The following is a 72,089-nucleotide window of genomic DNA, read 5'->3' on the forward strand; positions in this document are numbered from 1 at the left end:
ATGATGCCATCTATTTTGTGAAGTGCACCAGTCTCTCCTGCAGCAAAGCACCCCCACAACATGATGCTGCCACCCCCGTGCTTCACGGTTGGGATGGTGTTCTTCGGCTTGCAAGCCTCCCCCTTTTCCCTTCAAACATAACGATGGTCATTATGGCCAAACAGTTCTATTTTTGTTTCATCAGACCAGAGGACATTTCTCCAAAAAGTACGATATTTGTCCCCATGTGCAGCTGTAAACCGTAGTCTGGCTTTTTTATGGCGGTTTTGGAGCAGTGGCTTCTTCCTTGCTGAGCGGCCTTTCAGGTTATGTCGATAAAGGACTCGTTTTACTGTGGATATAGATACTTTTGTACCTGTTTCCTCCAGAATCTTCACAAGGTCCTTTGCTGTTGCTCTGGGATTGATTTGCACCTTTCGCTCCAAAGTACGTTAATCTCCAGGAGACAGAACGAGTCTCCTTCCTAAGCGGTATGACGGCTGTGTGGTCCCATGGTGTTTATACTTGCGTACTATTGTTTGTACAGATGAACGTGGTACCTTCAGGTGTTTGAGAATTGCTCCCAAGGATGAACCAGACTTGTGGAGGTCTACCATTTTTGACTGATTTCTTTTGATTTTCCCATGATGTCATGGGAAAGAGGCACTGAGTTTGAAGATAGGCCTTGAAATACATCCACAGGTACACCTCCAATTGACTCAAATTATGTCAATTAGCCTATCAGAAGCTTCTAAAGCAATGACATAATTTTCTGGAATTTTCTAAGCTGTTTAAAGGCACAGTCAACTTAGTGTATGTGAACTTCTGACCCACTGGAATTGTAATACAGTGAAATAATCTATAAACAATTGTTGGAATAATGACTTGTGTCATGCACAAAGTAGATGTTGTAACCGACTTGCCAAAACTATAGTTTAACAAGAAATGTGTGGATTGGTTGAAAAACAAGTTTTAATGACTCCAACCTAAGTGTATGTAAACTTCCGACTTCAACTGTATACAAAGCTCAGTATTTCTTGCTCTTGAGAGTACAGGTGTGATGAGGTAAATACATCCGTCTATGGAAAAATGCCTAAATAAAGAGGTCAATTTCTGCCTGAATTAATGCTGTCATTCATGATCCCTCTAGTGCAGGGACATTTGATGAGGGCCATAAAAAATCTGAACACAACATGAGGGCCCGCAGTGGCTCATAGGTCTGTGTACCCACGTCCATGCTACCCTCCAAGCAGCAGGCTAGTTCCATAATTCTACCCTCCAAGCAGCAGGCCAGTGCCATAATGCTACCCTCCAAGCAGCAGGCCAGTGCCATAATGCTACCCTCCAAGCAGCAGGCCAGTACCATAATGCTACCCTCCACGCAGCAGGCCAGTTCCATAATGCTACCCTCCAAGCAGCAGGCCAGTTCCATAATGCTACCCTCCAAGCAGCAGGCCAGTACCATAATGCTACCCTCCAAGCAGCAGGCCAGTACCATAATGCTACCCTCCAAGCAGCAGGCCAGTTCCATAATGCTACCCTCCAAGCAGCAGGCCAGTACCATAATGCTACCCTCCAAGCAGCAGGCCAGTACCATAATGCTACCCTCCAAGCAGCAGGCCAGTTCCATAATGCTACCCTCCAAGCAGCAGGCCAGTACCATAATGCTACCCTCCAAGCAGCAGGCCAGTACCATAATGCTACCCTCCAAGCAGCAGGCCAGTACCATAATGCTACCCTCCAAGCAGCAGGCCAGTTCCATAATGCTACCCTCCAAGCAGCAGGCCAGTACCATAATGCTACCCTCCAAGCAGCAGGCCAGTACCATAATGCTACCCTCCAAGCAGCAGGCCAGTTCCATAATGCTACCCTCCAAGCAGCAGGCCAGTACCATAATGCTACCCTCCAAGCAGCAGGCCAGTTCCATAATGCTACCCTCCAAGCAGCAGGCCAGTACCATAATGCTACCCTCCAAGCAGCAGACCAGTTCCATAATGCTACCCTCCAAGCAACATGCCACTTCAGAATCAGAAATGTAACTTTTGTAAAGTTCCTCAATGTATGTCTCACTTGTCCCCAATTTGTTGCTGATCAAATGAAAAGGGGGGGGAATCTAATGTTCCACGCGAGCAAGTAAGCTAATTAATTAATTAACGTGGAGGGCCAATCAGAGGGCTGCTAATAAGCTTTGGAAGGTTTGAAGGATCATTTAATTAGCTCATTAAGGAGGAGAAGTGGAGTGGACATCTTTACCTTAGGTTGTGTCCCCATTCTCCACCCTTCCCCTGAAGTATGCATGTTTATACTGGTGTGTACACACTTCCAGGGGAAGGAAGGTCAATTGGGATGCTGCCTTTGACTCCGTTGAGGTCCTTGGACTGACTTCACTCTGCCATTGACCAGTAGGGAGCAGTGGTCACCAGTAAATATTATAGATTAAAGCTAAACAATATTTCTGAACTGGTTTTATTTAACCACTAGGCTACTTGGGGCGGCAGGTGGTTAGAGCATCAGGGCCAGTAACTGGAAGGGAACTGGTTTTATTTAACCACTAGGCTACGTGGGGCGGCAGGTGGTTAGAGCATCGGGGCCAGTAACTGGAAGGGAACTGGTTTTATTTAACCACTAGGCTACGTGGGGCGGCAGGTAGTCTAGTGGTTAGAGCATCGGGCCCAGTAACTGGAAGGTTGCTGGATCAAATAGAATCTGTCGTTCCGCCCCTGAACATGGCAGTTAACCCACTGTTCCCCTGAACAGGCAGTTAACCCACTGTTCCCCTGAACAAGGCAGTTAACCCACTGTTCCCCTGAACAGGCAGTCAACCCACTGTTCCCCTGAACAGGCAGTCAACCCACTGTTCCCCTGAACAGGCAGTCAACCCACTGTTCCCCTGAACAGGCAGTCAACCCACTGTTCCCCTGAACAAGGCAGTCAACCCACTGTTCCCCTGAACAAGGCAGTTAACCCACTGTTCCCCTGAACAAGGCAGTTAACCCACTGTTCCCCTGAACAAGGCAGTTAACCCACTGTTCCCCTGAACAAGGCAGTTAACCCACTGTTCCCCTGAACAAGGCAGTTAACCCACTGTTCCCCTGAACAAGGCAGTTAACCCACTGTTCCCCTGAACAAGGCAGTTAACCCACTGTTCCCCTGAACAAGGCAGTTAACCCACTGTTCCCATGAACAAGGCAGTTAACCCACTGTTCCCATGAACAAGGCAGTTAACCCACTGTTCCCCTGAACAAGGCAGTTAACCCACTGTTCCCCTGAACAAGGCAGTTAACCCACTGTTCCCCTCAGTTAACCCACTGTTCCCCTGAACAAGGCAGTTAACCCACTGTTCCCCTCAGTTAACCCACTGTTCCCCTGAACAAGGCAGTTAACCCACTGTTCCCCTCAGTTAACCCACTGTTCCCCTGAACAAGGCAGTTAACCCACTGTTCCTCGGCCGTCAATGTAAATAAGAATTTGTTCTTAACTGACTTGCCTAGTTAAATAAAGGTAAAAATGACTTCTCTCCAAACAACATGAACTGAACTGGTATTATATCTCTCCAAACAACATGAACTGAACTGGTATTATATCTCTCCAAACAACATCAACTGAACTGGTATTCTCTCTCTCCAAACAACATGAACTGAACTGGTATTCTGTCTCTCCAAACAACATGAACTGAACTGGTATTCTGTCTCTCCAAACAACATCAACTGAACTGGTATTCTATCTCTCCAAACAACATGAACTGAACTGGTATTCTCTCTCCAAACAACATGAACTGAACTGGTATTCTCTCTCCAAACAACATGAACTGAACTGGTATTCTCTCTCCAAACAACATGAACTGAACTGGTATTCTCTCTCCAAACAACATGAACTGAACTGGTATTCTGTCTCTCCAAACAACATCAACTGAACTGGTATTATATCTCTCCAAACAACATGAACTGAACTGGTATTATATCTCTCCAAACAACATGAACTGAACTGGTATTCTGTCTCTCCAAACAACATGAACTGAACTGGTATTCTGTCTCTCCAAACAACATGAACTGAACTGGTATTCTGTCTCTCCAAACAACATGAACTGAACTGGTATTCTGTCTCTCCAAACAACATGAACTGAACTGGTATTCTGTCTCTCCAAACAACATGAACTGAACTGGTGTTCTCTCTCTCCAAACAACATGAACTGAACTGGTATTCTGTCTCTCCAAACAACATCAACTGAACTGGTATTCTATCTCTCCAAACAACATGAACTGAACTGGTATTCTCTCTCCAAACAACATGAACTGAACTGGTATTCTCTCTCCAAACAACATGAACTGAACTGGTATTCTGTCTCTCCAAACAACATGAACTGAACTGGTATTCTGTCTCTCCAAACAACATGAACTGAACTGGTATTCTGTCTCTCCAAACAACATCAACTGAACTGGTATTCTGTCTCTCCAAACAACATGAACTGAACTGGTATTCTGTCTCTCCAAACAACATGAACTGAACTGGTATTCTGTCTCTCCAAACAACATCAACTGAACTGGTATTCTGTCTCTCCAAACAACATGAACTGAACTGGTATTCTGTCTCTCCAAACAACATCAACTGAACTGGTATTCTGTCTCTCCAAACAACATGAACTGAACTGGTATTCTGTCTCTCCAAACAACATGAACTGAACTGGTATTCTGTCTCTCCAAACAACATGAACTGAACTGGTATTCTGTCTCTCCAAACAACATGAACTGAACTGGTATTCTGTCTCTCCAAACAACATCAACTGAACTGGTATTCTATCTCTCCAAACATGAACTGAACTGGTATTCTATCTCTCCAAACATGAACTGAACTGGTATTCTATCTCTCCAAACATGAACTGAACTGGTATTCTATCTTTCCAACATGAACTGAACTGGTATTCTATCTTTCCAACATGAACTGAACTGGTATTCTATCTTTCCAACATGAACTGATCTCTGAAACTGCAACTAAAACCAAACAATGACAGAAAGACTATCAGGTATTTAGGTCCCACTTCATTGTATAGTCCTTGTAAATGGTCTATAAATGCTGGAACTAGCAGCAGCAGCTCTATGCTTGGTGAGTGTGTGCTCTGTGTGGATTATGTGAGGGAGCTAATGATTGTAGTGTCTGGAATGTGTGATGCTGGTGTGGCCTGATAGGAGAGCTCTACTCTGGGAGAACACTGTAGGCGGGGCTTAGTCCCTCTGATGTGGCCTGATAGGAGAGCTCTCCTCTGGGAGAACACTGTAGGCGGGGCTTAGTCCCTCTGGTGTGGCCTGATTGGAGAGCTCTCCTCTGGGAGAACACTGTAGGCGGGGCTTAGTCCCTCTGGTGTGGCCTGATTGGAGAGCTCTCTCCTCTCTGTTACCTACCAGGCCGGTCCTCTCTGTTACCTCCTTTCTAGTAGAAGAGGAAGTAACCGAGAGGACCAGCCGGGACAATGTAGAAAGTATCCAGGCTGGTCCTCTCTGTTATCTCCTCTGTGTTTTTGCTGATAGGAATGTTCACAGTCCACTGAGCCACCTCTAAAGCCGTGTTTCTCAACCCTCCCTTCGGGGTCCCCCAGACGTTTCACGTTGTTGTTGTAGCTCTCAACTAGCTCACCTGATTCACCTATTCAAGGGCTCGGTGATTAGTTGACAAGTTGAATCGGGTGGGGGTCCCCCGACGCAGCTAGAGTTTTTAATATCTAATCACAAACACAAGGGCTCAACTCACATATCTCTCAAACACAGGGCTCAACTCACATATCTCTCAAACACAGGGCTCAACTCACATATCTCTCAAACACAGGGCTCAACTTACATATCTCTCAAACACAGGGCTCAACTCACATATATCTCAAACACAGGGCTCAACTCACATATCTCTCAAACACAGGGCTCAACTCACATATCTCTCAAACACAGGGCTCAAATCACAGATCTCATCTCTAACACAGATCTCTCAAACCCAGCTCTCACAAACACAAGGCTCAACTCACAGGTCTCCTCTTAAACACAGGGCGCAACTCAAATATCTTTCAAACACAGGGCTCAGGTCACAGATCTCTCAAACAAGGCTCAACTCACAGGTCTCCTCTCAAACACAGGGCTCAACTCATAGATCTCTCAAATACATATCTCTCAAACACAGGGCTCAACTCACAGATCTCTCAAACACAGATGTCATAAACATAGTGCTCAACTCAGGTTGGCTTTGGATACCAGTCAGAGGAAACAAGTTCATAGTCTAAGGTTATGTTCTGTTCTGTTAATCAGTGATAATGGTATACCTGGAGGGAAAAAACACATACTGTAAGGCCAAAATAATTTCAAACCTCAAGGTAAAATCCTATAAATCTAGATGATGGTAGCCTAAATCTATTCTGATGCAATCAACTGTCCCTGTTCCTTCAGACTGAGTAGTCCCTGTTCCTTCAGACTGAGTAGTCCCTGTTCCTTCAGACTGAGTAGTCCCTGTTCCTTTAGACTGAGTAGTCCCTGTTCCTTTAGACTGAGAAGTCCCTGGTCCTTTAGACTGAGAAGTCCCTGGTCCTTTAGACTGAGAAGTCCCTGGTTCTTTAGACTGAGTAGTCCCTGGTCCTTTAGACTGAGTAGTCCCTGTTCCTTCAGACTGAGTAGTCCCTGTTCCTTCAGACTGACTAGTCCCTGTTCCTTCAGACTGAGTAGTCCCTGTTCCTTCAGACTGAGTAGTCCCTGTTCCTTCAGACTGAGTAGTCCCTGTTCCTTTAGACTGAGTAGTCCCTGGTCCTTCAGACTGAGTAGTCCCTGTTTTGTGTGGGGTCTTATTGAAGGAGTACGGCCAGCCCATAGCCCTGATATGGCTAGCTTATGATGTCATAGACAGCTACACTCTTAGAAAGAAAAAAACAGGTTCTAAGATGCTTATGATGTCATAGACAGCTACACTCTTAGAAAAAAAAAAAACAGGTTCTAAGAAGCTTATGATGTCATAGACAGCTACACTCTTAGAAAAAAAAAACAGGTTCTAAGAAGCTTATGATGTCATAGACAGCTACACTCTTAGAAAGAAAAAAAAACAGGTTCTAAGAAGCTTATGATGTCATAGACAGCTACACTCTTAGAAAAAAAAAAAAAACAGGTTCCAGAAGTTTTATTTGTCCGTCCCCATAGAAGAACCCATCAGCAGCAGTGGGCTGGCTTAACTGGGACTTTAGAGCTGACCTATCCCCTCCGTGTTAGTTCCCGGTGTCCCTCTGCAAGAGGTAGGAGGGGGCAGAGGCAGGCACCCAGGAGCCTCCTCAACACTCTACCTCCCACTAGCCACCCTGCTCAACGGCCGACATGACCAGCACTCCGGTACGACTCACTACTGAACTTTACACGATAACGTAACTCCGTGTCTTTTGAGGTAAGATGTACGCTATAAGCTTTATTCTGCAGAAACACTAAACACGTTTGAGTTTGATTCTTCAACTCAAGAAAGGTCTGGCGTGTGATGAAGTGATTTTGATTTTGTCCGAATACTCATCATTACCACGAGGTTGTAGGCAGCATTCCCGAGTTCATGTGAGGGTTAAGGACCACTTGAAATGACTTGAGTATTTCAGAGGTTGTGTTTTGGCAGAGAGACAGGAGTGGACCCGATAACAACCGGGTTATTTCATGGCAAATTTTAAACTTAATCAACAATTTAACCTTAAAAACACAAAGCGGGTTAATTTTAAAAGACTTCTCTTGAATCAGTTTTGTCAGATTACCATCCAAGCAATCATTAAACATGGTTTTCCTCCGCCCAGAGCTGGTATTAAAGCAGCAAAATGCTATTTATATGCAAATGTAAATAATAAATAAATAAATAGCTTTCCGCACTAATAGAATCTTACCGGTGCTGCTGGCTGAAAGACTGAATGATTACCATAACAACAGAAAGACTGAATGATTACCATAACAACAGAAAGACTCATTCTAATGAATAGGAATGTTTAGATTCATTCTCAGTTTGGAAACGTCGTTTAAAGGTTTTTAAAAGCTATTTTCTGTCTCCCGGCTCTTCTACAGTAGATATGAGGACAACAGCAGCATCCTGAGCTGACAAAGAAACACTTAATGGAAGGAACAAGAGGCTGGTGAGTGGGTTTACAATATATTGATGCAAAAAAATATATATATTGAAGTTATGAGTTTTTATGTCTCTAAAGACATTGTCCAATATCAGGATTGGATAAACGTTGTGGATAAACAACATTTCTTTATCTCTAGGGAAGTTGAACACACACTACACAATATCAGGATTGGATATTCCTTGACGCTGCAGATAGTTTCAAGTTGTTTATTGACATTGTTTATCTCTATAAAACTGGTACAACGTATAGCTTCATAGGCACCAACGATCTATATAACCCTGTTTCCTCGTCCATTCTGAGGAAACATCCATGTGTCTTGTGGACAGGCCCTCGGATCAGCAGCACTTCCTTAAGATGATGCACCTCCCCAGGATCACGAAGAGAACCCAGTCACCCCACAGAGAGACCGTTTCCCCTGTCCTCTCATACTACTCAGAGCCGGCCTACCTGCAGCACCGTAAGGTAGAGTACAGGAACAGCAGCTACTAAGTCATCTTCATACAGATACTATCCTCTCTTCTAACACTCTGGAATAGGGTTTAGGGAAAGCACAGGCTTCTTGAAATGATCAATGCACAGTGGTTGATTTGTTAGATCCCAAATTGACCCCCCCCCCCCCCCCCCCCCCCCCCCCCCCCCCCCCCCCCTGTCTTCGACCCTCTACGCCCTTCCTGTAGATCTGGAAAGATCAGATAGGGGTTTCAGACAGAGCATCATATGAACACAACCCTCCTCTGTGTTTTCATTTGGTTCAGGATGTGACTAGAGATCTGGCCCCGCTGCCTGGTGCAACGAGAAGAGGAGCCCTGGATGAGGAAGACCAGGAAGAGACGCTGAGCCTACGGAGCATGCCCAGTATGAGAAGCACCCTGAGTCACGCCTCAAAGGTGAAAAGGTCACGGGGCTTCCCGAAGAGACACACCATCCCCGAGCTCAGACTGCCCCCTGTTACTAAGATTCATCCTGACCCCAGGTACTTCCTCACTTCTTTCATTGACATGTTTCTATCAAGGCCACTCCTCGACATGCAACACTTCCTGTCCCTGAGGGAAAATGCTGTGGATGGAACTGGAGACAATATAACCCCATGTCTGTATGAGTCAATATGACCCCATGTCTATATCAGTCAATATGACCCAATGTCTATATGAGTCAATATGACCCCATGTCTATATGAGTCAATATGACCCCATGTCTATATGAGTCAATATGACCCCATGTCTGTATGAGTCAATATGACCCCATGCCTATATGAGTCAATATAACCCCATGTCTGTATGAGTCAATATAACCCCATGTCTATATGAGTCAATATGACCCCATGTCTGTATGAGTCAATACGACCCCATGTGTATACACAGAGTACACCAAACATTAGGAACCTAATATTGAGTTGCAACCCCCCCTTTCGCACTCAGAACAGCGTCAATTCGTCAGGGACTCTACAAGGTGTTGAAAGCGTTCCACAGGGATGCTGACCCATGTTGACTCCAATGCTTCCCACAGTTGGGTGGTGGACCATTCTCGATATACACAGGAAACTACCGAGAGTGAAAAACCCAGCAGCATTGCAGTTCTTGACAAAAACCAGTGCGCCTGGCACCTACTACCATACCCTGTTCAAAGGCACTTAAATATTTTATCTTGCCCATTCACCCTCTGAATGGCTCACATACACAATCCACGACTCAATTGTCTCAAGGCTTAAAACTCCTTCTTTAACCTGTTTCCTCCCCTTCATCTTTAACTTGTCTCCTCCCTTCCATCTACACTGATTGAAGTGGATTTAACAGGTGACATCAATAAGGGATCATAGCTTTCACCTGGAATCACCTGGTCAGTCTACAGTATGTAATAGAAAGAGCAGGTGTTCCTAATGTTTTATCACTCAGTACATGTGTCTTTATGTTTGTCATAGAGCCAGTCTGGAATTGAGGGGTACTGGCTACCTGAGATGTTCCAGACTTTCACCCATCATCAAATCTACCAGAACCCATGAGCCTCTGCACCAGGAAAGACCCCCAGGTCCAGCTGGGTACAGGTACCTTTCTCAATGTAGGTTCTAACTAATTACTCATGGCCCAATGTGAGGAAGAGAAGCTACTCACACAGTAAATCTACAGGGGCGTCAGGACACACCCCTGGGGGACACCGCCACAGTACTGCTAATAATGGAGTCTCACGCTTCTCCCCCCCAGGTGTAGTCTATATACAGCAATCATCCCTCCCCAGGTATAGTCTACATACAGCAATCATCCCTCCCCAGGTGTAGTCTACATACAGCAATCATCCCTCCCCAGGTGTAGTCTACATACAGCAATCATCCCTCCCCAGGTATAGTCTACATACAGCAATCATCCCTCCCCAGGTGTAGTCTACATACAGCAATCATCCCTCCCCAGGTGTAGTCTACATACAGCAATCATTTCTCCCCATGTATAGTCTACATACAGCAATCATCCCTCCCCAGGTGTAGTCTACATACAGCAATCATCCCTCCCCAGGTGTAGTCTACATACAGCAATCATCCCTCCCCAGGTGTAGTCTACATACAGCAATCATCCCTCCCCAGGTATTTTCTACAGCAATCATCCCTCCCCAGTTGTAGTCTACATACAGCAATCATCCCTCCCCAGGTATAGTCTACATACAGCAATCATCCCTCCCCAGGTATAGTCTACGTACAGTAATCCTCCCTCCCCAGGTGTAGTCTACAGCAATCATCCCTCCCCAGTTGTAGTCTACATACAGCAATCATCCCTCCCCAGGTATAGTCTACGTACAGTAATCATCCCTCCCCAGGTGTAGTCTACGTACAGTAATAATCCCTCCCCAGGTGGTCTACGTACAGTAATCATCCCTCCCCAGGTGTAGTCTACGTACAGTAATCATCCCTCCCCAGGTGTAGTCTACATACAGTAATCATCCCTCCCCAGGTATTGTCTACATACAGTAATCATCCCTCCCCAGGTGTAGTCTACATACAGCAATCATCCCTCCCCAGGTGTAGTCTACATACAGCAATCATCCCTCCCCAGGTGTAGTCTACATACAGCAATCATCCCTCCCCAGGTATTGTCTACAGCAATCATCCCTCCCCAGTTGTAGTCTACATACAGCAATCATCCCTCTCCAGGTATAGTCTACATACAGCAATCATCCCTCCCCAGGTATAGTCTACGTACAGTAATCCTCCCTCCCCAGGTGTAGTCTACAGCAATCATCCCTCCCCAGTTGTAGTCTACATACAGCAATCATCCCTCCCCAGGTATAGTCTACGTACAGTAATCATCCCTCCCCAGGTGTAGTCTACGTACAGTAATATCCCCTCCCCAGGTGTAGTCTACGTACAGTAATCATCCCTCCCCAGGTGTAGTCTACGTACAGTAATCATCCCTCCCCAGGTGTAGTCTACATACAGTAATCATCCCTCCCCAGGTGTAGTCTACGTATAGTAATCATCCCTCCCCAGGTGTAGTCTACGTACAGCAATCATCCCTCCCCAGGTGTAGTCTACGTATAGTAATCATCCCTCCCCAGGTGTAGTCTACGTACAGTAATCATCCCTCCCCAGGTGTAGTCTACGTATAGTAATCATCCCTCCCCAGGTGTAGTCTACGTACAGTAATCATCCCTCCCCAGGTGTAGTCTACGTACAGTAATCATCCCTCCCCAGGTGTAGTCTACGTATAGTAATCATCCCTCCCCAGGTGTAGTCTACATACAGCAATCATCCCTCCCCAGGTATAGTCTACATACAGCAATCATCCCTCCCCAGGTATAGTCTACGTACAGTAATCATCCCTCCCCAGGTGTAGTCTACGTACAGTAATCATCCCTCCCCAGGTGTAGTCTACGTACAGTAATCATCCCTCCCCAGGTGTAGTCTACGTATAGTAATCATCCCTCCCCAGGTGTAGTCTACATACAGTAATCATCCCTCCCCAGGTGTAGTCTACATACAGTAATCATCCCTCCCCAGGTGTAGTCTACGTACAGTAATCATCCCTCCCCAGGTGTAGTCTACGTATAGTAATCATCCCTCCCCAGGTGTAGTCTACATACAGTAATCATCCCTCCCCAGGTGTAGTCTACGTACAGTAATCATCCCTCCCCAGGTGTAGTCTACATACAGTAATCATCCCTCCCCAGGTGTAGTCTACATACAGCAATCATCCCTCCCCAGGTGTAGTCTACATACAGCAATCATCCCTCCCCAGGTGTAGTCTACATACAGTAATCATCCCTCCCCAGGTGTAGTCTACGTACAGTAATCATCCCTCCCCAGGTGTAGTCTACGTATAGTAATCATCCCTCCCCAGGTGTAGTCTACATACAGTAATCATCCCTCCCCAGGTGTAGTCTACGTACAGTAATCTGTTTTCACAGCTTTAGCTACTCTAAATATGAGTGTCTTGTTCGTTAAATTCATGGCAACAAATGAAAAGAGAGGTGAAGAGGAGAAAGAAGTGCCTCGTCAATATCTCCGGCAGCAGACACACACGGTCTCATTTTCTGCTTGTTAATGATTTAAAGGCTGGTTAGTCTGCTGCCTGAGGCAGGAGGAGAACGGGGGAAGCAGGAGGAGAACGGGGGGGAGGCAGGAGGAGAGGAACTCTGAGACATTCATTTAACTATCTGGTACGAGAAAGAGGGAGAGAGCAGTTGGAGAGAGAGGTTAAGAGCCTGAGCTGAACTGGAGAGTTGTGAGGGCCATGCAGATTACACACTCATATATACACACAAACGCCACACACCACACACCACACACACACGTACACACGTACACACACACACGTACACACGTACACACACACGTACACACACACACGTACACACACACACACGTACACACACACACGTACGCACGCACGCACGCATGTACACACACACACACACACACACCACACCCACCTCTAGCATGGAACGCAGTTGGACTAATAAAATGGGCGTAAAGTGGCTCAGTATGAAATAAAAAGGAAGAAGTGCTTCTGGAATGCAAACAGCCAATAGGAGGGCTAGCTTTCTGTCAAACAGCCAATACGGAGGGCTAGCTTTCTGTCAAACAGCCAATAGGAGGGCTAGCTTTCTGTCAAACAGCCAATAGGAGGGCTAGCTTTCTGTCAAACAGCCAATACGGAGGGCTAGCTTTCTGTCAAACAGCCAACACGGAGGGCTAGCTTTCTGTCAAACAGCCAATAGGAGGGCTAGCTTTCTGTCAAACAGCCAATACGGAGGGCTAGCTTTCTGTCAAACAGCCAATAGGAGGGCTAGCTTTCTGTCAAACAGCCAATACGGAGGGCTAGCTTTCTGTCAAACAGCCAATAGGAGGGCTAGCTTTCTGTCAAACAGCCAATAGGAGGGCTAGCTTTCTGTCAAACAGCCAATACGGAGGGCTAGCTTTCTGTCAAACAGCCAATAGGAGGGCTAGCTTTCTGTCGAACAGCCAACACGGAGGGCTAGCTTTCTGTCCAACAGCCAACACGGAGGGCTAGCTTTCTGTCAAACAGCCAATAGGAGGGCTAGCTTTCTGTCAAACAGCCAATAGGAGGGCTAGCTTTCTGTCAAACAGCCAATACGGAGGGCTAGCTTTCTGTCAAACAGCCAATAGGAGGGCTAGCTTTCTGTCAAACAGCCAATACGGAGGGCTAGCTTTCTGTCAAACAGCCAATAGGAGGGCTAGCTTTCTGTCAAACAGCCAATAGGAGGGCTAGCTTTCTGTCAAACAGCCAATACGGAGGGCTAGCTTTCTGTCAAACAGCCAATAGGAGGGCTAGCTTTCTGTCGAACAGCCAACACGGAGGGCTAGCTTTCTGTCCAACAGCCAACACGGAGGGCTAGCTTTCTGTCAAACAGCCAATAGGAGGGCTAGCTTTCTGTCAAACAGCCAATACGGAGGGCTAGCTTTCTGTCAAACAGCCAATAGGAGGGCTAGCTTTCTGTCCAACAGCCAATACGGAGGGCTAGCTTTCTGTCAAACAGCCAATAGGAGGGCTAGCTTTCTGTTAAACAGCCAATACGGAGGGCTAGCTTTCTGTCAAACAGCCAACAGGGAGGGCTAGCTTTCTCGTAAAAGCCTGAAATTAGATTCTTTATTTAATACTATCTACACCACCTCGGATTTACCAGAGTAAATTTCATTATGTCTCCATTTTTGCCCCAAATAATCCATTTACTATAAATTATATTGGAGTTTCGGTGTTCCTTTATTGGATAAAGTTAAAATGTCAAAGCATCATTAGTGGAACGAACAAACTGCTAGTGATTCAACTATTGAATTGGTGTTTTATTGAATTGAGATTATCCATCCCTGACACGATAATGACAAGATTCAGAACAAGTCCTAAAACCGAGGATGGATCTCTCCAGGGGTATAAAACACAAGCTTGTTTAGGAGAATACACCGTGCTGCTGTGTTCACTCTGCAAACTGACTCGGACAATAAATGTCAATGTACAACATATTATACTCAACATGCCAGCCATTTTTTTCACAGAGAGAAAGAGTAAACATGAAATCCCTTTTAAAACATGTTAGGAATCAGAGCACCTACATGTCCCTGTTGTCTCTGTATCTCTCTGCTTTGCATGATGGTAAGACTGAATTCTCAGTCTCTATTCACATTTTGTCTATCACCTGTTGTTGTAGGCCTGAGAAGAAGGGAGATGTTCCCTCTGGACTTCCGGAGAAGAAGACTGTTGGTCTGAAGAAGCAGGGAGATGTTCCCTCTGGACTACCAGAGAAGAAGACTGTTGGTCTGAAGAAGCAGGGAGATGTTCCCTCTGGACTACCAGAGAAGAAGACTGTTGGTCTGAAGAAGAGTTTTAATAATGAGGACCTCCTCAAAGTACCTGTTGTGACCATGTCCAAGATAATTTCTGATCCACCTCCAACTGAGACCCAACGCATCACGTTCCACAGCCCCGCGCTGCAGGCCGTGTACCCGATCACCCCTGACAACGAAACACAAACCAGGAAGCCAGAGGAAGATAGAAAACCCCTGTATCCCAGAGTCCTCTCTTCTACATCCACCTGCGCTATATCTAACACCATCGGTCCTGAGAAAGTATACAGATTCCAGCCACACCTTCTGAGAGATAACCCCCCTCCATACTCCTCTGAGTGGACCGATCCAAAGGCTTTAACCCAAGGAAGGACTGAGTGGACTGAACCAAGGGCTCCAACCCAGGGGATGGGAGAGATGCTGTTGATCAGACTGAGCATCACATGGTCCAAGGCTGAGAACAGCAGCAACCTGAGACAGTCCCAGTCTCAGCTCCAGCGTTACCCCATCTGTCCCCTGAAACCAGCCCTGAGAAGACTACCCATCTCCAACACAAGGAGGCTGAGGGACTGGGGGAGACGGGGGACGACGTTGGGGTGTCTGTGGGAGGAGGAGGAGGGGTGTGTCCCACCCCCGGTCCCAGTCCAGCCTCGGTTACTGGAACCCTTTACAGGGTTCAAAGAGCACCTCTGTCGCCAGCTTCTCCACCCCCCCACCCCCCTGGCTCAGCTCCTGGAGAAGGCCTCAGAGGGAGACCATATAGACACACAGGCAGACAGACCGACAGACAGAACAGTAGACAGACAGTATAGACAGACAGGTAGACAGACCGGTAGATAGACAGGTAGACAGACCGGTAGATAGATAGGTAGACAGACAAGGTAGACAGACAGGTAGACAGACAGGTAGACAGACCGGTAGACAGGCAGTATCGACAGACAGGTAGACAGACCGGTAGATAGACAGTATAGACAGACAGGTAGACAGACCCGCAGACAGACAGGTAATGTCCCAGGTTCCTCAGGTGCATACCCTCCAGACCCCCTGCAGTACTCTGCCAGCCCATACCGTGCAGCTGTCTGGATCTCAGGGTCCAGGAGGGGCTCTACCCAGAATCCCCATGACCAGACCAACTCCTTCCCCCAAGCTCCCCCTCCTTCACTCACACAGTAAGAACAGGCATTCAGCATAGATAGATGGTCTGTTTTACATGGAACTGTCACTCTACAGGCCTGTTCTAACTCGGAACCGTCAATCTACAGGCCTGTTCTACCACGGAACCGTCAATCTACAGGCCTGTTCTACCACGGAACCGTCAATCTACAGGCCTGTTCTACCATGGAACTGTCACTCTACAGGCCTGTTCTACCACGGAACCGTCACTCTACAGGCCTGTTCTACCACGGAACCGTCACTCTACAGGCCTGTTCTACCACGGAACCGTCACTCTACAGGCCTGTTCTACCATGAACCGTCACTCTACAGACCTGTTCTACCACGGAACCGTCACTCTACAGGCCTGTTCTACCACGGAACCGTCACTCTACAGACCTGTTCTACCACGGAACCGTCACTCTACAGGCCTGTTCTACCACGGAACCGTCACTCTACAGGCCTGTTCTACCACAGAACCGTCACTCTACAGGCCTGTTGTACCACGGAACCGTCACTCTACAGGCCTGTTCTACCACGGAACCGTCACTCTACAGGCCTGTTCTACCACGGAACCGTCACTCTACAGGCCTGTTCTACTATGGAACCGTCACTCTACAGGCCTGTTCTACCACAGAACCGTCACTCTACAGAACCGTCAATCTTTAGGGGCGCCGAGACACAGCCCTGGGGGACTCTGCCTTCAGCACTGCTAATAAGGAGGATAATTGTTTTAGCTATACAGAGGATTGCTACGGCCTGGTCTGCTGAGACGAGCACCATCCCAAAACACACAGCATGGTCAGTCCAGACACCACAGAGACGAGGCCTCCTAAATGGAACACTATCCTTATACAGGGCCCATAGGGCTCTAGTCAGAGGTAATGCAACTCTACACGAAATAGGGACTCAGCCATGGCCTGATCGATAGTCATTGATGTTGGTTGTAGTGGTGTGAGAGTTGTTTGTTAGCTGTGACAAGACTGTAAAGTCTGTAAAAATATATGTCCTGTGTAGTTAGCTGCTACATTCTGTTCTCTATGTCCTGTGTAGTTAGCTGCTACATTCTGTTCTCTCTGTCCTGTGTAGTTAGCTGCTACATTCTGTTCTCTATGTCCTGTGTAGTTAGCTGCTACATTCTGTTCTCTCTGTCCTGTGTAGTTAGCTGCTACATTCTGTTCTCTCTGTCCCGTGTAGTTAGCTGCTACATTCTGTTCTCTGTCTGTTCTCTGTCTGTTCTCTCTGTCCTGTGTAGTTAGCAGATACATTCTGTTCTCTATGTCTGTTCTCTCTGTCCTGTGTAGTTAGCTGCTACATTCTGTTCTCTCTGTCCTGTGTAGTTAGCTGCTACATTCTGTTCTCTCTGTCCCGTGTAGTTAGCTGCTACATTCTGTTCTCTGTCTGTTCTCTGTCTGTTCTCTCTGTCCTGTGTAGTTAGCTGCTACATTCTGTTCTCTCTGTCCTGTGTAGTTAGCTGCTACATTCTGTTCTCTCTGTCCTGTGTAGTTAGCTGCTACATTCTGTTCTCTATGTCCTGTGTAGTTAGCTGCTACATTCTGTTCTCTATGTCCTGTGTAGTTAGCTGCTACATTCTGTTCTCTATGTCCTGTGTAGTTAGCTGCGACATTCTGTTCTCTATGTCCTGTGTAGTTAGCTGCTACATTCTGTTCTCTCTGTCCCGTGTAGTTAGCTGCTACATTCTGTTCTCTGTCTGTTCTCTCTGTCCTGTGTAGTTAGCAGATACATTCTGTTCTCTATGTCTGTTCTCTCTGTCCTGTGTAGTTAGCTGATACATTCTGTTCTCTCTGTCTGTTCTCTCTGTCATGTGTAGTTAGCAGATACATTCTGTTCTCTCTGTCCTGTGTAGTTAGCTGATACATTCTGTTCTCTGTCTGTTCTCTCTGTCCTGTGTAGTTAGCTGCTACATTCTGTTCTCTCTGTCCTGTGTAGTTAGCTGCTACATTCTGTTCTCTATGTCCTGTGTAGTTAGCTGATACATTCTGTTCTCTCTGTCCTGTGTAGTTAGCTGCTACATTCTGTTCTCTGTCTGTTCTCTCTGTCCTGTGTAGTTAGCAGATACATTCTGTTCTCTATGTCTGTTCTCTCTGTCCTGTGTAGTTAGCTGATACATTCTGTTCTCTCTGTCCTGTGTAGTTAGCAGATACATTCTGTTCTCTCTGTCCTGTGTAGTTAGCTGATACATTCTGTTCTCTGTCTGTTCTCTCTGTCCTGTGTAGTTAGCTGCTACATTCTGTTCTCTCTGTCCTGTGTAGTTAGCTGCTACATTCTGTTCTCTCTGTCCTGTGTAGTTAGCTGCTACATTCTGTTCTCTCTGTCCTGTGTAGTTAGCTGCTGCATTCTGTTCTCTATGTCCTGTGTAGTTAGCTGATACATTATGTTCTCTCTGTCCTGTGTAGTTAGCTGCTACATTCTGTTCTCTATGTCCTGTGTAGTTAGCTGCTACATTCTGTTCTCTATGTCTGTTCTCTATGTCCTGTGTAGTTAGCTGCTACATTCTGTTCTCTATGTCCTGTGTAGTTAGCTGCTACATTCTGTTCTCTCTGTCCTGTGTAGTTAGCTGCTACATTCTGTTCTGTCTGTTCTCTCTGTCCTGTGTAGTTAGCAGATACATTCTGTTCTCTATGTCTGTTCTCTCTGTCCTGTGTAGTTAGCTGATACATTCTGTTCTCTCTGTCCTGTGTAGTTAGCTGATACATTCTGTTCTCTCTGTCTGTTCTCTCTGTCCTGTGTAGTTAGCAGATACATTCTGTTCTCTCTGTCCTGTGTAGTTAGCTGATACATTCTGTTCTCTGTCTGTTCTCTCTGTCCTGTGTAGTTAGCTGCTACATTCTGTTCCCTCTGTCCTGTGTAGTTAGCTGCTACATTCTGTTCTCTCTGTCCTGTGTAGTTAGCTGCTACATTCTGTTCTCTCTGTCCTGTGTAGTTAGCTGCTACATTCTGTTCTCTATGTCCTGTGTAGTTAGCTGCTACATTCTGTTCTCTCTGTCCTGTGTAGTTAGCTGCTACATTCTGTTCTCTCTGTCCTGTGTAGTTAGCTGCTACATTCTGTTCTCTATGTCCTGTGTAGTTAGCTGTTACATTATGTTCTCTGTCTGTTCTCTGTCTGTTCTCTCTGTCCTGTGTAGTTAGCTGATACATTCTGTTCTCTCTGTCCTGTGTAGTTAGCTGCTACATTCTGTTCTCTCTGTCCTGTGTAGTTAGCTGCTACATTCTGTTCTCTCTCTGACAAGTTGGCTTGTGAAGATCACTCTGTCAATACATGATGTTTTTGTAGTTGTTGTTTTCTCGACAAATCCTGTATTTTGGAGAGCACCATCTTATTCTGTATGCTGATTATTATATTACCATTGTAATATGTACTCCCCCCCCCCCCCCCCCCAATATGTACCCCCCCCCCCCTCCCCTTATATTTCCATGTGTTGAATTGCGACAACGGTTTCTTAACCAGCATTCACTAAAATGTGTCTTTACGATTTTCTCTATTGAAGAAATAAACATTCACTTCAATGGGCTAAAATGGACATTATATGTTGGCAAGATAAGCAATAATTCTGGAGGGAGGGAGTGAGGGAGGGAGGGGGGGAGGGAGGGAGAATGAGCTGGGTTTTCAGCAACACAGACCCTGGAGTCAATCCCAGGTTTAACACTCTGATAGTCTGGTCAGTCATTAGCCAGCAGACCGGTCTCCCGGGGCCTGGGAGAAAGGCCCCCTACTGCGGACACAGCATTCTCCACATTCCTGACTAAAACAGGGACAGGGTGTGGGCCCCTACAACAGCGCTAGGGTGGGAGGTGTAGGGTGGGCCCCTACAACAGGGATAGGGTGGGAGGTGTAGGGTGGGCCCCTACAACAGGGCTAGGGTGGGAGGTGTAGGGTGGGCCCCTACAACAGGGATAGGGTGGGAGGTGTAGGGTGGGCCCCTACAACAGGGCTAGGGTGGGAGGTGTAGGGTGGGCCCCTACAACAGGGCTAGGGTGGGAGGTGTAGGGTGGGCCCCTACAACAGGGCTAGAGTGGGAGGTGTAGGGTGGGCCCCTACAACAGGGCTAGGGTGGGAGGTGTATGGAGCAGGGTAGGCCTTATGAGCTCTGGTCTAAAGTGCACTATATAGGGAATAGGGCTCTGGTCTAAAGTAGTGCACTATATAGGGAATAGGGCTCTGGTTTAAAGTAGTGCGCTATATAGGGAATAGGGCTCTGGTTTAAAGTAGTGCACTATATAGGGTTTCTTTTGAGATGTAACCATGGTCTAATAGTGGTTAACTGGGATGAATCCATTTTAAAGGTCTCTAACTAGAACTACCAGTACAGTAGTGGTGGAAACACCAGCGGCATGTCATGAGATTCAACTGAACACCACTAGAGGGCGCTACTGGACTACTGTGAACTGGGATGTCTGCTAGACCAGGCACAACACACCTCTAATGAACCTCAAACAACCACTGTGTGTGTGTGCTCGTGCGTGCGTCTGTGTTTGTGACTGTGCATCCTATAGAGGGAGCAAGACAGAGAGGGAGAGAGACAGAGACAGAGAGGGTGAGGGTGAGGGAGAGACAGAGAGGGTGAGGGAGAGAGACAGAGGGTGAGGGAGAGAGACAGAGAGGGTGAGGGAGAGAGACAGAGAGGGTGAGGGAGAGAGACAGAGAGGGTGAGGGTGAGGGACAGACAGAGAGTGGGTGAGGGAGAGAGACAGAGAGGGTGAGGGAGAGAGACAGAGAGGGTGAGGGAGAGAGACAGAGAGGGTGAGGGAGAGAGACAGAGAGGGTGAGGGTGAGGGACAGACAGAGAGGGTGAGGGAGCGAGACAGAGTGGGTGAGGGAGCGAGACAGAGTGGGTGAGGGAGAGAGACAGAGTGGGTGAGGGAGAGAGACAGAGTGGGTGAGGGAGAGAGACAGAGTGGGTGAGGGAGAGAGACAGAGTGGGTGAGGGAGAGAGACAGAGTGGGTGAGGGAGAGAGACAGAGTGGGTGAGGGAGAGAGACAGAGAGGGTGAGGGAGAGAGGGTGAGGGAGAGGGAGAGAGACAGAGAGGGTGAGGGAGAGAGACAGAGAGGGTGAGGGAGAGAGAGAGAGAGAGAGAGAGAGGGGGAGGGACGGACGGACGGACAGACTGACTGACTTTCTTTCTTTCTTTTTCCTTCTGGAAAACACTAAACAAACAAGACGAAGAGCTATCTATCCAAACAGAGAAGTATGGATAAACCACTTCTCCAATCTTTTTGGCTCTAAAAAAAAAAAAAGAACAAACAAATATAGGATCAAATACAAATCTTAGAATCAACAATTAAAAACTACCGGAACCCCCTGGATTCTCCAATTACCTTGAATGAATTACAGGACAAAATACAATCCCTCCAACCCAAAAAATGTTGAAATGTCTTTATTATTTTGGAACTTTTGTGAGTATTATCTTTACTGTTAAATTTTTGTTTATCGACTTCAAAATCAAATCCAACTTTTATTTGTGGCCAAATACAACAGTGTAGACTTTACTGTGGAAACGCTGACTAACCCTAACAGGTAACCCTAACCCTAACCATGGAAACGCTGACTGACCAGCCCTTAACCAACAATGCAGTTCAAGAAGTGTTAAGAAAAATATTTACCAAAATAAACCATAAAAACAACCACAAGACAACCATAACAACAACATGATAATGACAGTGACAAGACCATAACAAATGGAGGATGATTGACAGGACAATACTCAACCAGACAGACACACAATACAACAACATTTGGACAAGACCGTTATCAGTAATCCTATGGTGTTGTGGGATGCACTGAAAAATAAGGTCAAATATTGTTTCATTCCATGGGATATGGAGCATTTCCCCCTCATACAGTGCATTCATACGGTGAGGCAAGTTTTAAGTTCCTCGGCGTACACATCACAGACAAACTGAATTGGTCCACCCACACAGACAGCATCGTGAAGAAGGCGCAGCAGCGCCTCTTCAATCTCAGGAGGCTGAAGAAATTCGGCTTGTCACCAAAAGCACTCACAAACGTCTACAGATGCACAATCGAGAGCATCATGGCGGGCTGTATCACCGCCTGGTACGGCAACCGTAAGGCTCTCCAGAGGGTAGTGAGGTCTGCACAACGCATCACCGGGGGCAAACTACCTGCCCTCCAGGACACCTACACCACCCGATGTTACAGGAAGGCCATAAAGATCATCAAGGACAACAACCACCCGAGCCACTGCCTGTTCACCCCGCTATCATCCAGAAGGCGAGGTCAGTACAGGTGCATCAAAGCTGGGACCGAGAGACTGAAAAACAGCTTCTATCTCAAGGCCATCAGACTGTTGGCCCAGCCAGAGCCCAGACTTGAACCCGAACGAATATCTCAACGCTCCCCATCCAATCTGACAGAGCTTGAGAGGATCTGCAGAGAAGAATGGGAGAAACTCCCCAAATACAGGTGTGCCAAGCTTGTTCCATCATACCCAAGAAGACTCGAGGCTGTAATCGCTGTGAAAGGTGCTACAACAAAGTACTGAGTAAAGAGTCTGAATACTTACGTAAATGTGATATTTTTATAAGAACCTGTGTGTTGCATTGTCATTATGGGGCATTGTGGGTAGATTTAGGGGATCCGTTTTTAGAAAAGGGTTGTAACGTAAAAAATGTGGCAAAGGTCACATGAATACTTTCCTGTATTTAAATTAATGAACCAAAAACAATTCAATATAACTTTTGAAATAGAATAAATAGCATTATAACCTGCCTCCTGCTCAACCAGAAGTTAAATAATGGGATGAAGCCAGTGGTTCAGATGGAACTATCCAACCAGAAGATAAAGAATGGGATGAAGCCAGTGGTTCAGATGGAACTATCCAATCAGAAGATAAAGAATGGGATGAAGCCAGTGTCTCAGATGGAACTATCCAATCAGAAGATAAAGAATGGGATGAAGCCAGTGTCTCAGATGGAACTATCCAACCAGAAGATAAAGAATGGGATGAAGCCAGTGGTTCAGATGGAACTATCCAATCAGAAGATAAAGAATGGGATGAAGCCAGTGTCTCAGATGGAACTATCCAACCAGAAGATAAAGAATGGGATGAAGCCAGTGGTTCAGATGGAACTATCCAACCAGAAGTTAAAGAATGGGATGAAGCCAGTGGTTCAGATGGAACTATCCAACCAGAAGATAAAGAATGGGATGAAGCCAGTGTCTCAGATGGAACTATCCAACCAGACGTTAAATAATGGGATGAAGCCAGTGGTTCAGATGGAACTATCCAACCAGAAGTTAAAGAATGGGATGAAGCCAGTGTCTCAGATGGAACTATCCAACCAGAAGATAAAGAATGGGATGAAGCCAGTGTCTCAGATGGAACTATCCAACCAGAAGATAAAGAATGGGATGAAGCCAGTGTCTCAGATGGAACTATCCAACCAGAAGATAAAGAATGGGATGAAGCCAGTGGTTCAGATGGAACTATCCAACCAGAAGATAAAGAATGGGATGAAGCCAGTGTCTCAGATGGAACTATCCAACCAGTAGATAAAGAATGGGATGAAGCCAGTGTCTCAGATGGAACTATCCAACCAGACGTTAAAGAAGCCAGTGTCTCAGATGGAACTATCCAACCAGAAGTTAAAGAATGGGATGAAGCCAGTGTCTCAGATGGAACTATCCAACCAGAAGATAAAGAATGGGATGAAGCCAGTGTCTCAGATGGAACTATCCAACCAGAAGATAAAGAATGGGATGAAGCCAGTGTCTCAGATGGAACTATCCAACCAGAAGATAAAGAATGGGATGAAGCCAGTGTCTCAGATGGAAGTATCCAACCAGAAGATAAAGAATGGGATGAAGCCAATGGTTCAGATGGAACTATCCAACCAGAAGATAAAGAATGGGATGAAGCCAGTAGTTCAGATGGAACTATCCAATCAGAAGATAAAGAATGGGATGAAGCCAGTGTCTCAGATGGAACTATCCAACCAGAAGATAAAGAATGGGATGAAGCCAGTGTCTCAGATGGAACTATCCAACCAGAAGATAAAGAATGGGATGAAGCTAGTGTCTCAGATGGAACTATCCAACCAGAAGATAAAGAATGGGATGAAGCCAGTGTCTCAGATGGAACTATCCAACCAGAAGATAAAGAATGGGATGAAGCCAGTGTCTCAGATGGAACTATCCAACCAGAAGATAAAGAATGGGATGAAGCCAGTGGTTCAGATGGAACTATCCAACCAGAAGATAAAGAATGGGATGAAGCCAGTGTCTCAGATGGAACTATCCAACCAGTAGATAAAGAATGAGATGAAGCCAGTGTCTCAGATGGAACTATCCAACCAGAAGTTAAAGAAGCCAGTGTCTCAGATGGAACTATCCAACCAGTAGATAAAGAATGGGATGAAGCCAGTGGTTCAGATGGAACTATCCAACCAGAAGATAAAGAATGGGATGAAGCCAGTGGTTCAGATGGAACTATCCAACCAGAAGATAAAGAATGGGATGAAGCCAGTGTCTCAGATGGAACTATCCAACCAGAAGTTAAAGAATGGGATGAAGCCAGTGGTTCAGATGGAACTATCCAACCAGAAGTTAAAGAATGGGATGAAGCCAGTGGTTCAGATGGAACTATCCAACCAGAAGATAAAGAATGGGATGAAGCCAGTGGTTCAGATGGAACTATCCAACCAGAAGATACATCTCATATAAATGTTCATATCTGGTTGCGTTGACAACCAAACACAAATCAATCTTACTTTTGTAATCCAGCAAATAGACTAAAGTTAAGACTGTTTGACAAACTAATGTCTCATTCAACCTTTAAATGAATAACATCCATGGTCACATTTTGAGCCTACAGTAACTACCTGGATACGTTTCTTTGTGTGTAATCTTATAGAGCGTGCTCGTTCCAGGTGGCAGGTCAGCGGTCATCACAGGTCTGTGGAGATCTTCACAATGGGCTCTAATTATCCGTCAGGAATCTACAACAGCATTGATCACTTGCACCGTGTACTTGTTAATGTAATCTCAACTACAACCCAGGTCATTAGGTTATTAGATGAAGCACAGTGACACCACATTTATATGTTGTAAGACCTCGAGGGAGGCTGCATCAGGGGTGGAGGGGAAGACCTTGAGGGAGGCTGCATCAGGGGTGGAGGGGAAGACCTTGAGGGAGGCTGCATCAGGGGTGGAGGGGAAGACCTTGTGGGAGGCTGCATCAGGGGTGGAGGGGAAGACCTTGAGGGAGGCTGCATCAGGGGTGGAGGGGAAGACCTTGAAGGAGGCTGCATCAGGGGTGGAGGGGAAGACCTTGAGGGAGGCTGCATCAGGGGTGGAGTGGAAGACCTTGAGGGAGGCTGCATCAGGGGAGGAGGGGAAGACCTTGAGGGAGGCTGCATCAAGGGTAAGGGGAAGACCCTGAGGGAGGCTGCATCAGGGGTGGAGGGGAAGACCTTGAGGGAGGCTGCATCAGAGGTGGAGGGGAAGACCTTGAGGGAGGCTGCATCAGAGGTGGAGGGGAAGACCTTGAGGGAGGTTGCAGAAACAAACTTTCAAACAAAAAGAAACCTATCCTACAAAAGGAAACCTCTCCTACAGCTACCCAGAGTTAAAGGCCTCCTAGAGACAACATCCTCTCCTACAACTACCCAGAGTTAAAGGCCTCCTAGAGACAACATCCTCTCCTACAACTACCCAGAGTTAAAGGCCTCCTAGAGACAACATCCTTTCCTACAACTACCCAGAGTTAAAGGCCTCCTAGAGACAACATCCTCTCCTACAGCTACCCAGAGTTAAAGGCCTCCTAGAGACAACATCCTCTCCTACAGCTACCCAGAGTTAAAGGCCTCCTAGAGACAACATCCTCTCCTACAACTACCCACATCAAACGATCAAATCCCTTTTAATATCCAGTATCTATCGTATCACCTCATAGTTAAATGTGAATGTTTGTAGTTAAACTCAGCAAAAAAAAAGCAACGCCCTCCCTGTCAAATGCGTTTATTTTCAGCAAATTTAACATGTGTAAATATTTGTATGAACATAACAAGATTCAACAACTGAGACATAAACTGAACAAGTTCTACAGACATGTGACTAACAGAAATTGAATAATGTGTCCCTGAACAAAGGGGGGGGGGGGGGGGGGGGGGGGGGGGTCAAAATCAAAAGTAACAGTCAGTATCTGGTGTCGCCACCAGCTGCATTAAGTACTGCAGTGCATCTCCTCCTCATGGACTGCACCAGATTTGCCAGTTATTGCTGTGAGATGTTACCCCACTCTTCCACCAAGGCACCTGCAAGTTCCAGGACATTTCTAATGGGAATGACCCTAGCCCTCATCCTCCGATCCAACAGGTCCCAGACGTGCTCAATGGGATTGAGATCAGGGCTCTTCGCTGGCCATGGCAGAACACTGTGGGTACCACATGAGGGAGGAGGATGTTTTCCCTGTAATGCACAGCGTTGAGATTGCCTGCAATGACAACAAGCTCAGTCCAATGATCCTGTGACACACCGCCCCAGACCATGACGGACCCTCCACCTCCAAATCGATCCCGCTCCAGAGTACAGGCCTCGGTGTAACGCTCATTCCTTTGACGATAAACACGAATCCGACCATTACCCCATGTGAGACAAAACTGCGACTTGTCAGTGAAGAGCACTTTTTGCCAGTCCTGTCTGGTCCAGCGACGGTGGGTTTGTGCCCATAGAGGACGTTGTTGCTGGTGATGTCTGGTGAGGACCTGCCTTACGATCAGCTGTCCGTCCAGTCTTCCTGTCTTAGGCGTCTCACAGTACGGACATTGCAATTTATTTCCTTGGCCACATCTGCAGTCCTCATGCCTCCTTGCAGCATGCCTCTTTCTTTTGGTGTTTTTCAGAGTCAGTAGAAAGGCCTCTTTAGTGTCCTATGTTTTCATAACTGTGACCTTAATTGCCTGCCGTCTGTAAGCTGTTGGTGTCTTAATGACCGTTCCACAGGTGCATGTTCATTAATTGTTTATGCATGGGAAAGTGTTTAAACCCTTTACAATGAAGATCTGTGAAGTTATTTGGATTTTTACAGATTATCTTTGAAAGACGGGGTCCTGAAAAAGGGGACGTTTCTGTCATTGACATGGTACCTTTTGTGTCGTTCCATTCCAGACGTGTTATCCATCTGCACACACGGTGTTCCCGGACATGAACAGTACAGAGGAATACAATGCATGCAACCCAACCGCATTGATGGGCCTCACGTTACTCTATACGTCATGTGATCAGTCAGAACAGGACAATGAAAATAATGCTATTTTTAGCTCTTGTTGCGGGTTTCGGGTTTTCTCTCCGTTTCGAGAGATTACCTCTGGACACATAAGTGGTGTTGTTAGGTGTGGCTCACTGCGATTGAAGTTACCTGGTGATTGCAGTCGTGTGGTCGTGAGATACCCGTGAGAGTTGTTTGTCTAAAGTCTAAGCTAAAGCCTAACCTCCGTTTTCAGTAGGTCAAGGTGCAACTTCTTTAACAAAGGAAACCCCTTTGTTGTACCATCACAAGGCAGTTTTTAAAGCATTTCCCTTAGAGGGTTTGAACTGAGTGGTGAAACAAAATATTGGGTGGAGTTTTGTTACATTGAGGTAGGCCTTTGACATATTTCAGAGAGCCAGCCTTACTTTAGATAGAAAACAAAAGGTAAGTACGAGTCTTGGTCACGTCACTCCCAAGATGCTCTTGGGGCACCAAGAGTATATTTACTGTGCACTGTAATCTTCTCGTCTCAATCGAGGAAAGACAAGCCGGACAGAGACAACATGAAGATGCAGATGTTGGTGGTGTTGGCTGTAGCAGCCTTGGTCCCCAGTCTGTCTGAGGGACGGATCCTTTCCAAATGTGAGCTGAAGAACTTGTTGGAGAAGGAGGCCCTCAAATTCAACATGACTGGGGGAGCCGGAGTGAAGAACCTGACAAACAACGATTTTGTGGCTAAAAGTAAGTTACATTACATAAACCCAATGGGTTTTTTTTTTCCTTAAAAAAATAGGAATTACTTCTTAAATTATGTGGATTGGTTTCCCAGAACACAGATTAAGCCTAATCCTGGACTAAGAATTACTTTTTATTTTTAATCGAGATTCTCAATTGAAATGACTTTTTATTCCAAGACTCGTCTAAATCTGTGTGGGATTGAAGTAACACTACGTGTTTGTTGCCTCTTCCAGTCGTCTGCCACGTGGAGAAGGCCTCCGGTTTCAACACCAGTTTTGTGACTGCTTGGAGGGATGATGACGGCCCTGATGTACTCCCTACCCGCCCTGCCAAGGTTAATGACCGCCATCGCCCTGAGCCCCCTCCTAGGAGGGGTAAGAGACACGCTGGGGATGATGTTGACCCTACCCACCCTGCTAACAATGATAACCATCCTACCCGTCCTCCCCGCCCTAACTACCCTACCCGCCTTACCCTTCCTAACCGCCCGGAGCAGCCTCCTAAGAGGGGTAAGAGACACGCTGGGGATGATGTTGACCCTACCCACCCTGCTAACAATGATAACCATCCTACCCGTCCTCCCCGCCCTAACTACCCTACCCGCCTTACCCTTCCTACCCGCCCTGAGCAGCCTCCTAAGAGAGGTAAGAGACACGCTGGGAATCACTTCACCTCAGGAGAGGAAAGCTCCAGCGAAGAAGAGACCATGGGGACCCTCTACGGCTTGTTCCAGCTGAGCGATCGTGTGATTTGTTCCTCGGGCTCAACTCCATCGTTGAACCTTTGCCAGATGAACTGCAGTGGTGAGTTCAATGTGTTTGACCTGTCGGAAAAACTTGATGTATTAACGTGCCAAAGATGCACAACAGGATAATTGATGGAGTAGGTGGATTTTAGATTAAAATGGCTTGTGTGAAAGTGTCAGTTATGCATCTCTAAAATGGCTTGTGTGACAGTGTCAGTTATGCATCTCTAAAATGGCTTGTGTGAAAGTGTCAGTTATGCATCTCTAAAATGGCTTGTGTGACAGTGTTAGTTATGCATCTCTAAAATGGCTTGTGTGACAGTGTCAGTTATGCATCTCTAAAATGGCTGTGTGACAGTGTCAGTTATGCATCTCTAAAATGGCTGTGTGACAGTGTCAGTTATGCATCTCTAAAATGGCTTGTGTGACAGTGTCAGTTATGCATCTCTAAAATGGCTTGTGTGACAGTGTCAGTTATTGATCTCTGTTGGGCTTTTTGTTTCTCTCAAGCTTTGATTGACGACAACATAAGTGATGACTTTAACTGTGTGAAGACTATCAAACAGACAATGTAAGTGTTTTGGTGTTTTGAGGTGAATGTACTCCCTCCAGTTTCTTATTGTGTTAACATACTGTGTTTCAGCGCAGCAATTCTTAGGAACTTTTACATTGTGTTTTTCTCTCTCCATTCAAACAGGGAAAGTGGTCGCGGTCAACAAACAAAGGCTCTAAAGAGAATGTAAGTATGCAAATTAAAAAATGTGTATTTTACATTTTGTAAATACATTCTATTTCCATCTTATCAACGGGAGTTTGTTGGTTCGCATTCAATGTTTTTAAATGAGTGAAACATTCTATGAGAGTGTCACTTTAGGATGTGAATTTAGGATGTCCTTTAGGGAATTTAGAATGTCCTTTGGTGAATTTAGAATGTCCTTTAGTGAATTTAGAATGCCCTTTAGTGAATTTAGAGAATTTAGAATGTCCTTTAGTGAATTTAGGATGTCCTTTAGTGAATTTAGGATGTCCTTTAGTGAATTTAGGACGTCCTTTAGTGAATTTAGAATGTCCTTTAGTGAATTTAGAATGTCTTTTAGTGAATTTAGGATGTCCTTTAGTGAATTTAGGACGTCCTTTAGTGAATTTAGAATGTCCTTTAGTGAATTTAGGATGTCCTTTAGTGAATTTAGGACGTCCTTTAGTGAATTTAGAATGTCCTTTAGTGAATTTAGAATGTCCTTTAGTGAATTTAGAATGTCCTTTAGTGAATTTAGAATGTCTAGTGAATTTAGAATGTCCTTTAGTGAATTTAGAATGTCCTTTAGTGAATTTAGAATGTCCTTCAGTGAATTTAGAGAATTTAGAATGTTCTTCAGTGAATTTAGAGAATTTAGAATGTCCTTTAGTGAATTTAGAATGTCCTTTAGTGAATTTAGAATGTCCTTTAGTGAATTTAGAATGTCTAGTGAATTTAGAATGTCCTTTAGTGAATTTAGAATGTCCTTTAGTGAATTTAGAATGTCCTTCAGTGAATTTAGAGAATTTAGAATGTTCTTCAGTGAATTTAGAGAATTTAGAATGTCCTTTAGTGAATTTAGAATGTCCTTTAGTGAATTTAGAATGTTCTTCAGTGAATTTAGAATGTCCTTTAGTGAATTTAGAATGTCCTTTAGTGAATTTAGAATGTTCTTCAATGAATTTAGAATGTCTAGTGAATTTAGAATGTCCTTTAGTGAATTAAGAATGTCCTTTAGTGAATTTAGAATGTTCTTCAGTGAATTTAGAATGTCCTTTAGTGAATTTAGAATGTCCTTTAGTGAATTTAGAATGTCCTTTAGTGAATTTAGAATGTCCTTTAGTGAATTTAGAATGTCCTTTAGTGAATTTAGAATGTCTAGTGAATTTAGAATGTCCTTTAGTGAATTTAGAATGTCCTTTAGTGAATTTAGAATGTCCTTTAGTGAATTTAGAATGTCCTTTAGTGAATTTAGAATGTCCTTCAGTGAATTTAGAGAATTTAGAATGTATTTTAGTTTATTTAGGATGTCCTTTTAGTGAATGTATGCGAGCACCTCTAGGGCTGTAACTGAATATGGACATTTTAATTATCTTGTAGGATCAACCTGCTCTTCCAGAAGGAATGTGTCGCCACGGTGGCCTCCAGCTACTTCTCCAAGTGTTGAAGTGTTGCGATGTTAGACGACAATCCCCCCAATTGCAAAAAGATCCGAATTGGGCTGCCGGTGTTAATACAGCCGTTGTGTGTAACAATTAGTTCTCATCAGCTTCATGTTTTTCAAAGTACACCGGAATAGAATGTAGCATGTAGAAATAATAAAAACGAACATTACATTCATTTGGTTTGTTTCATTATCTGTTGTTGTTGAATTGCAAATAGCAGTTAAAGCAAGGAATACCTTCGATTAAACACTGGGATAAACAGCACATGCACCCTTCAAACAGCACATGGCCATGGCTAGAATGGATACAGCTTTTGTCAAATTTAAATCAAAAGGTTATTTTAATTTTATTTTTTGCATTTTAGCTAACCCAAACTCTTTTCCTGACCTTAAAGTATTTATTTTAGCCTGACACGTTAATTATCCTAACCTGCTAATGAAATGTCAAATCTGATTTAAAGCTATATCCTTTTTTTTTTTTGTCAAAATCTCAGCACATGGCACACAGGACCCCAGTCAAGGCAGTCTTCCCACCTGGGTGTTTGATTTGCTCTTTTATGGGCTGACAGCACAGAGATGGAAAGAGGTCATATCTGGGAAATAACCTGGTTTTTGCATGGACATTACCATTGAGGGCTTCCACCATTTTGAATGTAATCAACTGGGTGGGACTTCCAACCCCATTGGCTGAGCCCTCCTGGTGACCCTGTCGGAGTCATCATGTCCAACCTGGTCATCAGGAGGGTTCAGCCAACCGTGAAGACGAAAATGGACTACTTCAAAATGGAGATGGCGCTCAATGGCGCTGCCCATGCGCTCACGGAGGCCATATTTGGATGGATATAAGGTTACGACATCTTTCCATCTCCATGGGTAACAGACAGATTGATGACTGGTACTTAGTGATGTTCCTCTGAAAGGTCCTACCTGTCCAATAGGGAAGCCTCATAAGAACATGGGCCAAATGATTGGTTGAAATAACACATAAGGAGGTGCTGCGGGCAGAGCAAAATGTTATTGGAGACCGAGACAGAAGAGGAAGCCAGACATCCCACTCCGTCATTTTTTTCTGGTTCAATGGAAGTCAGTGAACTAAGCAGACCAGATGCAGCTGCTATCACATTGGTGTCTTTGGGAGAGTCCCCCACGCCCGATTAAGCAGAACGGAACTGACCATTATTTTCAATGGGAAACGGCCTGAGTGAATTATCTTGATTTATCCACCATCTTTGTTAGAAATACATGAACCACTGGTCTTCTGTATTGCACATAGAGAATTATAGCTGCCTCAAGATGGATAAAACCCATTTGTGCATGGATATTGCCATTGAAAGCTTCCACCATTTTGAAGTAGTCAACTGGGTGGGACATCCTATGGGTTAAGGAAGGATCACATGATTCCATCCAGGTCATCAGGATCAGCCAATGAATTATAGTCAGCCCATGAGTAATAGTCAACTGGGTGGGACTTCCTATTGGTTAAGGAAGGATCACATGATTCCATCCAGGTCATCAGGATCAGCCAATGAATTCTAGTCAGCCCATGAGTAATAGTCAACTGGGTGGGACTTCCTATTGGTTAAGGAAGGATCACATGATTCCATCCAGGTCATCAGGATCAGCCAATGAATTATAGTCTTGAGCAAACATTCCATAACAGCAGGTGGCAGTAAAACTCCAACCTTGGCTTTACACCTGTTCCAACAACACCCTCCAGGGGGCAGTGTGCACCCTTTCAGTTTGTTTACCAACTCATAGAAGTAGTAGAAGAAGAAAATGGACAACTTCAGAATGGAGATGGGCTCATGACGCTACCCAAAGCGCTCCCAGACGCCCCAATGGGACAGATGCACAGAGGACTCCTCTAATCTCTATGGCAGGGGTTCTTAAACTTTTTCAGCCTGGGACCCAAATGAGAAATTCTGTGTTTTCCTGGGACTCAAGCTTATGGAAACATCAGTACATTTAATTTCCCTTGTACCTAAAACAAATACAATACAGACAAATAACGATGAAATTAAATACCCATATAAATAGCTATTCATGTTTATTTCCCCCCCATTTAAAACACTCTTACATATCTGTCTAGGTTGGAACTGTTGCTGCTAAAATACAAGAAATCATGTTCATTCTGAACTGGAATAAACTGATTATAGCAAGATGCTTTTTGAGGCATTACACAGATGTAGACCAGAACACACACACACACACACACACACACACACACACACACACACACACACACACACACACACACACACACACACAGTCCTAATGAGAGGTGCGTGACTGGTTGAAGTTTTTTTTTAAACTTGTTTTTCAAGTACAACCGAGTTGAGAACCCTGACTCACATAGGTATGTGTTGCCAAACTGGACCAGAACATCTACTGCTTTCTCAGTCAGGCAGGAGACCGCTTCCTGCTGTAGAGGAGCTACCCAGAACTGTGTGAGTGTTTTCCTCAAAAATCATCTTGCTTCAATCAATTTATTCCAGTTCAGAACAAAACATATTACGAGTATTTTAAGAGCAACAGTTCCCACCAAGACGTGTTTTCAACAGTCATTTCTACAGTAAAATGCACAGTAGGTCTGATCATGTTTCCTCTTCAAATGTATTGTTTACTGACCTCGTATTTTTCCGAGTTCCCAGTTGTTTTGAACGCGACAAATGACTGACAGCGCTTCATCTGCTACAGAACGACAGTACTGCAGCCTGAGAGTCGCGGAGTGAAGGAAACTGCCGAAACTCGTGCAGCTGCCAAACTGAGCAGAGAGTTTAATTGCACTTGACCAAATCAATTGCAGTAATTAATCAACAAAAATATTAATTTACTCTCACACGTTGCGACCCCGCTACCCATGCTTTAAAAAAAGGCCGCTCTTTGGTATCACGTTAAGTGGCACTTTTTCACAGAGATGTTTTGGGGACATCAGGTGGTTTAGGACGCCATCTAGTGGCTGATTTTAGAAGTGCATGAACCAAACGAGGCCACGTCACAGACGTTCAATGACCAACAGCATTGGGAAAGCTTGGCCCAGACAGACAGACAAGGCAGGTCATAAAAACGTTGCTGTGGTACACAAAAAAAACAATCCTTAATTGTGTTGAGGTAAACTGCGCAGTCATGCTGTGCAACTGGGTAAAGTTATTGGAGAGCCTTTGCATGCGGAGTGTAAAGGAGGAGGCTACTGAGTAAATTATGATCTGGGGTGTTAGCTAGCTAAACAAACCTTAGTTAGCTAGCAATTAGTTTCTCTAAGTTTATCATGTTAGCCAACCAACAGTTTAATAAGCCTTAGGTTAAAAAACTAGCCAGCTAAAGATGTTGACCAGTTTGTATCAACCGGTTTTAATGCTGCTCTGAGAACAGACATATATACTGAGTCATTTTGGGGTTGCTGTTCAAGCTAGCAAACATCTTTAGCTTTTTTTAGTACTTGATTACAAATTCTCTTTCAATGAGAAATTGTATTAGTATAAAATAATAAAATGTTCCCATTTTTTTTTTTGCATACAATATAGCTCAGTAGTTGTACTATTTATTTCATAATCTCACACCCTGATCTATTTCACCTGTCTTTGTGATTGTCTCCACCCCCCCTCCGGGTGTCACCCATCTGCCCATTTATCCCCTGTGTATTTATACCTGTGTTCTCTGTTTGTCTGTGGCCAGTTCGTTTTGTCAGGTCTTACCAGCATGCTTTCCCGTCTTCCTGTTTCTCAAGTTCTGTTTCCTAGTTTTTCCTGGTTCTCACCTGCCGACCGTCCTGTATCTGCCTGACTCTGACCTGATCACGAACCTCTGCCTGTCCTCCTCGACCTGTTCTTTACCTGCCCCGTGTTTATAATACATCATCTGAGAACTGTGCTATCCGCCTCCTGTGTCTGCATCTGGGTCATCCTGAGTCTTGATACATAGTCTTTTTTTTTACCATACTAACCACCATTCTGGTCACCAGTGTCCAAAACACATTTTGGTATGCTGGTCACCATTGTCCAAAGCGAAGGCTGGTAAACAGCAAAAACACTGTGGAGGCTGGTGACGAGTGTCCAAAACAGCTGGTCACCACGTGGTCCAAAACACAACGAAAGCTGGTCACCAGTTTCCAAAACACAATAAATGCTGGTCACCAGAGCCTAAAACACATTTAGGTATGCTGATCACCAGTGTCCAAAACACATGTTGGTATGCTGGTCACCAGTGTCCAAAACACATTTTGGTATGCTGGTCACCAGTGTCCAAAACACATTTCGGTATGCTGGTCACCATTGTCCAAAACACATTTCGGTATGCTGGTCACCAGTGTCCAAAACACATTTCGGTATGCTGGTCACCAGTGTCCAAAACACATTTCGGTGTGCTGGTCACCATTGTCCAAAGCGAAGGCTGGTAAACAGCAAAAACACTGTGGAGGCTGGTGACGAGTGTCCAAAACAGCTGGTCACCACGTGGTCCAAAACACAACGAAAGCTGGTCACCAGTTTCCAAAACACAATAAATGCTGGTCACCAGAGCCTAAAACACATTTAGGTATGCTGATCACCAGTGTCCAAAACACATGTTGGTATGCTGGTCACCAGTGCCTAAAACACAATAAATGCTGGTCACCAGTGCCTAAAACACAGTGAGTGCTGGTGACCAGCCTAAGCATTTTTCCCAGCAGAGGTACCATCCCAGTAATGCCACTGTGTTGTATTCAGTGAAGGAGTGAATGTTTCTGCGGTGGCTGTTTGATTTGATTTCTTCCACTGCACTGTGACATATTGTAATGAGTCCAGATGTACAAGAACAATCACATCACATAGCAGCATCAAAACAGATCAGTTATAATGACTTTCCAGATGGAGGTCTGGGCAGGACTGGTGTCTTCCTCCTCGCTGGCTTTCTGTCCGATTCCCCCCTTCTACCACAAGAACTGGTCCCAAACCGAACCCGCAGTCCCGGCAATGTTATTTTAGGCTTATGTGACACAGCTCAGTTGCCAGCCATGGTCCCAGCAATTTTGTGCCCTACAGGCAATATCAAACGGGGAAAAATACGTTCAGAAATGGGTTAAACCACCAGAGATTATCGCGTGGCCACATTAGGTTATCTGTATTACTGGGCTACGTCAGCCAATATGGTAGATGAATAGTATTTTGAAGAGAGCAAAGTTGGAGAGACTTTCTCTTGAGCTATTTTTTTTATAGCCTACCTTTTAAGAGTGCCACCAACAACCGGCGCGCATCGCCCTCGTTCTATAATGTTTGCAAACAAGAGAAAGGGGTCTGCAGTCTACTCTATAGCCAGCTCTATTCAATTCAGACGACACTCACACCTGATATCGCAGATATGACTAGTGAACTTTAATCAGCTAGAAAAATGACGTTTTGCATATAGGATATAGGAGGACGATTTGCAGGAAGAGCAAAATAAATGGGTAATCAGTTCTTATTGAAAATGAAAAGGCACGAAGCTAGCTCACCATAGTAGGCTAACCTATGTGCACGTTGTGCCTTTTTCCTTTTCAATTATGATATATATTTGGGATTGCACTTTGACTCACGTTGTTTGATCGCCCTCCACATCTTTCCATTATCAATATTTATTTACAGACACTGTAGTAAACTACAGTCGAATCATATTTAAATTAATTCCATATTCAAGTTAACTGCCACGTGATTCTCCGCCCATATATGCAGCGTACTCTATTTCAATGAGACCACACGTCCAACTAGGAGAGGAGAGGTAGGCTACTGAAGTTGAAACAAGCGAATTCTGAGCGTGTGAATAATGCGACAAAAATGTGATTTTAATACCATATGTACGCTAACGCATACTAAGCAGAAAGATCACCTTTCCAAATAATATGCGGGACAACAAAACTATTTCCGTCCCAAAGTAGTCTGTCTGACCGCCCCGCTCCTGCCCGCAGCATGAAAAAATGCTGACCGTGTCACAATGATCTTTGTCAGGACCCGCAGGTCTGGCGGGGCGCCCCGTGATCAGGCAGCGCTCAACTTCCACAGTCCAGTTCAATGGTGTAAGGACTTAAATAGAGGGATCTTCCAATATGAGACACATGTGGGTTACAATACACACACACACACACACACACACACACACACACACACACACACACACACACACACACACACACACACACACACACACACACACACACACACACACACACAGTGGTTGGTTCAGGTTGGTTCTCTATCTGAGGGAAGGACTGAAGTCTGTCTGTATTGATCTCATTGGGGCTCTTAATCTTCTCCCTGTGCTGCGCTGCAGGGTTCTGCAGTGATTAGTCAACACATGGTGCCAGTGAGGGACCATCCATCACCAGATTAGGAGAGAGGGGGAGGAGAGAGATGCAGAAACAGAGTTTCTCTCCCACTCTCTCTGTCTGAATCATCACAGGAAAGGAGAAATAATCCCGTCTGGGGAGCAGAAATAACTCTCCCAACAAAACAAATAATTGGCAGAGGAGAGGAAATGCTTCTGATTCAACAGACACTATTCTAAACCTGATTTTCAGGGAAATGGGTCAGTTCCATGCTTCTTCAGTACATCATGTATATGCAATGCTGTGTTTGAGGGGAGTAATTCTATGGAATCTATTTCAGTTATGGAATCTATTTCAGTTCTATGGAATCTATTTCAGTTCTATGGAATCTATTTCAGTTCTATGGAATCTATTTCAGTTATGGAATCTATTTCAGTTCTATGGAATCTATTTCAGTTATGGAATATATTTCAATTCATTGAAATCTATTTCCGGTCTATGGAATCTATTTCAATTCATTGAAATCTATTTCAGTTCTATGGAATCTATTTCAATTCATTGAAATCTATTTCAGTTCTATGGAATCTATTTCAATTCATTGAAATCTATTTCAGTTCTATGGAATCTATTTCAGTTCTATGGAATCTATTTCAGTTCTATGGAATCTATTTCAGTTCTATGGAATCTATTTCAGTTCTATGGAATCTATTTCAATTCTATGGAATCTATTTCAGTTCTATGGAATCTATTTAAATTCTATGGAATCTATTTCAGTTCTATGGAATCTATTTCAGTTCTATGGAATCTATTTCAATTCATTGAAATCTATTTCAGTTCTATGGAATCTATTTCAATTCTATGGAATCTATTTCAGTTCTATGGAATCTATTTAAATTCTATGGAATCTATTTCAGTTCTATGGAATCTATTTCAGTTCTATGGAATCTATTTCAATTCATTGAAATCTATTTCAGTTCTATGGAATCTATTTCAATTCTATGGAATCTATTTCAGTTCTATGGAATCTATTTCAGTTCTATGGAATATATTTCAATTCTCTGGAATCTATTTCAGTTCTATGGAATCTATTTCAGTTATGGAATCTATTTCAGTTCTATGGAATCTATTTCAGTTCTATGGCATCTATTTCAGTTATGGAATCTATTTCAGTTCTATGGAATCTATTTCAGTTCTATGGAATCTATTTCAGTTCTATGGAATCTATTTCAGTTCTATGGAATCTATTTCCGGTCTATGGAATCTATTTCAGTTCTATGAAATCTATTTCAGTTCTATGAAATCTATTTCAGTTCTATGGAATCTATTTCAGTTATGGAATCTATTTCAGTTCTATGGAATCTATTTCAGTTCTATGGAATCTATTTCAGTTCTATGGAATCTATTTCAGTTCTATGGAATCTATTTCAGTTCTATGAAATCTATTTCAGTTCTATGAAATCTATTTCAGTTCTATGGAATCTATTTCAGTTCTATGGAATCTATTTCAGTTCTATGGAATCTATTTCAGTTCTATGAAATCTATTTCAGTTCTATGGAATCTATTTCAGTTCTGAAAGCATGTTCTCAGTCATTTTACCTGGAAAAATAAGGAATAAATAAATCCAAATTCAATGGAATCTATTTAAATTCTATGGAATCTATTTCAATTCTATGGAATCTATTTCTCGGAGAGTGGTAGTCTGTTTAGGTACTGATACAGTTACTGTTACTGTGTTGTAAAAACCTTGTCCTTGTCACCGTGCTGCAATAAGGAGTTTGAGGTCGCTAGCTGGTCTATTATAAATCGTTTCTGGATCTTCCTGGTACAGTGTGTTATTATAATGTGGTTGACAGAGATGTCCTCGGGGAGAATTCTTCCCATTCATTTCTACAGAGACAAAATGCTGAATGATGACAGGTGTAGAGATATGTGACACTGATATTGTTGTCTGTCACAACATTCTCTAGATGTAATTATATTCTGTAAAATACCACACAGAGATGTTTCTCAGTTCGTGAAGCAGGCCCATCAGTTGGATTCTGTTCTGTAAAATACCACACAGAGATGTTTCTCAGTTCATGAAGCAGGCCCATCAGTTGGATTCTGTTCTGTAAAATACCACACAGAGATGTTTCTCAGTTCGTGAAGCAGGCCCATCAGTTGGATTCTGTTCTGTAAAATACCACACAGAGATGTTTCTCAGTTCGTGAAGCAGGCCCATCAGTTGGATTCTGTTCTGTAAAATACCACACAGAGATGTTTCTCAGTTCGTGAAGCAGGCCCATCAGTTGGATTCTGTTCTGTAAAATACCACACAGAGATGTTTCTCAGTTCCTGAAGCAGGCCCATCAGTTGGATTCTGTTCTGTAAAATACCACACAGAGATGTTTCTCAGTTCCTGAAGCAGGCCCATCAGTTGGATTCTGTTCTGTAAAATACCACACAAAGATGTTTCTCAGTTCCTGAAGCAGGCCCATCAGTTGGATTCTGTTCTGTAAAATACCACACAGAGATGTTTCTCAGTTCCTGAAGCAGGCCCATCAGTTGGATTCTGCTCTGTAAAATACCACACAGAGATGTTTCTCAGTTCATGAAGCAGGCCCATCAGTTGAATTATGTTCTGTAAAATACCACACAGAGATGTTTCTCAGTTCATGAAGCAGGCCCATCAGTTGAATTATGTTCTGTAAAATACCACACAGAGATGTTTCTCAGTTCGTGAAGCAGGCCCATCAGTTGGATTCTGTTCTGTAAAATACCACACAGAGATGTTTCTCAGTTCGTGAAGCAGGCCCATCAGTTGGATTCTGTTCTGTAAAATACCACACAGAGATGTTTCTCAGTTCGTGAAGCAGGCCCATCAGTTGGATTCTGTTCTGTAAAATACCACACAGAGATGTTTCTCAGTTCCTGAAGCAGGCCCATCAGTTGGATTCTGTTCTGTAAAATACCACACAGAGATGTTTCTCAGTTCCTGAAGCAGGCCCATCAGTTGGATTCTGTTCTGTAAAATACCACACAGAGATGTTTCTCAGTTCCTGAAGCAGGCCCATCAGTTGGATTCTGTTCTGTAAAATACCACACAGAGATGTTTCTCAGTTCCTGAAGCAGGCCCATCAGTTGGATTCTGTTCTGTAAAATACCACACAGAGATGTTTCTCAGTTCATGAAGCAGGCCCATCAGTTGAATTATGTTCTGTAAAATACCACACAGAGATGTTTCTCAGTTCATGAAGCAGGCCCATCAGTTGAATTATGTTCTGTAAAATACCACACAGAGATGTTTCTCAGTTCGTGAAGCAGGCCCATCAGTTGATTTCTGTTCTGTAAAATACCACACAGAGATGTTTCTCAGTTCATGAAGCAGGCCCATCAGTTGAATTATGTTCTGTAAAATACCACACAGAGATGTTTCTCAGTTCATGAAGCAGGCCCATCAGTTGGATTCTGTAAAATACCACACAGAGATGTTTCTCAGTTCATGAAGCAGGCCCATCAGTTGGATTCTGTTCTGTAAAATACCACACAGAGATGTTTCTCAGTTCATGAAGCAGGCCCATCAGTTGGATTCTGTAAAATACCACACAGAGATGTTTCTCAGTTCGTGAAGCAGGCCCATCAGTTGGATTCTATTCTGTAAAATACCACACAGAGATGTTTCTCAGTTCGTGAAGCAGGCCCATCAGTTGGATTCTGTTCTGTAAAATACCACACAGAGATGTTTCTCAGTTCATGAAGCAGGCCCATCAGTTGAATTATGTTCTGTAAAATACCACACAGAGATGTTTCTCAGTTCATGAAGCAGGCCCATCAGTTGAATTATGTTCTGTAAAATACCACACAGAGATGTTTCTCAGTTCATGAAGCAGGCCCATCAGTTGGATTCTGTTCTGTAAAATACCACACAGAGATGTTTCTCAGTTCGTGAAGCAGGCCCATCAGTTGGATTCTGTTCTGTAAAATACCACACAGAGATGTTTCTCAGTTCATGAAGCAGGCCCATCAGTTGGATTCTGTTCTGTAAAATACCACACAGAGATGTTTCTCAGTTCGTGAAGCAGGCCCATCAGTTGGATTCTGTTCTGTAAAATACCACACAGAGATGTTTCTCAGTTCGTGAAGCAGGCCCATCAGTTGGATTCTGTTCTGTAAAATACCACACAGAGATGTTTCTCAGTTCGTGAAGCAGGCCCATCAGTTGGATTCTGTTCTGTAAAATACCACACAGAGATGTTTCTCAGTTCCTGAAGCAGGCCCATCAGTTGGATTCTGTTCTGTAAAATACCACACAGAGATGTTTCTCAGTTCCTGAAGCAGGCCCATCAGTTGGATTCTGTTCTGCAAAATACCACACAGAGATGTTTCTCAGTTCATGAAGCAGGCCCATCAGTTGAATTATGTTCTGTAAAATACCACACAGAGATGTTTCTCAGTTCATGAAGCAGGCCCATCAGTTGGATTCTGTAAAATACCACACAGAGATGTTTCTCAGTTCATGAAGCAGGCCCATCAGTTGGATTCTGTTCTGTAAAATACCACACAGAGATGTTTCTCAGTTCATGAAGCAGGCCCATCAGTTGGATTCTGTAAAATACCACACAGAGATGTTTCTCAGTTCCTGAAGCAGGCCCATCAGTTGGATTATATTCTGTAAAATACCACACAGAGATGTTTCTCAGTTCCTGAAGCAGGCCCATCAGTTGGATTCTGTTCTGCAAAATACCACACAGAGATGTTTCTCAGTTCATGAAGCAGGCCCATCAGTTGGATTCTGTTCTGTAAAATACCACACAGAGATGTTTCTCAGTTCCTGAAGCAGGCCCATCAGTTGGATTCTGTTCTGTAAAATACCACACAGAGATGTTTCTCAGTTCATGAAGCAGGCCCATCAGTTGAATTATGTTCTGTAAAATACCACACAGAGATGTTTCTCAGTTCATGAAGCAGGCCCATCAGTTGAATTATGTTCTGTAAAATACCACACAGAGATGTTTCTCAGTTCGTGAAGCAGGCCCATCAGTTGATTTCTGTTCTGTAAAATACCACACAGAGATGTTTCTCAGTTCATGAAGCAGGCCCATCAGTTGAATTATGTTCTGTAAAATACCACACAGAGATGTTTCTCAGTTCATGAAGCAGGCCCATCAGTTGGATTCTGTAAAATACCACACAGAGATGTTTCTCAGTTCATGAAGCAGGCCCATCAGTTGGATTCTGTTCTGTAAAATACCACACAGAGATGTTTCTCAGTTCATGAAGCAGGCCCATCAGTTGGATTCTGTAAAATACCACACAGAGATGTTTCTCAGTTCGTGAAGCAGGCCCATCAGTTGGATTCTATTCTGTAAAATACCACACAGAGATGTTTCTCAGTTCGTGAAGCAGGCCCATCAGTTGGATTCTGTTCTGTAAAATACCACACAGAGATGTTTCTCAGTTCATGAAGCAGGCCCATCAGTTGAATTATGTTCTGTAAAATACCACACAGAGATGTTTCTCAGTTCATGAAGCAGGCCCATCAGTTGAATTATGTTCTGTAAAATACCACACAGAGATGTTTCTCAGTTCATGAAGCAGGCCCATCAGTTGGATTCTGTTCTGTAAAATACCACACAGAGATGTTTCTCAGTTCGTGAAGCAGGCCCATCAGTTGGATTCTGTTCTGTAAAATACCACACAGAGATGTTTCTCAGTTCATGAAGCAGGCCCATCAGTTGGATTCTGTTCTGTAAAATACCACACAGAGATGTTTCTCAGTTCGTGAAGCAGGCCCATCAGTTGGATTCTGTTCTGTAAAATACCACACAGAGATGTTTCTCAGTTCGTGAAGCAGGCCCATCAGTTGGATTCTGTTCTGTAAAATACCACACAGAGATGTTTCTCAGTTCGTGAAGCAGGCCCATCAGTTGGATTCTGTTCTGTAAAATACCACACAGAGATGTTTCTCAGTTCCTGAAGCAGGCCCATCAGTTGGATTCTGTTCTGTAAAATACCACACAGAGATGTTTCTCAGTTCCTGAAGCAGGCCCATCAGTTGGATTCTGTTCTGCAAAATACCACACAGAGATGTTTCTCAGTTCATGAAGCAGGCCCATCAGTTGAATTATGTTCTGTAAAATACCACACAGAGATGTTTCTCAGTTCATGAAGCAGGCCCATCAGTTGGATTCTGTAAAATACCACACAGAGATGTTTCTCAGTTCATGAAGCAGGCCCATCAGTTGGATTCTGTTCTGTAAAATACCACACAGAGATGTTTCTCAGTTCATGAAGCAGGCCCATCAGTTGGATTCTGTAAAATACCACACAGAGATGTTTCTCAGTTCCTGAAGCAGGCCCATCAGTTGGATTATATTCTGTAAAATACCACACAGAGATGTTTCTCAGTTCGTGAAGCAGGCCCATCAGTTGGATTCTGTAAAATACCACACAGAGATGTTTCTCAGTTCCTGAAGCAGGCCCATCAGTTGGATTCTATTCTGTAAAATACCACACAGAGATGTTTCTCAGTTCCTGAAGCAGGCCCATCAGTTGGATTCTGTTCTGTAAAATACCACACAAAGATGTTTCTCAGTTCCTGAAGCAGGCCCATCAGTTGGATTCTGTTCTGTAAAATACCACACAGAGATGTTTCTCAGTTCCTGAAGCAGGCCCATCAGTTGGATTCTGTTCTGTAAAATACCACACAGAGATGTTTCTCAGTTCATGAAGCAGGCCCATCAGTTGAATTATGTTCTGTAAAATACCACACAGAGATGTCCACATATCACAAAATGTAAGGGAACAATGACGATGACATAAACATGCAGTAATCTGTGACCCACTCCAAGCGTATGGTAACCCTACGAACCCTCGACACCTCACACAGCTATATCATATGTCACGTTGAAAAATGTGCCTCTAGGTGGAATCCATCCAAACATCAGGTCTTTGCCCCAAATCGCACCCTATTCCTTACATAGTGCAATAGTTTAGGCCAAAACCATATGGGGTCTAGTTATAAGTAGTGCACTCTGTACAGGGAAGAGTGTGGCATTTGGGATGCTAACCAGCTCTTTTGATGTTGGGAGTTCCCTGCCCCTCATAGGCCCCTGCCAACATGCAGGTTGGCGTGACAACAGTCATAACAACAGAACACATCCCTCCCACTCACTCTGCTTGGGAGTTACACTGAGAGACAAACCCATGTGATTTACATCTAACATCACCACCATTACAACCTCATAACCCCCACCACCTACCATGGTTGACCCCCCCCCCCCCCCCAACCCAACTGCATTCTGGGTTTTAATCAAAACACACCAGCCCAAGACGCACTGAGGTGTTGATTGATCCAACTGTAATATTCTCTCTCTCTCTCTCTCTCTCTCTCTCTCTCTCTCTCTCTCTCTCTCTCTCTCTCTCTCTCTCTCTCTCTCTCTCTCTCTCTCTCTCTCTCTCTCTCTCTCTATGTAAATTGAGGGTAATATGTACATGTAGGTAGAGTTATTCAAGTGTCCATGCGTAGATAATAACAGAGAGTAGCATGGTGCAGCTGCAGAACTTTTTGAGGATCTGAGGAGCCCCCGTGTTGCGGATGTGCTGTTACCTACCCTCACCACCTGGGGGCGGCCCGTCAGGAAGTCCAGGATCCAGTTGCAGAGGGAGGTGTTTAGTTCCAGGGTCCTTAGCTTAGTGATGAGCTTTGAGGGCACTTTGGTGTTGAACGCTGAGCTGTAGTCAATTAATAGTACTCTCACGTAGGTGTTCCTTTTGTCCAGGTGGGAAAGGGCAGTGTGGAGTACAACAGAGAATGCATCATCTTTGGATCTGTTAGGGCGGTATGCAAATTGGAGTGGGTCTAGGGTTTCTGGGATAATGGTGTTGATGTGAGCCATGACCAGCCTTTCAAAGCACTTCATGGCTACAGACGTGAGTGCTACGGGTCGGTAGTGATTTAGGCAGGTTACCTTAGTGTTCTTGGGCATAGGGACTATGGTGGTCTGCTTAAAACATGTTGGTATTACAGACTCGGACAGGGAGAGGTTGAAAATGTCAGTGAAGACACTTGCCAGTTGGTCAGCGCATGCTCGCAGTACACTTCCTGGTAATCCTTCTGGCCCAGCGGCCTTGTGAATGTTGACCTGTTTAAAGGTCTTACTCACATCGACTGCAGAGAGCGTGATCACACAGCCACCCGGGACAGCTGATGCTCTCATGCATGTTTCAGAGTTACTTGCCGGGTAGTACGATTCGATCTTAGTCCTGTACTGACGCTTTGCCTGTTTGATGGTTCGTCGGAGGGCATAGCGGGATTTTTTTATAAGCTTCTGGGTTAAAGTCCCGCTCCTTGAAAGCGGAAGCTCTACCCTTTAGCTCAATGCGGATGTTGCCTGTAATCCATGGCTTCTGGTTGGGGTATGTACGTACAGTCACTGTGGGGACGACGTCATCATTGCACTTGTTGATGAAGCCAGTGACTTATGTGGTGTACTCCTCAATGTCATTGGAAGAATTCCGGAACATATTCCAGTCTGTGATAGCAAAACAGCAAAAAGTAGTTTAGCATCCGCTTCATCTGACCACGTTTTTATTGACCGAGTCACTGGTGTTTCCTGCTTTACTTTTTGCTTGTAAGCAGGAATCAGGAGGATAGAATTATTGTCAGATTCGCCAAATGGATGGCGAGGGAGAGCTTTGAACGTGTCTCTGTGTGTGGAGTAAAGGTGGTCTAGAGTCTTTCTCTCCCTTCAGTTACACATTGAACATGCTGGTGGAAATTTGGTAAAACTGATTAAAGTTTCCCTGCATTAAAGTCCCCGGCCACTAGGAGCGCCACCTCTGGATGAGCGGTTTCCTGTTTGCTCATGGCGGAATACAGCTCATTGAGTGTGGTCTTAGTGCCAGCATCAGTCTGTGGTGGTATGTAAAACAGCTATGAAAAATACAGATGAAAACTCTCTAGGTAGATAGTGTGGTCTACAGCTTATCATGAGATACTCTACCTCAGGCGAGCAAAACCTCAAGATGTCCTTAGATATCGTGCACCAGTTGTTGTACAAATATACATAGGCCGCCACCCCTTGTCTTACCAGATGCTGCTGTTCTATCCTGCCGAGGCAGTGTAAAACCCGCCAACTGTATGTTGTTCATGTCGTCGTTCAGCCATGACTCGGTGAAACAGAAGATATTACAGTTTTTAATGTCTCGTTGGTAGTTTAATCTTGCTCGTAGGTTAAAGATTTTATTTTCCAATGATTGCACGTTTGCCAATAGAACGGATGGCAGTGGGGGTTTACTTTCTCGCCTACTAATTCTCAGAAGGCAGACCCTCCTACCCACCTTTTTCTCTTCAAGCAAATGACGGGAATGTGGGCCTCTTCCCGGGGAAGCAGTATATCCTTCACCTGGAACTCGTCGGACTCGTTAAAGGAAAATGCTTCTACCATTTCGTGGTGAGTAAACGCTGTTCTGATTGTGCAAATATTTGCAAAAGGGAGAAAATAAATAAACATAAATATAGGTTGTGTTTACAATGGTGTTTTATTCTTCACTGGTTGGCCTTTTCTTGTCTCAACAGGTCACAAATCTTGCTGCTGTGATGCAACACTGTTGTATTTCACCTAATAGATATGGGAGTTTATCAAAATTGGGTTTGTTTTCGAAATCTCTCTCTCTCTTTCTCTCTGTACTCTAAGTGGTTCCTTATAGTCTCTCTCTTCATTTCCCTCACAGCTGATGTCATAATGAAGTATCCTTCTCAACAACTACTTGACATGCAATCATAAAGCCCTTCAGTTTTACATTAGTTGTGTGTTGATGTGCTCTCAACATTGTTCCAGCAAAATCAGACCATTTCTGAGTGTTTCTGGGTGGGTGGGTAAAGTAGAGGTTGAAAAAACCCCTTTCCTGGTCAGAACACCGTCATGCATTATTCAAAGGTAGCTCTCTCTGCTTCCAGTTAAATGGAGTCCGTTTTCAGAGTCTGTTGATGTGTAATTCAAGCCACCCAAAAAAATGTCACCGCAAAAATTAAACACTGGTCATAGCAAGAGGAGGATCTCCTATCACACTGTCTCCTCTGGTCTGATTGGTCCACACTGTCTCCTCTGTCCCCCTGGTCTGATTGGTCCACACTGTCTCCTCTGTCCCCCCTGGTCTGACTGGTCCACACTGTAACACTGTCTCCTCTGTCCCCCCTGGTCTGACTGGTCCACACTAACACTGTCTCCTCTGTCCCCCCATGTCTGATTGGTCCACACTAACACTGTCTCCTCTGTCCCCCTGGTCTGATTGGTCCACACTGTCTCCTCTGTCCCCCTGGTCTGATTGGTCCACCATACACACCTCTGATGATTGTGTCCATCACATGATGGGATTTCAACCAGGCCAATAATATAGAACCCCCCCCCAGCGTGTTCTATTCTATAGAGGAATCACATACACTCAAAAGACCTTCAGGAACTACTAGAGACATGCCCATCTATCCACCGCTCTGAGGTCTGGACACGCCCATCTATCCACCGCTCTGAGGTCTGGACACGCCCATCTATCCACCTCTCTGAGGTCTGAACACGCCCATCTATCCACCGCTCTGAGGTCTGGACACGCCCATCTATCCAGCGCTCTGAGGTCTGGACACGCCCATCTATCCACCGCTCTGAGGTCTGGACACGCCCCCCGTCTATCCACCGCTCTGAGGTCTGAACACGGCCATCTATCCACCGCTCTGAGGCCTGGACACGCCCATCTATCCACCGCTCTGAGGTCTGGACACGCCCATCTATCCACCTCTCTGAGGTCTGAACACCCCCATCTATCCACCGCTTTGAGGTCTGGACACGCCCATCTATCCACCGATCTGAGGTCTGGACACGCCCCCCATCTATCCACCGCTCTGAGGTCTGAACACGCCCCCCATCTATCCACCGCTCTGAGGTCTGGACACGCCCATCTATCCACCTCTCTGAGGTCTGAACACGCCCATCTATCCACCGCTCTGAGGTCTGGACACGCCCATCTATCCACCGATCTGAGGTCTGGACACGCCCCCCATCTATCCACCGCTCTGAGGTCTGAACACGCCCCCCATCTATCCACCGCCTCTGAGGTCTGGACACGCCCATCTATCCACCGCTCTGAGGTCTGGACACGCCCATCTATCCACCGCTCTGAGGTCTGAACACGCCCCCCATCTATCCACCGCTCTGAGGTCTGAACACGCCCCCCATCTATCCACCGCCTCTGAGGTCTGGACACGCCCATCTATCCACCTCTCTGATGTCTGATCACGCCCATCTATCCACCGCTCTGAGGTCTGAACACGCCCCCCATCTATCCACCGCTCTGAGGTCTGGACACGCCCCCCATCTATCCACCTCTCTGAGGTGTGAACACGCCCATCTATCCACCGCTCTGAGGTCTGGACACGCCCATCTATCCACCGCTCTGAGGTCTGGACACGCCCCCCCATCTATCCACCTCTCTGAGGTCTGGACACGCCCATCTATCCACCGCTCTGAGGTCTGGACACGCCCCCCATCTATCCACCGCTCTGAGGTCTGGACACGCCCCCCATCTATCCACCTCTCTGAGGTCTGGACACGCCCTGCATCTATTCACCGCTCTGAGGTCTGGACACGCCCCCCATCTATCCACCGCTCTGAGGTCTGAACACGCCCATCTATCCACCGCTCTGAGGTCTGAACACGCCCCCCATCTATCCACCTCTCTGAGGTCTGAACACTCCCCCCATCTATCCACCTCTCTGAGGTCTGGACACGCCCATCTATCCACCGCTCTGAGGTCTGAACACGCCCATCTATCCACCGCTCTGAGGTCTGGACACGCCCCCCATCTATCCAACCCTCTGAGGTCTGGACACGCCCCCCATCTATCCACCGCTCTGAGGTCTGAACACGCCCCCCATCTATCCACCTCTCTGAGGTCTGGACACGCCCATCTATCCACCTCTCTGAGGTCTGAACACGCCCATCTATCCACCTCTCTGAGGTCTGGACACGCCCCCCATCTATCCACCTCTCTGAGGTCTGGACACGCCCATCTATCCACCACTCTGAGGTCTGAGTCAGATTGTAACGTGGTGGATGGATACCAGGAAAAACATGTCACACGTGGCCTGTCTGGCCTGTGCCACGGCTCAAGGTACATGAGAAGATGTGTGTGTGTGTGTGTGTGTGGACCGAGGTTTGTGGTTTGTTGTGAAGGGTGAACATGAGCCCCAGTCTTAATGAGTGTTGGCAGAATGGAGGCGTGTTTATTGACTGACAGCTCCTGTCTAGGCTACTGGCAGCTGCCTGCCCATGTTACCCTGCTAAACACTGATATGGGATGGGATGCTGCCCAGCGTGTGTGTTTGTGTGTCTGTGGTTTGGTTGTTGGGAGGTTGGAGGAAGTAGCTGCCTTGTTTTAGCCTCTCTCTCTCTCTGTGACTACGACTGACTGAGCCAAGCACTGAGCCTGGCAGACCACAGACACAGACCACAGATCGCAGACACAGACCACAGACACAGACCACAGACCACAGACCACAGACACAGACCACAGACCACAGACCACAGACACAGACCACAGACCACAGACCACAGACACAGACCACAGACACGCCGGTCCACTGCTTGGACTAAACCCTCCTGAACAACACCGGGCTGAAGTAACAGACAGTCCCCTGAGGATGGAGCCGGTCACAGCTGACCCCTACCTCCCCCCTCCCAAACTGTCAATCCAACCCGGCTCGGGCGGCGGCAGCATCCTGTGTCCTGTGTCCTCGTCCCTGATCCTGCCGTTGTCACTGTCCCAGAGGCATTGCTGTGGCCGAATGTCTCCAACCCATCCGGTCCGTCTGTCTGTCTGTCTGACCCGTTACCTGGCTGTTTCCTCTTGAAACCCCATCCTGAAAGAGGATATTGAGGGGAGCATCCTTGACAAGGTGCAGGTATGCAGTGTCCGTGCCAGCCACCGCTCCGTAAACACAGGATAGAGAGAGAGACCAATAGAGAGAGAGACCGATAGAGAGAGAGAGAGACCGATAGACAGAGAGAGACCGATAGAGAGAGAGACCGGTAGAGAGAGAGAGACACCGATAGAGAGAGACCGATAGAGACCGATAGAGAGAGACACCGATAGAGAGAGAGACACCGATAGAGAGACACCGATAGAGAGAGAGACCGATAGAGAGAGAGACCGATAGAGAGAGAGCCCGATAGAGAGAGACACTGATAGAGAGAGACACCGATAGAGAGAGAGAGAGAGACCGATAGAGAGAGAGAGAGAGAGAGAGACTGATAGAGTGACCGATAGAGAGAGTGACCGATAGAGAGAGACACCGATAGAGAGAGAGAGAGACACCGATAGAGAGAGAGAGAGACCGATAGAGAGAGAGACACCGATAGAGAGAGAGACACCGATAGAGAGAGAGAGACACCGATAGAGAGAGAGACAGAGAGAGAGAGAGAGAGAGAGAGAGAGAGAGAGAGAGAGAGAGAGACACCGATAGAGAGAGAGAGAGACCGATAGAGAGAGAGACACCGATAGAGAGAGAGAGAGAGACCGATAGAGAGAGAGAGACCGATAGAGAGAGAGAGACCGATAGAGAGAGAGAGAGACACCGATAGAGAGAGAGACACCGATAGAGAGACCGAGAGAGAGAGACCGACAGAGAGAGAGTGAGACCTGTTGCCTCAAGAAAAGGGCAACCAGTGAAGAACAAACACCATTGTAAATACAACCCATATTTCTGTTTATTTATTTTCCCTTTTGTACTTTAACCATTTGTACATCGTTACAACACTGTATATATATATATATATATGTATAATATGACATTTGTACATCGTTACCACACTGTATATATATATATATATATATATATATATATATATATGTATAATATGACATTTGTTACAGTGTAACGACCCTCGTCGTCTTCTTCTGAGGAGGAGAAGCGAGACGGATCGGAGGACCAAAACGCAGCAGGGTAAGTGTCCATAATGTTCAGGACAGACTGACGGCTCAGGACAGACTGACGGCTCAGGACAGAATGACGGCTCAGGACAGACCGACGGCTCAGGACAGACCGACGGCTCAGGACAGACCGACGGCTCAGGACAGACCGATGGCTCAGGACAGACCGACGGCTCAGGACAGACCGACGGCTCAGGACAGACTGACGGCTCTGGCAGCTCAGGACAGACCAACGGCTCAGGACAGACTGGCGGCTCTGGCAGCTCCTGGCTGACTGACGGCTCTGGCGGCTCAGGACAGACCGACGGCTCTGGCAGCTCAGGACAGACTGATGGCTCTGGCAGCTCAGGACAGACTGGCGGCTCTGGCAGCTTCTGGCTGACTGACGGCTCTGGCAGCTCAGGACAGACCGACGGCTCTGGCGGCTCAGGACAGACTGGCGGCTCTGGCGGCTCAGGACAGACTTTAAACATTTGTACATTGTTACAACACTGTATATATATATATATATATGTATAATATAATATGACATTTGTAATGTCTTTATTGTTTTGAAACTTCTGTATGTGTAATATTTACTGTTAATTTTTATTGTTTATTTCACTTTTGTATAATATCTACCTTACTTGCTTTGGCAATGTTAACACATGTTTCCCCTGCCAATAAAGCCCCTTGAATTGAATTGAATTGAGACAGAGAGACAGAGAGAGAGAGAGAGAGAGAGAGAGAGAGAGAGAGAGAGAGAGAGAGAGAGAGAGAGAGACAGAGAGACAGAGAGACAGAGAGACAGAGAGACAGAGAGACAGAGAGACAGAGAGATAGAGAGATAGAGAGATAGAGAGATAGAGAGAGAGAGAGGTTAGGAAAACTATTTGAATTGAATTTAATTGAGAGAGAGACAAAAGGACCCGGTTGAGGAGGGTGTTTCACCGTGTTGCTCTACAGTATGTTTTCCACCCTACCTCTCTATTCCACCCGACCTCTCTATTCCACCCTACCTCTCTATTCCACCTTACCTCTCTCTATTCCACCCTACCTCTCTATTCCACCCCACCTCTCTATTCCACCCTACCTCTCTCTGGCTGTCTCTCTATTCCACCCTACCTCTCTATTCCACCACACCTCTCTATTCCACCCTACCTCTCTCTGGCTGTCTCTCTATTCCACCCTACCTCTCTATTCCAGCCTACCTCTCTCTATTCCAACTTACCTCTCTCTATTCCACCCTACCTCTCTATTCCACCCTACCTCTCTATTCCACCTCTCTATTCCAGCCTACCTCTCTATTCCACCTTATCTCTCTATTACACCCTACCTCTCTATTCCACCCTACCTCTCTATTCCACCCTACCTCTCTATTCCACCCTACCTCTCTATTCCAGCCTACCTCTCTCTGGCTGTCTCTCTATTCCACCCTACCTCTCTATTCCACCCTACCTCTCTATTCCAGCCTACCTCTCTATTCCACCCAACCTCTCTATTCCAGCCTACCTCTCTATTCCACCCTACCTCTCTATTCCACCCTACCTCTCTATTCCACCCTACCTCTCTATTCCAGCCTACCTCTCTCTGGCTGTCTCTCTATTCCACCCTACCTCTCTATTCCACCCTACCTCTCTATTCCACCCTACCTCTCTATTCCACCCTACCTCTCTATTCCAGCCTACCTCTCTCTGGCTGTCTCTCTATTCCACCCTACCTCTCTATTCCACCCTACCTCTCTATTCCAGCCTACCTCTCTATTCCACCCTACCTCTCTATTCCACCCTACCTCTCTCTATTCCACCCTACCTCTCTATTCCACCCTACCTCTCTATTCCACCCTACCTCTCTATTCCACCCTACCTCTCTATTCCACCCTACCTCTCTATTCCAGCCTACCTCTCTCTGGCTGTCTCTCTATTCCACCCTACCTCTCTATTCCACCCTATCTCTCTATTCCACCCTACCTCTCTATTCCACCCTACCTCTCTATTCCACCCTACCTCTCTATTCCAGCCTACCTCTCTCTGGCTGTCTCTCTATTCCACCCTACCTCTCTATTCCACCCTACCTCTCTATTCCAGCCTACCTCTCTATTCCACCCTACCTCTCTATTCCACCCTACCTCTCTATTCCACCCTACCTCTCTATTCCAGCCTACCTCTCTCTGGCTGTCTCTCTATTCCACCCTACCTCTCTATTCCACCCTATCTCTCTATTCCACCCTACCTCTCTATTCCAGCCTACCTCTCTCTGTCTGTCTCTCTATTCCACCCCACCTCTCTTTGGTTGTCCTGTCTATTCTGGGAGAGATCATATATTTCAAATGCATTCCTCTGAGTGCACAGCACAGCTCCACTGGAGATGAGTTTATGAAGGAAAATAACTGGTGTCAACTAAGCACTGAGCTAAAACCAAGCGGTGGTGCTTTTAAATCCCAGACTGCAATGTGTGAAACCCCAAACAAACCCATCCAACAAATATCTTGGATATTATTGTCCTGACTGGCACTCTGGCATACTGAAACCAACAAGCCCTGATGCTAATTATAATTACTGCTAAATAAATGGCAGCCTTTGCTGCCTGGACACCTGTGGAAATGCCCCAGATGGTGCCAGATGCTAGAGAGAGGTAATAATCACCTATTCTCCAAGATGGTGTCAGATGATAGAGAGAAAGGTAATAACTACCTATTCTCCAAGATGGTGTCAGATGATAGAGAGAGAGGTAATAACCACCTATTCTCCAAGATGGTGTCAGATGCTAGAGAGAGGTAATAACCACCTATTTTCCCAGATGGTGTCAGATGTTAGAGAGAGGTAATAACCACCAATTCTCCAAGATGGTGTCAGATGCTAGAGAGAGGTAATAACCACCTATTCTCCAAGATGGTGTCAGAGGCTAAAGAGAGGTAATAACCACATATTCTCCCAGATGGTGTCAGATGATAGATAGAGAGGTAATGACCACCTATTCTCCCAGATGGTGTCAGATGATAGAGAGAGAGGTAATAACCACCTATTCTCCAAGATGGTGTCAGATGATAGAGAGAAAGGTAATAACTACCTATTCTCCAAGATGGTGTCAGATGATAGAGAGAGTGGTAATAACCACCTATTCTCCAAGATGGTGTCAGATGCTAGAGAGAGGTAATAACCACCTATTCTCCAAGATGGTGTCAGATGTTAGAGAGAGGTAATAACCACCTATTCTCCAAGATGGTGTCAGATGCTAGAGAGAGGTAATAACCACCTATTCTCCCAGATGGTGTCAGATGCTAGAGAGAGAGGTAATAGCTGTCTATTCTCCAAGATGGTGTCAGATGCTAGAGAGAGAGGTAATAACCACCTATTCTCCCAGATGGTGTCAGATCCGAGAGAGAGGTAATAGCTGTCTATTCTCCAAGATGGTGTCAGATGCTAGAGAGAGAGGTAATAACCACCTATTCTCCCAGATGGTGTCAGATGCTAGAGAGAGGTAATAACCACCTATTCTCCCAGATGGTGTCAGATGATAGAGAGAGAGGTAATTGCTGTCTATTCTCCAAGATGGTGTCAGATGCTAGAGAGAGAGGTAATAACCACCTATTCTCCCAGATGGTGTCAGATGCTAGAGAGAGGTAATAACCACCTATTCTCCCAGATGGTGTCAGATGATAGAGAGAGAGGTAATAGCTGTCTATTCTCCAAGATGGTGTCAGATGCCAGAGAGAGAGGTAATAACCACCTATTCTCCCAGATGGTGTCAGATGATAGAGAGAGAGGTAATAGCTGTCTATTCTCCCAGATGGTGTCAGATGCTAGAGAGAGGTAATAACCACCTATTCTCCCAGATGGTGTCAGATAATAGAGAGAGAGGTAATAGCTGTCTATTCTCCAAGATGGTGTCAGATGCCAGAGAGAGAGGTAATAGCTGTCTATTCTCCCATGTGGTGTCAGATGCTAGAGAGAGAGGTAATGACCGCCTATTCTTATAAAATGGAATCACTATCAAGCAAGTCTTGAAATACCCCTCTGACCTCCGACCTCTAGCATTCAGTGAGTGCAACTTTTCACTTCTGCTAAATAAAGAGCTGTCTCCTCACACCTCCCACATGTCCATACAGTCACTGCTGCTAAATAAAGAGCTGTCTCCTCACACCTCCCACATGTCCATACAGTCACTGCCAATGAGAGGGGAGACAGAGAGTTAACCTGCATGGACTTCATTGTTACAGACCAATGAGAGGGGAGAGAGAGAGTTAACCTGCATGGACGTCATTGTTACAGGCCAATGAGAGGGGAGATAACCTGCATGGACTTCATTGTTACAGGGCAATGAGAGGGGAGATAACCTGCATGGACTTCATTGTTACAGACCAATGAGAGGGGAGATAACCTGCATGGACTTCATTGTTACAGGCCAATGAGAGGGGAGATAACCTGCATGGACTTCATTGTTACAGGCCAATGAGAGGGGAGATAACCTGCATGGACTTCATTGTTACAGACCAATGAGAGGGGAGATAACCTGCATGGACTTCATTGTTACAGGCCAATGAGAGGGGAGATAACCTGCATGGACTTCATTGTTACAGACCAATGAGAGGGGAGATAACCTGCAAGGACTTCATTGTTACAGACCAATGAGAGGGGAGATAACCTGCATGGTCTTCATTGTTACAGGCCAATGAGAGGGGAGATAACCTGCAAGGACTTCATTGTTACAGGCCAATGAGAGGGGAGATAACCTGCATGGACTTCATTGTTACAGGCCAATGAGAGGGGAGATAACCTGCATGGACTTCATTGTTACAGGCCAATGAGAGGGGAGATAACCTGCATGGACTTCATTGTTACAGACCAATGAGAGGGGAGATAACCTGCATGGACTTCATTGTTACAGGCCAATGAGAGGGGAGATAACCTGCAAGGACTTCATTGTTACAGGCCAATGAGAGGGGAGATAACCTGCATGGACTTCATTGTTACAGACCAATGAGAGGGGAGATAACCTGCATGGACTTCATTGTTACAGACCAATGAGAGGGGAGATAACCTGCATGGACTTCATTGTTACAGACCAATGAGAGGGGAGATAACCTGCATGGACTTCATTGTTACAGACCAATGAGAGGGGAGATAACCTGCATGGACTTCATTGTTACAGACCAATGAGAGGGGAGATAACCTGCATGGACTTCATTGTTACAGACCAATGAGAGGGGAGATAACCTGCAAGGACTTCATTGTTACAGGCCAATGAGAGGGGAGATAACCTGCAAGGACTTCATTGTTACAGACCAATGAGAGGGGAGATAACCTGCAAGGACTTCATTGTTACAGACCCTGCTGCTTGTGACTCCTACGTAGTCAGTGTATCAGTATCCCATAATATTACCGTAACCATGCCAACACACCATTTGACACATCTTAACTTAAACCGAGACGTTGACGGATGACACCAACCAACAGAGACAGAAGAATAAAGGTAATGACACCAACCAACAGAGACAGAAGAATAAAGGTAATGACACCAACCGACAGAGTAATGGGAGAATAAAGGAAATGACACCAACCAACAGAGTAATGGGAGAATAAAGGTAATGACACCAACCAACAGAGTAATGGGAGAATAAAGGTAATGACACCAACCAACAGAGTAATGGGAGAATAAAGGTAATGACACCAACCAACAGAGTAATGGGAGAATAAAGATAATGACACCAACCAACAGAGTAATGGGAGAATAAAGATAATGACACCAACCAACAGAGACAGAAGAATAAAGGTAATGACACCAACCAACAGAGACAGAAGAATAAAGGTAATGACACCAACCGACAGAGTAATGGGAGAATAAAGATAATGACACCAACCAACAGAGACAGAAGAATAAAGGTAATGACACCAACCAACAGAGACAGAAGAATAGAGGTAATGACACCAACCGACAGAGTAATGGGAGAATAAAGGTAATGACACCAACCAAAAGAGTAATGGGAGAATAAAGGTAATGACACCAACCAACAGAGTAATGGGAGAATAAAGATAATGACACCAACCAACAGAGTAATGGGAGAATAAAGGTAATGACACCAACCAACAGAGTAATGGGAGAATAAAGATAATGACACCAACCAACAGAGACAGAAGAATAAAGGTAATGACACCAACCAACAGAGACAGAAGAATAAAGGTAATGACACCAACCGACAGAGTAATGGGAGAATAAAGGTAATGACACCAACCAACAGAGTAATGGGAGAATACAGATAATGACACCAACCAACAGAGACAGAATAATAAAGGTAATGACACCAACCAACAGAGACAGAAGAATAAAGGTAATGACACCAACCGACAGAGTAATGGGAGAATAAAGGTAATGACACCAACCAACAGAGACAGAAGAATAAAGGTAATGACATCAACCAACAGAGACAGAAGAATAAAGGTAATGACACCAACCAACAGAGACAGAATAATAAAGGTAATGACACCAACCAACAGAGACAGAATAATAAAGGTAATGACACCAACCAACAGAGACAGGAGAATAAAGGTAATGACACCAACCAACAGAGAGAATAATAAAGGTAATGACACCAACCAACAGAGTAATGGGAGAATAAAGATAATGACACCAACCAACAGAGTAATGGGAGAATAAAGGTAATGACACCAACCAATAGAGACAGAAGAATAAAGATAATGACACCAACCAACAGAGACAGGAGAATAAAGGTAATGACACCAACCAACCGAGACAGGAGAATAAAGATAAAGACACCAACCAACAGAGACAGGCGAATAAAGGTAATGACACCAACCAACAGAGACAGAAGAATAAAGGTAATGACACCAACCAACAGAGACAGGAGAATAAAGGTAATGACACCAACCAACAGAGACAGAAGAATAAAGATAATGACACCAACCAACAGAGACAGAAGAATAAAGGTAATGACACCAACCAACAGAGACAGAAGAATAAAGATAATGACACCAACCAACAGAGACAGAATAATAAAGGTAATGACACCAACCAACAGAGACAGAAGAATAAAGATAATGACACCAACCAACAGAGTAATGGGTGAATAAAATATCATTAGTTCGTCCCTTTAGTTGAATCCAGTGGCACCCTAAACCCCATCATAGGCGAATGTTGTCACTCACCCCATCAATTGGGGCAGCAGGTAGTCTAGTGGTTAGAACGTTTGGACTTGTAACCGAAAGGTTGCCAGATCGAATCCCCAAGCTGACAAGGTAAACATCTGTCGTTCTGCCCCTGAACAAGGCAGTTAACCCACTGTTCCTAGGCCCTCATTGTCAATAAGAATTTGATCTTAACTGACTTGCCTAGTTAAATAAAGGTAAAATAACTAAAATAAAAATGAATATCCCCTTCCATTGCTCTCCATAATCCAATCGTATTATATATAACACTCAATACACAGTACTGCAGTAGACTGGCAGATGGACTCAATACACAGTACTGCAGTAGACTGGCAGATGGACTCAATACACAGTACTGCAGTAGACTGGCAGATGGACTCAATACACAGTACTGCAGTAGACTGGCAGATGGACTCAATACACAGTACTGCAGTAGACTGGCAGATGGACTCAATACACAGTACTGCAGTAGACTGGCAGATGGACTCAATACACAGTAGACTGGCAGATGGACTCAATACACAGTACTGCAGTAGACTGGCAGATGGACTCAATACACAGTAGACTGGCAGATGGACTCAATACACAGTACTGCAGTAGACTGGCAGATGGACTCAATACACAGTAGACTGGCAGATGGACTCAATACACAGTACTACAGTAGACTGGCAGATGGACTCAATAAACAGTACTACAGTAGACTGGCAGATGGACTCAATACACAGTACTGCAGTAGACTGGCAGATGGACTCAATAAACAGTACTACAGTAGACTGGCAGATGGACTCAATACACAGTAGACTGGCAGATGGACTCAATACACAGTACTACAGTAGACTGGCAGATGGACTCAATACACAGTACTACAGTAGACTGGCAGATGGACTCAATACACAGTACTGCAGTAGACTGGCAGATGGACTCAATACACAGTAGACTGGCAGATGGACTCAATACACAGTACTGCATTAGACTGGCAGATGGACTCAATACACAGTACTGCATTAGACTGGCAGATGGACTCAATGGACTCAATGCATTAGTCTGGCAGATGGACTCAATACACAGTACTGTAGTAGACTGACAGATGGACTCAATGCATTAGTCTGGCAGACGGACTCAATACACAGTATTACAGTAGACTGACAGATGTCAGTTGGAGAGGAGAAAATAGCTTTTCAGAATATGCTAATAGCCTGCCACTGGAGAGGTATGGTTTACAACGGTCCTGAGAGGATCTAACGGTCAGTCCTGTAACCAGAGACGTCACGGGAACACCTTCAACCGTCCTGAGAGGATCTAATGGTCAGTCCTGTAACCAGAGAAGTCACGGGAACACCTTCAACTGTCCTGAGAGGATCTAACGGTCAGTCCTGTAACCAGAGAAGTCACGGGAACACCTTCAACCGTCCTGAGAGGATCTAATGGTCAGTCCTGTAACCAGAGAAGTCACGGGAACACCTTCAACCGTCCTGAGAGGATCTAATGGTCAGTCCTGTAACCAGAGAAGTCACGGGAACACCTTCAACCGTCCTGAGAGGATCTACCGGTCAGTCCTGTAACCAGAGAAGTCATGGGAACACCTTCAACCGTCCTGAGAGGATCTAACGGTCAGTCCTGTAACCAGAGAAGTCACGGGAACACCTTCAACCGTCCTGAGAGGATCTAATGGTCAGTCCTGTAACCAGAGAAGTCACGGGAACACCTTCAACCGTCCTGAGAGGATCTAACGGTCAGTCCTGTAACCAGAGAAGTCACGGGAACACCTTCAACCGTCCTGAGAGGATCTAACGGTCAGTCCTGTAACCAGAGAAGTCACGGGAACACCTTCAACCGTCCTGAGAGGATCTAACGGTCAGTCCTGTAACCAGAGAAGTCACGGGAACACCTTCAACCCTCCTGAGAGGATCTAATGGTCAGTCCTGTAACCAGAGAAGTCACGGGAACACCTTCAACCGTCCTGAGAGGATCTAATGGTCAGTCCTGTAACCAGAGAAGTCACGGGAACACCTTCAACCGTCCTGAGAGGATCTAACGGTCAGTCCTGTAACCAGAGAAGTCACAGGAACACCTTCAACCGTCCTGAGAGGATCTAATGGTCAGTCCTGTAACCAGAGAAGTCACGGGAACACCTTCAACCGTCCTGAGAGGATCTAATGGTCAGTCCTGTAACCAGAGAAGTTACGGGAACACCTTCAACCGTCCTGAGAGGATCTAACGGTCAGTCCTGTAACCAGAGAAGTCACGGGAACACCTTCCACTGGACGATAACACTGTTATTATTGTCCCCAGAACACAACAGTACCAGCTTCCTTAATGCAAGCCATTTCCCTTTCTAGGACACTACTTTTGACCAGGGGCCCATACGGTCCAATTTGGGCAGTGGCGTGCCGTGGGCCTGAGGCCTGGGCCTTCAGTGAGGTCCTAGCCAGTCCCACCCGAATTAATCCACCTCTTATTATCATCATTATGATGCCATGGCTCTAGACACTATACATTTAGACAGAAACGCAGTATAACCAGGCGTCACCCAAAAACATAACCAGGCGTCACCCAAAAACATGACACAATCATTGTGCGGCTCCGTTGCCCTGAGCGCTTGTTCGTTGAGCTGTAGATCCACTCGGGTGTCCCCAAAAGTTTTCAAAAGCACCATTGCTTGTAAGTGCCCAGCCGTACTTCGGTGTCTCGTTGCTGCCTTGGTTTAGACAACTCAAGTTGGCAAAGGCAGTGTGGCTCCAAACACCAAATCCATCACTTGTAAATAATAGGCCTTCCCAGCAGTACAATTTACAGTGCTTCTCGGAGCCTGTGAGCCATTGATAGCGCTCGTAGTTGGAACTTTGAAAGTGGCGAACGAACCCCTTTCCCGCCTGTGACAGGCTTTGTAGCGTCGGCGTCGGGCGACCTCTCCTTACAATGTCTAACTTTTCTTGAAAAGTTTGTCTTGAGAATGACGTTAAATTATATCCTCGACCAAATTGATATCTTCTCCTCCTTCCGCCATTGTGGGTTGAAAAAACTGCTTAGTAGTACGCAAATTAATTTGTTTATCAAATTCAGTTTCCTAGTTCTGAGGTTCTGCATAGACCTGCCCATAGGACCTGCCTCTCAATATTGGTTATCCAATCAAAAGACGTGCACGCACTACGCCTGCTAGCTGGCCCCTGTGTAACACTGGAGCCAGCCAGCAAGCGTACAATAGCCAACTCTAAAGCTGATTGGTTGACACTAAATTTTCATTTCCATTCACTTCAAGCTACAAGCGATTCTGATTCTGAAGGCCTGAGGGCAGATTTTAGACCCCTGGCAACACATGATGGCTGAATATGATTGGATAAAAGATCTAACATAAAGACCAGCCCTCCAAATCTCAACCTGGGGCTGGAAGCAGTGCAACCAAGAGGAAAGCTATGAAATGAAGAGTGTAACTCTTACTCTGGGGAATAATTTAATACATATTTGTGGGAAAATATATATATTCTTTTATTATATTCTGATGATGTTTAGGCCAGCAGAGAAGGCCTTGCTGGTCCTGACGGCCCAACACTGCATTTGGGTCACAACCAAACTGTCAGAGTCATCTGCAGGTGGGGAACAAAGACTTCTTTATGTGTCCTCAACAATGAGACAGTAGAGGTCCTGCTAGAACGGTTGGTCCTGCTGGAACGGACAGTTGTATCAGTTGACTCGTAGACCTAACAGGCATGTCGTCTTTGTCCATCGCTAACGGCTTTCCATTATTTGATAGATAAAGGAACATATTGGATTCCTCTGGTTCGTCTCTGTCAAAGAAGAGGCCATTTCAGGCAAACAACCCAAACAGCAAGTCAATTCTAACGTAAACTCAACGTAAACTCAACATCAAATCAAGAGTTTATTTGTCAGGTGCCCAGGATACAACAGGTGTAGAACAGTCCGGAGAAATGGTTACTCACAGCTCTTTCCCGGGTACGCCTGTGTCTGCCTGTGTCTCTTTGACCAGATAGGAGCGGCAGGGTAGTCTAGTGGTTAGAGGCAGGTGGCCTAGTGGTTAGAGGCAGGGTAGTCTAGTGGTTAGAGGCAGGTGGCCTAGTGGTTAGAGGCAGGGTAGCCTAGTGGTTAGAGGCAGGGGTGGACTAGTGGTTAGAGGCAGGGTAGCCTAGTGGTTAGGGGCAGGGTGGCCTAGTGGTTAGAGGCAGGGTGGCCTAGTGGTTAGAGGCAGGGTAGCCTAGTGGTTAGAGGCAGGGTAGCCTAGTGGTTAGAGGCAGGGGTGGACTAGTGGTTAGAGGCAGGGTAGCCTAGTGGTTAGGGGCAGGGTGGCCTAGTGGTTAGAGGCAGGGTAGCCTAGTGGTTAGAGGCAGGGTAGCCTAGTGGTTAGAGGCAGGGTAGCCTAGTGGTTAGAGGCAGGGTAGCCTAGTGGTTAGAGGCAGGGTAGCCTAGTGGTTGGAGTGTTGGACTAGTAACCAAAAGGTTGCCAGTTCAAATCCCTGAGCTGACAAGGTTTAAATCTGTCGTTCTGCCCCTGAACAGGCCGTTAACCCACTGTTCCTAGGCCAGTTAACCCACTGTTCCTAGACCAGTTAACCCACTGTTCCTAGGCCGTCATTGAAAATAAGAATTTGTTCTTAACCGACTTGCCTAGTTAAATAAATACATATCTTTTTTAAATAACGTCTGAGGAGACCACAAATAGTTGAAGAATCATTCAGGTAAAAGCTTCAGGGTTTTCTGAAACGTTTCCCTTGACTGATGTTGTCATTCCTCTTCTTATCCATGCCATGCAGAGCTGTCAGTGTGTGTATGTAGTGATGTTCCGCACATGGCCAAAACAAGCAACATTCCTCCTGGTTATTCATTATCCCTAACTACATGTCCTGCAGATATAGGTCACTGTGTGTGAGAAGCATCTGTGTTGCTCTTAAGACTCATGTGTGTGTGTGTGTGTGTTTGTGTTGAGCTCTACCCCTTTACATTGAGCTGTAATGTAGAGCTGTCTAGATAAACACAATTACCTGTTCTTCCCTGAGCCATCTAACCTTTACGTGACCCCTCTCCCTGTTGCTACGGTTACCCTTCTATACTGTAGGTCTGTGTGTGCTGCACATGAGACGTGGGAGTGTACCGTTTTTTAACAGATTAATAAATTATAAATCACCAAATTACCTGAAGACTGATTCAAGGGAGGGTTTGAAGACTAGTTACTATAGACTGATTTAAGGGAGGGTTTGAAGACTAGTTACTATAGACTGATTCAAGGGAGGGTTTGAAGACTAGTTACTATAGACTGATTTAAGGGAGGGTTTGAAGACTAGTTACTATAGACTGATTCAAGGGAGGGTTTGAAGACTAGTTACTATAGACTGATTCAAGGGAGGGTTTGAAGACCAGTAGACTGATTCAAGGGAGGGTTTGAAGACCAGTTACTATAGACTGATTCAAGGGAGGGTTTGAAGACTAGTTACTATAGACTGATTCAAGGGAGGGTTTGAAGACTAGTTACTATAGACTGATTCAAGGGAGAGTTTGAAGACTAGTTACTATAGACATATTCAAGGGAGGGTTTGAAGACTAGTTACTATAGACTGATCCAAGGGAGGGTTTGAAGACCTGTAGACTGATTCAAGGGAGGGTTTGAAGACCAGTAGACTGATTCAAGGGAGGGTTTGAAGACCAGTAGACTGATTCAAGGGAGGGTTTGAAGACTAGTTACTATAGACTGATTCAAGGGAGAGTTTGAAGACTAGTTACTATAGACTGATTTAAGGGAGGGTTTGAAGACTAGTAGACTGATTCAAGGGAGGGTTTGAAGACCAGTTACTATAGACTGATTCAAGGGAGGGTTTGAAGACCAGTAGACTGATTCAAGGGAGGGTTTGAAGACCAGTAGACTGATTCAAGGGAGGGTTTGAAGACCAGTTACTATAGACTGATTCAAGGGAGGGTTTGAAGACCAGTAGACTGATTCAAGGGAGGGTTTGAAGACCAGTTACTATAGACTGATTCAAGGGAGGGTTTGAAGACCAGTAGACTGATCCAAGGGAGGGTTTGAAGACCAGTTACTATAGACTGATTTACGGGAGGGTTTGAAGACTAGTAGACTGATTCAAGGGAGGGTTTGAAGACCTGTTACTATAGACTGATTCAAGGGAGGGTTTGAAGACCAGTTACTATAGACTGATTCAAGGGAGAGTTTGAAGACTAGTCACTATAGACTGATTTAAGGGAGGGTTTGAAGACTAGTAGACTGATTCAAGGGAGGGTTTGAAGACTAGTTACTATAGACTGATTCAAGGGAGGGTTTGAAGACCAGTAGACTGATTCAAGGGAGGGTTTGAAGACCAGTTACTATAGACTGATTCAAGGGAGGGTTTGAAGACTAGTTACTATAGACTGATTCAAGGGAGAGTTTGAAGACTAGTCACTATAGACTGATTTAAGGGAGGGTTTGAAGACTAGTAGACTGATTCAAGGGAGGGTTTGAAGACTAGTTACTATAGACTGATTCAAGGGAGGGTTTGAAGACCAGTAGACTGATTCAAGGGAGGGTTTGAATACCAGTTACTATAGACTGATTCAAGGGAGGGTTTGAAGACCAGTAGACTGATTCAAGGGAGGGTTTGAAGACCAGTTACTATAGACTGATTCAAGGGAGGGTTTGAAGACTAGTAGACTGATTCAAGGGAGAGTTTGAAGACTAGTTACTATAGACTGATTCAAGGGAGGGTTTGAAGACCAGTAGACTGATTAAAGGGAGGGTTTGAAGACCAGTTACTATAGACTGATTCAAGGGAGGGTTTGAAGACCAGTAGACTGATTCAAGGGAGAGTTTGAAGACTAGTTACTATAGACTGATTCAAGGGAGGGTTTGAAGACCAGTAGACTGATTCAAGGGAGGGTTTGAAGACCAGTCACTATAGACTGATTCAAGGGAGGGTTTGAAGACCAGTAGACTGATCCAAGGGAGGGTTTGAAGACCAGTAGACTGATTCAAGGGAGGGTTTGAAGACTAGTTACTATAGACTGATTCAAGGGAGGGTTTGAAGACTAGTTACTGTAGACTGATTCAAGGGAGAGTTTGAAGACCAGTAGACTGATTCGAGGGAGGGTTTGAAGACCAGTTACTATAGACTGATTCAAGGTAGAGTTTGAAGACCAGTAGACTGATTCAAGGGAGGGTTTGAAGACTAGTTACTATAAACTGATTGAAGGGAGGGTTTGAAGACCAGTTACTATCGACTGATTCAAGGGATAGTTTGAAGACTAGTTACTATAGACTGATTCAAGGGAGGGTTTGAAGACTAGTTACTATAGACTGATTCAAGGGAGGATTTGAAGACCAGTAGACTGATTCAAGGGAGGGTTTGAAGACCAGTTACTATAGACTGATCCAAGGGAGGGTTTGAAGACCAGTAGACTGATTCAAGGGAGGGTTTGAAGACTAGTTACTATAGACTGATTCAAGGTAGAGTTTGAAGACTAGTTACTATAGACTGATTTAAGGGAGGGTTTGAAGACCAGTTACTATAGACTGATTTAAGGGAGGGTTTGAAGACCAGTTACTATAGACTGATTTAAGGGGGGGTTTGAAGACCAGTAGACTGATTCAAGGGAGGGTTTGGGAGTTATTGGGCTTTGATTGGTGGAGAAGTTAATTTGGACAATATGTCCTCTACAGCATTGAGTGATTCATGAAACCCTAAGAAAGATTAGCTTAGGTTTTCCTCCCCTTCCGTCCGAGCTCCTCCAAGAAGCCCTCTGATGAGCCTCTGTAAAGGGCGAGGCATCTCAGGCAAGGCTAAGCAGTTCTTAGAGGATACATTAGGGCTCAATGATGTTGATTGATGAGCTCAAGAACCAGCAGCCTGAGAGATTGCGAGGCTGAGAGGGTGAAGCATTATTAGATTGTCCCTCCATCTCTGCAGTCTGAGGGGAGAAGGCTTGAAGGGACGCCAGGAATTAGAGAGCAGATCTTGCATGAGGAGAGTGGGTTGGGCTGCCAGGGATGGACTAATGGTGTTTTGAAGGCGTTGTTTTGGTGGCAATGAGCCAAGGGACTCCAGTTCAAAGGTCAGGGTGGGTGGTGACCTCCAGTTCAAAGGTCAGGGTGGGTGGTGACCTCCAGTCCAAACCACAGGGTGGGTGGTGACCTCCAGTCCAAACCACAGGGTGGGTGGTGACCTCCAGTTCAAAGGTCAGGGTGGGTGGTGACCTCCAGTCCAAACCACAGGGTGGCTGGTGTCCTCCAGTCCAAACCACAGGGTGGGTGGTGTCCTCCAGTCCAAACCACAGGGTGGGTGGTGACCTCCAGTCCAAACCACAGGGTGGGTGGTGTCCTCCAGTCCAAACCACAGGGTGGGTGGTGACCTCCAGTCCAAACCACAGGGTGGGTGGTGATCTCCAGTCCAAACCACAGGGTGGGTGGTGACCTCCAGTCCAAACCACAGGGTGGGTGGGGACTTCCAGTCCAAACCACAGGGTGGGTGGTGACCTCCAGTTCAAACCACAGGGTGGGTGGTGACCTCCAGTCCAAACCACAGAGTGGGTGGTGTCCTCCAGTCCAAACCACAGGGTGGGTGGTGACCTCCAGTCCAAACCACAGGGTGGGTGGTGTCCTCCAGTCCAAACCACAGGGTGGGTGGTGACCTCCAGTCCAAACCACAGGGTGGGTGGTGACCTCCAGTCCAAACCACAGGGTGGGTGGTGACCTCCAGTCCAAACCACTGGGTGGGTGGTGACCTCCAGTCCAAACCACAGCGTGGTGACCTCCAGTCCAAACCACAGGGTGGGTGGTGACCTCCAATTCAAACCACAGGGTGGGTGGTGACCTCCAGTCCAAACCACAGGTAGTGGACCATAAAGGGAATATGGACCGTGTTGGGACGTAGCCCTCTAGAAGTAGGGGATCATAAAGGGAATATGGACCCGTGTTGGGACACACCCTGGAGAGGTAGTGGACCATAAAGGGAATATGGAACCGTGTTGGGACACAGCCCTGGAGAGGTAGTGGACCATAAACGGAATATGGAACCGTGTTGGGACGTAGCCCTGGAGAAGTAGTGGACCATAAAGGGAATATGGACCCGTGTTGGGACGCAGCCCTGGAGAGGTAGTGGACCATAAAGGGAATATGGACCCGTGTTGGGACACACCCTGGAGAGGTAGTGGACCATAAAGGGAATATGGACCGTGTTGGGACGTAGCCCTCTAGAAGTAGGGGACCATAAAGGGAATATGGAGCCGTGTTGGGACACACCCTGGAGAGGTAGTGGACCATAAAGGGAATATGGAACCGTGTTGGGACACAGCCCTGGAGAGGTAGTGGACCATAAAGGGAATATGGAACCGTGTTGGGACACAGCCCTGGAGAGGTAGTGGACCATAAAGGGAATATGGAACCGTGTTGGGACGTAGCCCTGGAGAAGTAGTGGACCATAAAGGGAATATGGACCCGTGTTGGGACACACCCTGGAGAGGTAGTGGACCATAAAGGGAATATGGACCGTGTTGGGACGTAGCCCTCTAGAAGTAGGGGACCATAAAGGGAATATGGACCCGTGTTGGGACACACCCTGGAGAGGTAGTGGACCATAAAGGGAATATGGAACCGTGTTGGGACGTAGCCCTGGAGAGGTAGTGGACCATAAAGGGAATATGGAACCGTGTTGGGACACAGCCCTGGAGAGGTAGTGGACCATAAAGGGAATATGGAACCGTGTTGGGACGTAGCCCTGGAGAGGTAGTGGACCATAAAGGGAATATGGAACCGTGTTGGGACGTAGCCCTGGAGAGGTAGTGGACCATAAAGGGAATATGGAACCGTGTTGGGACGTAGCCCTGGAGAAGTAGTGGACCATAAAGGGAATATGGAGCCGTGTTGGGACACAGCCCTGGAGAAGTAGTGGACCATAGAGGGAATATGGAGCCGTGTTGGGACGCAGCCCTGGAGAAGTGAGGTTTATTAGAGTTGAATTGGGGACAAGGACCACAACCATAGGAAATAGCAACAAAGCTCCATCCATCCAAGACCACCTGTCAGCCTAGCAGAGTTTAAAACCATAGAAACACCCTATGAAGTGATTAAGAGTCTCTTCCACTATCATCAACTCAATGATTCCTCAATCCTCAATCATCAACTGGCATTCCTCCGATGTGCCCTGGTCAAGCTCTACGTAGCTGCTAAGCGCTAGGCCAATGATAGTGCACAAAAATGGCACCCTATTCTCTAGGGGCCCTGGTCTAAAGTAGTGCACTATATAGGGAATAGGGCTCTGGTCTAACGTAGTGCACTATATAGGGAATAGGATGTCATTTGGGACAGAAGCCGAGTGGGACTGCGCCGTAGGAACCGACCCCGGTCCTCCAGACCTCGAGCCATGACCTCTCCGTAGGGCCTGACCCCGGAGCTCCAGACCTCACACCCTGACCTCTCTGTAGGGCCTGACCCCGGAGCTCCAGACCTCCAGACCTCTCTGTAGGGCCCGACCCCGGTCCTCCTGGCCTCAAACCCCGACCTCTCCGTAGGGCCTGACCCCGGAGCTCCAGACCTCGAACCATGACCTCACCGTAGGGCCTGACCCCGGAGCTCCAGACCTCGAACCATGACCTCTCCGTAGGGCCTGACCCCGGAGCTCCAGACCTCAGACCCTGACCTCTCCGTAGGGGCCCATCTGTTCAAGTAGTCGTGCACTAGGACTGACCCCAGTCCTCCAGACCTCACCCGACCCGGCTGGCAGTGGAAACGTCTATTCCTGAAACAGAAAGGAACGGGAACCAACTTTATATTTAGAGGGATCGCTGTCATGGGACCTTTCTACTGACAGACGTGTGAAACATTTTAAAAGGGGGGTTCAAAGTTTCACAAGGCTGATAACAATAGAAATAACCCGACTAGATGAGATGAGGCAGACATTTTGTTTCTGTCGCCATGGGAGACCATCTTGCATTGGAAGCAAACAGTGATTTTTTGTATTTTTTTGGTAGTCATAGACCTAGATTCAATCAGATCAACAGCAGACACTCGCATAGCTGATATTATGTGGAACGTTAGAGCTGTCAAGTCGGTGAGCAGCTGCTCTTGTTATAATTTTTCACGAAGCCACACCGTCCCACTTCAGTTACAAGGTCAGAACAAGAAAGTGTAGACTATATTAAAAAAGAATGCCGCTCAAAATGTCCTTCCTTAAACAGAATAATGAGGATTTCTAATCAGCCGAATCGAGGTGTAGATTCAATTTCACATTCAGCTGTTCAAACTTGTAATCAAGGCTGCATGGGAATTGTATACGCTAAAGCATATTGGATCGCTGGCTTTCATACTTTTCAAATGATCAGCATGGCTCAAACTGTTTCTCCAATTGTCACTAAATTAAAATAATAATCATGACAAAATGCCTCTTCCTACTCCTTCCTCTTCCTCCTCCTCCTCCCCCTCCTCCTCCACCTCCTCTTCCTCCTCCTCCTCCTCCTCCACCTCCTCCACCTCCTCCTCCCCCTCCACCTCCTCCTCCTCCCCCTCCTCCTCCTCCCCCTCCTCCTCCTCCACCTCCTCCTCCTCCTCCTCCTCCACCTCCTCCACCTCCTCCTCCTCCTCCACCTCCTCTTCCCCCTCCACCTCCTCCCCCTCCTCCTCCTCCTCTTCCCCCTCCTCCACCTCGTCCTCCTCCCCCTCCCCCTCCTCCTCCTCTTCCCCCTCCACCTCCTCCACCTCCTCCTCCCCCTCCACCTCCTCCTCCTCCCCCTCCTCCTCCTCCCCCTCCTCCTCCACCTCCTCTTCCTCCTCCTCCTCCACCTCCTCCACCTCCTCCTCCCCCTCCACCTCCTCCTCCTCCCCCTCCTCCTCCTCCCCCTCCTCCTCCTCCACCTCCTCCTCCTCCTCCTCCACCTCCTCCACCTCCTCCTCCTCCTCCACCTCCTCTTCCCCCTCCACCTCCTCCTCCTCCCCCTCCTCCTCTTCCCCCTCCTCCACCTCGTCCTCCTCCCCCTCCCCCTCCTCCTCCTCTTCCCCCTCCACCTCCTCCTCCTCCTCTTACCCCCCCTCCTCCTCCTCCTCCACCTCCTCCTCCTCCTCCCCCTCCCCCTCCCCCTCCTCTTCCCCCTCCTCCACCTCCTCTTCCCCCTCCTCCACCTCCTCCTCTTCCCCCTCCCCCTCCCCCTCCACCTCCTCCTCCCCCTCCCCCTCCACCTCTTCCCTCTCCACCTCCTCCTCCCCCTCCCCCTCCACCTCCTCTTCCCCCTCCACCTCTTCCCTCTCCACCTCCTCCTCCCCCTCCCCCTCCACCTCCTCTTCCCCCTCCCCCTCCACCTCCTCCTCCCCCTCCCCCTCCACCTCCTCTTCCCCCTCCTCCTCCTCCTTCTCCTCCTCCTCCTCCTCCTAGAGACCAGTACAGTACTGAGTCTAAGGCCATCTGTTTACACTGCCATACGGAACGCTCTCTCTAACACATCTGGGTTTTTATCCCAAATTGCACCCTATTTAGTGCACTACTTTGGGCCCTATGGACCCTGGTCAAAAGTAGTGCACTATTTAGGAAACAGGGTGGAATTTGGGACGCACATCTGGTCTGTACAGGCAGGGCAGGCAGGAAGGAATGCGACCAGGCCCCAGAGCGGAGCCAGAAATAGCCCAGCCACTAAGAGGTGTCCATTGAGCCCTGGTGACCTCTTCAAATCCACTCTGTACTTATACTGCTACAAGGACCTTCAGCTGGCTCTCTGGTCAAGAGGCAGCCGGTCCATCTGGAGAGGGAGGGAGGGAGGGAGGGAGGGAGGGAGGGAGGGAGGGAGGAAAAGGGTGGTGGTGAGGGAGGAGAGGGAGGGAGAGGTGGCAGATTGGGAGGCAGTGGTGCTGGGTTCAGGAGGCAGAGGTGGTGGTGAAGGTTTGGGAGAGGTGTTGGGTGTGTGGAGTGGTGATTGCTGGGTCGGGAGATGGTGGTGGAGGGGGAAAGGGGTAATTGCTAGCTGTCTGTCTGTCTGGGGTGACCTATAGGCAGCCTAGCTGGCTGACTGGCTGACTGGGGAGGCATATAGGGGGCCTGGCTGGCCAGCTGGCTGTCTAGCTGGCTGGCCGGCTGGCTGGTTAGCTGACTGCCTGGCTGGGGGGGATTATAAGAGGCCTGGGGGGGCTTGTATCTGTCGCCTCCCCAACCCCCATGGCTGAAGGTTGGCTGACCACGTTGAACCCTAATTAAGAGTGCAGACTCTCAGCCAAGCATCGCTCCAAATTTGGCCTCTATTCAGTGAGTTGAATGATCCTTACGTCCTCTACATTGACTGAGCTAGTTGACCTTACAGAAGGTGGTCTGACTGAGCTAGTTGACCTTACACACGGTGGTCTGACTGAGCTAGCTGACCTTACACAAGGTGGTCTGACTGAGCTAGCTTACCTTACACAAGGAGGTCTGACTGAGCTAGTTGACCTTACACAAGGAGGTCTGACTGAGCTAGCTGACCTTACACAAGGTGGTCTGACTGAGCTAGCTGACCTTACACAAGGTGGTCTGACTGAGCTAGTTGACCTTACACAAGGTGGTCTGACTGAGCTAGCTTACCTTACACAAGGTGGTCTGACTGAGCTAGCTTACCTTACACAAGGAGGTCTGACTGAGCTAGCTGACCTTACACAAGGTGGTCTGACTGAGCTAGTTGACCTTACACAAGGTGGTCTGACTGAGCTAGCTTACCTTACACAAGGAGGTCTGACTGAGCTAGCTTACCTTACACAAGGAGGCCTGACTGAGTGACATACTCTGCCTAAGTCAGACTCTCCTCCTCTCCTCCTCCCTCTATGTGGTTTAGTTAGGGCTAG

The 72,089-nt window shown here is 46.0% G+C and overlaps 1 protein-coding gene and 1 long non-coding RNA gene across 6 annotated transcripts; both read left to right on the top strand.

Annotated features, from left to right (window-relative positions):
* The first annotated feature begins 7,124 nt into the window (after nt 1–7,124).
* Nucleotides 7,125–31,100, top strand: si:dkey-39a18.1. 5 transcript variants are annotated; one of them, XM_036956636.1, is made up of 10 exons: nt 7,125–7,377; nt 8,028–8,095; nt 8,419–8,554; nt 8,848–9,065; nt 10,011–10,133; nt 27,800–28,002; nt 28,233–28,802; nt 29,255–29,315; nt 29,442–29,483; nt 30,861–31,100. In XM_036956636.1, the coding sequence occupies exons 2-10, from the start codon at nt 8,076–8,078 to the stop codon at nt 30,925–30,927; spliced, it is 1,440 nt and encodes a 479-aa protein (XP_036812531.1). In that variant the 5' UTR covers nt 7,125–7,377; nt 8,028–8,075; the 3' UTR covers nt 30,928–31,100. The 5 variants fall into 5 exon arrangements, with proteins under 5 accessions (XP_036812531.1, XP_036812526.1, XP_036812527.1 ...); XM_036956631.1 differs by lacking the exons at nt 27,800–28,002; nt 28,233–28,802; nt 29,255–29,315; nt 29,442–29,483; nt 30,861–31,100 and adding an exon at nt 14,741–15,760 and having other exon boundaries at nt 7,128–7,377; XM_036956632.1 differs by lacking the exons at nt 27,800–28,002; nt 28,233–28,802; nt 29,255–29,315; nt 29,442–29,483; nt 30,861–31,100 and adding an exon at nt 14,741–15,760 and having other exon boundaries at nt 7,128–7,377; nt 8,031–8,095.
* LOC118942831 lies at nt 15,755–17,580 on the top strand. The gene is made up of 2 exons (XR_005038458.1): nt 15,755–16,075; nt 16,171–17,580. It is a non-coding gene; the product is annotated as an uncharacterized LOC118942831 (long non-coding RNA).
* Nucleotides 31,101–72,089: the final 40,989 nt, after the last annotated feature.

This window comes from Oncorhynchus mykiss, chromosome 21 (genome assembly GCF_013265735.2).
Source record: "Oncorhynchus mykiss isolate Arlee chromosome 21, USDA_OmykA_1.1, whole genome shotgun sequence".
NCBI lineage: Eukaryota > Metazoa > Chordata > Actinopteri > Salmoniformes > Salmonidae > Oncorhynchus > Oncorhynchus mykiss.

Bases quoted from the DNA above. Each gene is read 5' to 3' on its own strand.
- si:dkey-39a18.1 (XM_036956631.1), top strand. From the start codon at position 8,076: ATGGAAGGAACAAGAGGCTG. The intron at 8,096-8,418 runs GTGAGTGGGTTT...TCTTGTGGACAG, and splicing joins ATGGAAGGAACAAGAGGCTG to GCCCTCGGATCAGCAGCACT. The intron at 8,555-8,847 runs GTAGAGTACAGG...CATTTGGTTCAG, and splicing joins CCTACCTGCAGCACCGTAAG to GATGTGACTAGAGATCTGGC.